At 46.2% G+C, this 66,090-nt stretch overlaps 12 protein-coding genes and 1 non-coding gene across 15 annotated transcripts in view; 1 reads left to right on the top strand and 12 right to left on the bottom strand.

Annotated features, from left to right (window-relative positions):
- Positions 1-19,927: 19,927 nt before the first annotated feature.
- On the bottom strand, positions 19,928-20,000 carry TRNAR-ACG. The gene has a single exon. It is a non-coding gene; the product is annotated as a tRNA-Arg (tRNA).
- On the bottom strand, positions 19,999-22,706 carry LOC112341166 (pentatricopeptide repeat-containing protein At3g09040, mitochondrial-like). The gene is made up of 2 exons (XM_024660832.1): positions 22,590-22,706; positions 19,999-22,538 (listed from the first exon to the last, which is right to left on the bottom strand). Exon 2 carries the CDS (start codon positions 22,514-22,516, stop codon positions 20,027-20,029), a length of 2,490 nt encoding a protein of 829 aa, XP_024516600.1. The 5' UTR covers positions 22,517-22,538; positions 22,590-22,706; the 3' UTR covers positions 19,999-20,026.
- On the bottom strand, positions 22,553-30,409 carry LOC9662721 (ABC transporter A family member 1). Its single transcript, XM_024660831.1, has 39 exons — positions 30,252-30,409; positions 29,893-30,196; positions 29,761-29,831; positions 29,493-29,709; positions 29,214-29,437; positions 29,102-29,162; positions 28,960-29,046; positions 28,672-28,904; positions 28,490-28,604; positions 28,339-28,428; positions 28,136-28,290; positions 27,979-28,091; positions 27,824-27,930; positions 27,708-27,770; positions 27,573-27,659; positions 27,426-27,524; positions 27,193-27,377; positions 27,085-27,139; positions 26,959-27,030; positions 26,202-26,903; positions 25,973-26,151; positions 25,704-25,914; positions 25,564-25,647; positions 25,472-25,513; positions 25,324-25,420; positions 25,143-25,270; positions 24,983-25,087; positions 24,779-24,925; positions 24,473-24,730; positions 24,288-24,423; positions 24,157-24,236; positions 24,000-24,107; positions 23,793-23,943; positions 23,601-23,737; positions 23,465-23,539; positions 23,159-23,417; positions 22,976-23,109; positions 22,866-22,921; positions 22,553-22,813 (listed from the first exon to the last, which is right to left on the bottom strand). Exons 1-39 carry the CDS (start codon positions 30,353-30,355, stop codon positions 22,732-22,734), a joined length of 5,613 nt encoding a protein of 1,870 aa, XP_024516599.1. The 5' UTR covers positions 30,356-30,409; the 3' UTR covers positions 22,553-22,731.
- Positions 30,410-30,479: 70 nt separating this feature from the next.
- Positions 30,480-33,119, bottom strand: LOC112341174 (pentatricopeptide repeat-containing protein At2g35030, mitochondrial-like). The gene has a single exon (XM_024660869.1). It carries the CDS (start codon positions 33,117-33,119, stop codon positions 30,480-30,482), a length of 2,640 nt encoding a protein of 879 aa, XP_024516637.1.
- A 46-nt stretch (positions 33,120-33,165) lies between these two features.
- Positions 33,166-37,951, bottom strand: LOC9643187 (sister chromatid cohesion 1 protein 4). The gene is made up of 14 exons (XM_002986971.2): positions 37,869-37,951; positions 36,909-37,822; positions 36,571-36,844; positions 36,391-36,485; positions 36,260-36,303; positions 36,141-36,196; positions 35,208-36,079; positions 35,020-35,143; positions 34,822-34,958; positions 33,924-34,759; positions 33,838-33,871; positions 33,675-33,765; positions 33,476-33,623; positions 33,166-33,378 (listed from the first exon to the last, which is right to left on the bottom strand). The coding sequence occupies exons 2-14, from the start codon at positions 37,030-37,032 to the stop codon at positions 33,280-33,282; spliced, it is 2,934 nt and encodes a 977-aa protein (XP_002987017.2). The 5' UTR covers positions 37,033-37,822; positions 37,869-37,951; the 3' UTR covers positions 33,166-33,279.
- A 583-nt stretch (positions 37,952-38,534) lies between these two features.
- On the bottom strand, positions 38,535-41,171 carry LOC9643186 (suppressor of mec-8 and unc-52 protein homolog 2). Its single transcript, XM_024660834.1, has 13 exons — positions 40,978-41,171; positions 40,859-40,921; positions 40,629-40,796; positions 40,513-40,565; positions 40,351-40,465; positions 40,243-40,294; positions 40,102-40,191; positions 39,986-40,051; positions 39,847-39,933; positions 39,753-39,792; positions 39,395-39,693; positions 38,934-39,323; positions 38,535-38,883 (listed from the first exon to the last, which is right to left on the bottom strand). Exons 1-13 carry the CDS (start codon positions 41,151-41,153, stop codon positions 38,602-38,604), a joined length of 1,881 nt encoding a protein of 626 aa, XP_024516602.1. The 5' UTR covers positions 41,154-41,171; the 3' UTR covers positions 38,535-38,601.
- LOC9643185 (metal transporter Nramp6) lies at positions 41,170-43,601 on the bottom strand. The gene is made up of 13 exons (XM_002986969.2): positions 43,448-43,601; positions 43,317-43,395; positions 43,156-43,196; positions 43,015-43,093; positions 42,835-42,939; positions 42,667-42,776; positions 42,416-42,597; positions 42,293-42,362; positions 42,056-42,229; positions 41,892-41,996; positions 41,708-41,839; positions 41,551-41,646; positions 41,170-41,492 (listed from the first exon to the last, which is right to left on the bottom strand). The coding sequence occupies exons 1-13, from the start codon at positions 43,571-43,573 to the stop codon at positions 41,217-41,219; spliced, it is 1,575 nt and encodes a 524-aa protein (XP_002987015.2). The 5' UTR covers positions 43,574-43,601; the 3' UTR covers positions 41,170-41,216.
- On the top strand, positions 43,601-44,467 carry LOC112341167. Its single transcript, XM_024660838.1, has 3 exons — positions 43,601-43,904; positions 44,099-44,208; positions 44,269-44,467. Exons 1-3 carry the CDS (start codon positions 43,608-43,610, stop codon positions 44,384-44,386), a joined length of 525 nt encoding a protein of 174 aa, XP_024516606.1. The 5' UTR covers positions 43,601-43,607; the 3' UTR covers positions 44,387-44,467.
- On the bottom strand, positions 44,312-46,589 carry LOC9643184 (poly(A)-specific ribonuclease PARN). 2 transcript variants are annotated; one of them, XM_002986968.2, is made up of 6 exons: positions 46,253-46,589; positions 46,069-46,199; positions 45,740-46,017; positions 45,579-45,683; positions 45,385-45,511; positions 44,312-45,331 (listed from the first exon to the last, which is right to left on the bottom strand). In XM_002986968.2, exons 1-6 carry the CDS (start codon positions 46,507-46,509, stop codon positions 44,418-44,420), a joined length of 1,812 nt encoding a protein of 603 aa, XP_002987014.1. In that variant the 5' UTR covers positions 46,510-46,589; the 3' UTR covers positions 44,312-44,417. The 2 variants fall into 2 exon arrangements, with proteins under 2 accessions (XP_002987014.1, XP_024516601.1); XM_024660833.1 differs by having other exon boundaries at positions 46,069-46,564.
- Positions 46,590-46,603: 14 nt separating this feature from the next.
- Positions 46,604-48,184, bottom strand: LOC112341173 (pentatricopeptide repeat-containing protein At4g02750-like). Its single transcript, XM_024660868.1, has 2 exons — positions 47,426-48,184; positions 46,604-47,341 (listed from the first exon to the last, which is right to left on the bottom strand). The coding sequence occupies exons 1-2, from the start codon at positions 48,182-48,184 to the stop codon at positions 46,604-46,606; spliced, it is 1,497 nt and encodes a 498-aa protein (XP_024516636.1).
- Positions 48,185-48,255: 71 nt separating this feature from the next.
- Positions 48,256-51,118, bottom strand: LOC9643183 (probable leucine-rich repeat receptor-like protein kinase At5g63930). Its single transcript, XM_002986967.2, has 2 exons — positions 48,673-51,118; positions 48,256-48,604 (listed from the first exon to the last, which is right to left on the bottom strand). Exons 1-2 carry the CDS (start codon positions 51,116-51,118, stop codon positions 48,267-48,269), a joined length of 2,784 nt encoding a protein of 927 aa, XP_002987013.2. The 3' UTR covers positions 48,256-48,266.
- Positions 51,119-51,161: 43 nt separating this feature from the next.
- LOC9662805 (S-type anion channel SLAH2) lies at positions 51,162-53,193 on the bottom strand. Its single transcript, XM_024660835.1, has 4 exons — positions 52,777-53,193; positions 51,928-52,707; positions 51,816-51,847; positions 51,162-51,765 (listed from the first exon to the last, which is right to left on the bottom strand). The coding sequence occupies exons 1-4, from the start codon at positions 53,065-53,067 to the stop codon at positions 51,498-51,500; spliced, it is 1,371 nt and encodes a 456-aa protein (XP_024516603.1). The 5' UTR covers positions 53,068-53,193; the 3' UTR covers positions 51,162-51,497.
- Positions 53,194-65,856: 12,663 nt separating this feature from the next.
- LOC9662802 overlaps positions 65,857-66,090 on the bottom strand; it is a 1,980-nt gene continuing 1,746 nt past the window's right edge. For both annotated transcript variants that reach the window (XM_024660836.1, XM_024660837.1), the window contains exon 10: positions 65,857-66,048. In XM_024660836.1, coding sequence (XP_024516604.1) covers positions 65,982-66,048 — 67 coding nt within the window. In that variant the 3' untranslated portion in view covers positions 65,857-65,981. The remainder of the gene's footprint in view (positions 66,049-66,090) is intronic.

Genomic DNA, 66,090 nt, shown 5'->3' with positions numbered 1-66,090 from the left:
TAGACTTGGACTCAGACTCAATTTCGGTCTTAGTCTCGATCTCAGTCTCGGTCTCGGTCTCGGTCTCGGTCTCGGTCTTAGTCTCGGTCTCGGTCTTGGTCTCAGTCTCGGTCTCGGTCTCGGTCTCAGTTTTGACCTCGGAAACTATCTTGGATCCATCTCAGACTCGACCTCAAACTCCATCTCAGGTATATCTCGGACTTCATTTTGGGTCCATCTTGGATTCCATCTTGGGTCCATCTCGAACTCCATCTTGGGCCAATTTTAGACTCCATCTTGGGTGCATCTCGGACTCCATCTCGGACTCTATCTCAGGTCCATCTCAGATTCTATCTCAAGTATATATTAGGTTTATATCAAACTCCATTTTGACTTCATCTCAGACTCCTTCCTAGACTCTATCTTGGACTCTTTCTTAGACTTGTTTTTGACACTTCCATGTGTCACAACACTTGATATATGCTAATCATTCTTGTGTCCCTTTTTAAAGACTCATTCACCGATTATTTCATGCTCATCCCTTGAGCACTTCATTTGGAGTTTCACTCCCACTCTTGACTTTCCAAGTAAGAGCCTTTGGTCTAAACATGTTACACTTGTTAAACTTCCGTTTCGACCATTACCATATGGCACTTTTTTGGCTCTATTTTAGGGCTCAGGGATTTGTGTTTCATACAGACTAGGATAATAGGGGCATGATGTTATGTATTAGGATAAGAAAAAGCATTAATATCAAATATTAGTTAGCTTAGGATGTAGGAATAAAATTCTAAGATTGGTGTAACACATGTGATCATGGAATGAGATTTAAATATACTATCACTGTGAACCCTTAAAACTTTAGAAGATAAATGGGGGTAAAATAATCATTAAGAGCTTTCTCATCAAACAATTACCTTTTTTCGGGTTGGCTTAAACTTTGGATAAAATAGCCATTAAAGGCTCTTTTATTAAGTAATTGCTCCTTTTTCAGTTGTTTTAAGGTGAGAGAGATAGGATGTGTTACAATTGGCTAGTGATTTCTATAGCTGACAAATAGAGCAAGAATATTGATGTAGTAAAAGTGGTAAATTTAAATGACCATTGTTAAATGGATATGTTACATAAGAAAAATATATAAAGAAAAAATCTTTCCAACATTGGAGGGTATGCTTAAATATGAAAATTATAACAAATCATTTTATAAAAAGTGGTGGAAGATGAGGAAAAGAATTTGATTTTTTTTTAACTTTGATTCAAATATTAAATCATAGAGAAAAGATAGTGGTAAAAATTAAAGTGGTAATTATGCTCATTCTAGTAAGGAGCATCTAACTAAGTACAGATGTTAAGCCTAATTTACTAACACTTGAATCAAATTAGCAATACCAATCTTTTGCTATTGTGGTAGTAAGGAAAGAATATTCAAAATGACTTTACCAATAGGTAACTTTTGATATAAAGTATATATATACATATTTCAATTTTGAATATGACATTTTTTGCTAAAAATAACTCATATCATATAATCCCACCTAAATAAGCTGCATGTTGAAAGAAATATGGGTTGTTTATAAATCAAACAATAGTGTTTGTCTCATAATAAAATACATAATATTTTTAACTTATATTAATTCACTTGGGTGTTATATTGTTTTTCATTTTTTTCTTAAGCATTTTATTTTTGTTGAGACCTTTGCTAATTCTATGGGTAATTTGAGAAATAATGTCTATCTTGTTTACAAGTGAACTAAACAATTGAATTCACTACTCTCTATTGCTGGCATTTATTGTTATAATGGCAAATTTCCTTATAATTGTAATATATAATATTTGCTCAATGATATAAAGTAGTGTGTGAGACACAAAACCCTAAGCCCCAAAGTGGAGCTGAAAGGGTGCCACGTGGTAGTGGCTGAAGTGGAAGCCAAACGAGCATAACATATTTGGTCTATAAGCTCCGACTTGAAGAGTCGAGAGTGGGAGTGGGACTCCCAACAAAGGGCTTGAGGAATGACCATGAAGCGAGCAATAAGTGAGTCTCTAGAAAAGGGATGCAAGAGGACCAACACATAATAGATAGAAGTGTCGAGATGGAATCCGAGGAGGAGTCTAGGAAAGAGTTTGAGATGGACTTGAGATGGAGTGTGAGATGGAGTCTGAGATGAACTTGAGATGTAGCACAAGATGGAGTTTGAAATGGATCCGAGATGTAGTGCACGATAGAGTTCGAGATGGACCCGAGATGGAGTTTGAGATGGACTTGAGATGCAGTCCGAAATGGAGTTTGAGATGGAGTCCAAGATGGACCCAAGATAGAGTTTGAGGTTGAGTCCAAGATGGACTTGAGATGGAGTCTGAGGCCGAGGCCGAGAAAGAGACCAAGACCGAGACCGAAGTCGAGGTTGAGAAAGAGACTGAGACTGAGACTGAGTCCAAGACCGAGACTGAGTCCCAAGACCAAGTTCGAAACCAAGTCCGAGACCAAGTCCGAGACCAAGTTTGAGTTTGAGTCCAAGTCCGAGGGTGAAAGCCCAAAGCGATTGTCTTCCAGACCCTTGGGGGTTTAGTGAGCTCCAAAAGTATAATAGAGGGAGGACTTCAGTGGAGCCAATTTGGCCAAAAAGGCTAGTGTGACCAAGGAAGGTTATACCCATGTGTTGAGTGATGATATATCCACTAAGGATTCCAAGGCTAAAGCGAATATAGACAGACAAATAGGTAGCTTAGTGAATTGTTCAAGAGTTGACTTGAGCTCCCCTGGGAGATTGAATGGTCAATGCTCCCAATTCAAGTGTAGGTGGCACTACCTACTTGGATTAGTGTGGCTCATCAGAACCTTGCTCTAGCCACATGGCTAGGGCACCTAGAGGCGAAAGGTGGGGAGAGTACCCACGAAACTTGCATAGGGCCACAGTGTTTTGAAATGTCGTCCTAAAGTCCTAGACTATGGAAAAGAAGAGGAGTAATCCTTTAGTGTAGTGACCAAGGATCGGTCATAATGTGAAGAAGTCCTAGAGGACAATGGGATCGGGACAGTAAAAGGGACATTGGGGAAGAGTGTTCCCCATGTCTTTATGCATCATAAGGGTGTGAAGGTATGGTCAAGGGATGACCACTCATAAACAGATGGCCTTGTCTTTGAGAGATGGGACTGTATGGTTTTGGAGTATTGATGTGACAAGTGTGAATGAGCATGGCCTTAGCGTAACAAATGGATTTGTCAGTGGTACCTTTAGGTGTCGGTCATAGGATTGGTCATATAGAGCACCTCGACCAAGTGCAAAAGCTAAGTGGTATAGATGCCATTTATGAGACTAGTATGTCCCTAAGTTCTATATAAGATTTATGAAAGTTGTGAGTGAAATGTGAGACACAAATCCCTAAGCCCCAAAGTGGAGCCGAAAGGGCACCACATGGTGGTGGCCAAAGCAAAAGCCAAACAAGTGTAACACGTTTGGACTAAAAGCTCTGACTTGAAAGGTTGAGAGTGGGAATGGAACTCCCAATGAAGTGCTTGAGGAACAAACATGAAATGACTAATAAGTGAGTCTTTAGAAAAGAGACACAAGAGGACCCAAGATGGAGTCCAAGATAGAGTCCAAGATGGACCCCCAAGCTGGACCTAAGATGGACCCCCAAGCTGGACCTGAGATGGAGTTTGAGATGGACCCGAGATGAAGTCTGAGATGGACCCGAAATGGAGTCTGAGATGGAGTTTGAGATGGATCTGAGATGGAATCCAAGATGGACCCGAGATGGAGTCTAAGGTGGACTTGGGATGGAGTCCAAGATGGAACCGAGACCAAGACCGAGACTGAGGCCGAGATTGAAACCGAGTCCGAGTCCGAGTCCGAGTCTAAGTCCAAATACTAATACAGGCTGTTGGGTGAAAGCCCAAAGCAATTGTCCCCCCGGGGGGGGGGGGGGGCTGCAGGGGGTTGGCAAAATTTGACTTTCCCATTAAGTAGTGGAGGGAATATTTTCCCAAAAGTATAGTAAAGAGAGTGTGGGGGTTGGATCCCAGTGGAGCTAGTTTGGCTAGGAAAGGCCACTTTGGCCCAAAAAGGCTAGTGTAAGTTCCTGAATTTGGATTTCCCGAGATGTCACTCAGCCCAATACTATTTAAACCTAAAGACGCTTAACCCCAACTATCCCAATACCCTTAACCGATTGGAAAAGGGGGTGCACTTTTGTTTATGGGCCCTTTCCTTCTATATTTGAACCCCTATGGATCGTCTCTCAAGTCGTTCCTTTTAGTTGCTTACAATCCACCACGCTTGGATTCCCTTCAAATTCACGCCCTCGTGAACGGAAGCTGAGAGCTGCAGCTCTCTCTCGAGCCCCGCTCTCTTGACACCCTACCCCTCGGGTCGAGCCCAGTGGGAGCAAACTAGACTAGCTAGATGTCAATCAACATGTGGTGTGATTCCCCTAGCCAACCAACAGAGTTGGACTTGAGACTACTCTGATACCAAATATAAGCTCCTGAATTTGGACTTCCTGGGATGTCACCCAGCCTAATACTATTCAAACCCAAGGACGCTTAACCTGTCAAAACCCCCAACAAGATCAGGACTGAAAAATGCAAAAGACAAAGAGAAAAGCTAGTGGAAACAAAGAAGAGGCTTTAGACTGGCGTTGATTCAGATTGTGGAGAAATGAAACAAGGCTAACCTATATATACTATAGGTTGATGAAGCTCCACCACTCTTGGATCGAGGATGGCCTAAATATAGCTGAGGTCGAGGAGGCGCCACATCATCATCAGGAATGTGGCTCGAGACTCAGGAATCAGAGAGTCGGGAATAGGGAAGTGTCTCGAGAATTAGGAATAGGGAAGTGTCTCGAGAGTCAGGAATAGGGAAGTGTCTCGAGAGTCAGGAATGTGGCTCGAGACTCAGGAATCAGAGAGTCGGGAATAGGGAAGCGTCTTGAGAGTCAGGAATAGGGAAGTGTCTCAAGAGTCAGGAATGTGGTCTGCAGGTCAGGAATCCGGCGAGAGTCAGGATTGTGGCAAGAATTGGGGGATTCTTGATTACCCAATTATCCCAAGACTTTTAATTGATTGGAAAAGGGGGTGCACTTTTGTTCATGGGCCTTTTCCTTCTATATTTGAACCTTTATGGATCGTCATTCCCTTTGGTTGCTTACAGCTAGTTTGGCCTAAGAAGGCCATACCTAGCTATTGGGTGATGAGATGACCACTTGGAAGTTCAAGGCTAGAGTGAATACGGACCAATAAGCGAGGTAGTTTGGTGAAGTGTTCAAGAACCGGCTCTAGTTCCCCTGGGAGATCAAATGGTTGATGCTCCCAATCTAAGTATGGGTGGCACTACTTTGTAAGCGACTAATTTTTCCATTCTACTTTAATCACTTAACCATACCTCCGACCACTTGGAGGAGTCTCACTCACAACCTCCATAAATCCTATTTTGGACTTGGGCTTGCTAGCCCTAAGAATGGCATCTCCGCCACTCAACCTTTGCACTTGGTCCAAGTGCTCCACGTGTCCGATCTCATGATCGACACCCCAAGGTACCACCGACACATCAGCCCGTTACACTAAGGCCATGCCCATTCACCTTGGTCACACTGGTGGTCTGACACCACCTACAGTCCTGTCTCTCAAAGACTGGGCCATCCGTCCATGAGTGATCATCTCAGATCCACTCCTTAGCATCCTTAGGATGCCCACAAACATGGGGAATGGCCTTCCCCAATATCCCCTTTCTGGTCCCCACCAAGTCCCTTTCTGTCCATGGCTGTGTTCGCCAACATTGCCACTAAATCAAGGCCCACAGGCCTGACCACTAAGCCCACGGTCCTCTGGGACTTCCTCACCACATGACTATATCCTTGGTCACTACACCAAAGGACTACTCCTCTTCCTTTCCACAGTCTGGGCCTTCGGGACAACATTTCGGAACACCGTGGCCTTACGCAAGCCTCATGGGTACTCTCCTCGCCTTCCGCCTTTAGGTGCTCTAGCCATGGGCTTAGAGCGAGGTTCTGTTGAGCCACACCAGGTATCTAAATAAGTAGTGCCACCCACACTTGGACTGGGAGCATCAGCCAGTCGATCTCCCAGAGGAACTAGAGTTGGCTCTTGAACACTTCACCAAGCTACCCCGCTTGTCAGTCTGTATTCACTCTAGTCTTGGACTTCCCAATGGTCAGTTTATCACCCAACATTGGGTCTGGCCTTCTTGGGCCAAACTGGCCTTTCCTGGCCAAACTGGCTCCACTGCAGTCCTCCCCCTACTATACTTTTGGAGCTCACCAAACCCCCCAGGGTCTGGGAGACGAACGCTTTGGGCTTTCACCCTCTCAGACTCGAACTCGGACTCGGACTCGGTCTCGGTCCCGATCTCGGTCTCGGTCTCAGTCTCGGTCTCGGTCCCGGTCTCGGTCTCGACCTCAGATTCCATCTCGGGTCCTTCTCGGATTCTATCTCGGACTCCATCTCGGACTCCGTCTCAGTCCACCTTGGACTCCATCTCGGACTCCATCTCGGACTCCGTCTTGGTCCACCTCGGACTCCATCTTGGTCCACCTCAGACTCCATCTCGGACTCCATCTCGGACTCTGTCTTGGTCCATCTCAGACTCCATCTCGGGTCCATCTCGAGTCCACCTCGGACTCCACCTCGGGTCCATCTCGGACTCCATCTCAGACACTTCCATGTGTCATGTGTTGGTCCTTTTGGGTCCCTTTTTGGAGTCTTGCTTATTGCTAGCTTCATGCTCGTTCATTGAGCACTCCGTTGGGAGTTCCACTCCCGCTCTCAACCTTTCAAGTCGGAGCCTTTTAGTCCAAACGTGTTACACTCGTTTGGCTTTTGCTTCGGCCACTACCATGTGGCACCCTTTCGGCTCCACTTTTGGGGCTTAGGGATTTGTGTCTCACAACTCCACCACCTATAGACGAAGTTCGATGTCCTCATCGAACGGTAAACCCTTTTATAAAGTAACACCCACAAGTATTACCATTTTCATCCTTGGCACCCAGCCAATATTTATCTATGGTTTGACCCTGAAGGCTCACCATGCCTTGTCCATCCTCTAAGGGGCATAGTCTCTCTAACATAGAAACTCATTCGGCCACCTAGGGTGGTTTACTCCCTTTTATTGGTTCAGTTCTCGCTAAACCCGTTAGAGACACCTAACTTAATTCCACTACTCATTCTCGAGTAGTCCCAACTTCTATTGATATAACCAATTCACCTTGGAACTTTTAATTTTGACTTCTTGAAGTCAATTTCTTTGGTGTCTTTGACACCTTTCACTGCACATATTGTGCAACTTCACTTCCCATCCTAGGAAGCTCCCCACTTGAGGGCGCCATCGTCCTCCTTTCTATTTTATGCCACTTTTGGCACCAAGTTTCAGCCATCGTAAGTTGTGCTAGAGCTATCCACGGCCCTATCTTTTGGCTATTTCGCCGCTCCCTCCCTTGGAGCTTTCACCTTTGCTAACTTGGAGCATTTGGGAATCCATCCTTGGAAGCACACTTCCTTTCTCACAATCCGTTAGCATCTAACATATTAGTGTTCCATGCCTAATTTTACCATTTAGATTCCTTCCAATGAACTCTATGGCCCACACTTGGCCACTAATCTTTTGCTTTTATCCATTGATTGTTGCACTGAGCAACATAGGATCACTACCTCCATTCTTGAGGTATCCTTTTGGTTCCATGGCAAAGGCTCTACTTTGCTAAGTCTAGCGGGTGCTCACCCTTAGTAGGTCTCTTTAGCAATTTCTGCTACGGGCTTCGTCTATGGCCCAACTTTGCGACCCTTCCATGGGTCTTTTCCCGAGACTACTTTCTTGGACTTACTATACCATCGTATTGGCACAATTGATTTTCCTTTAGGTGTCCTTCTCACTTGGTCACCTCGACTAAGTCACACCATTATCAATAGTTCAAATCAACACTTTGAACTGGGAATCATATTCTTTAACCCAAACAAAAACTTTGTCTTTGTTTAGCCACGACCCCAAGGGCATCCCCCACACTTGGCGGTGCGCCCAAGCCAGCCCTTCCGGCCAAGGATCCATAGCAACTGAGACTGGGTGTCCCCATCTCATTCACCACGTCCTTGTGCCTTTTGCACCAAAGTGTTCAAGTTAGATATGCCGAGCTTTCACTCTAAGCAATCTAACCGTGCATCACGACTCCGGGGCATCCCCCGCTTGGCGGTGTGCCCAAGCTAGTCTCTTTACTAAGAGTCCATGACCACCGAAAAAATGAGTGTCCTCATATTCCAAACCATCACCGCGCCCTAGTGAATTGGGACTCAAACCCAAACACTAGAGGGTCGGGACTCGAACCCAACCTCCGTATATGCATCTACGGACGGCATCACACCGGATGCCTGGCATGACTTCCCACGCCGGTGCACCAACTTATATTTAAAGCGCGCTACAGATCACAACTTAAGAACCTAGTTCCTCCGCACTGCCAAGTCCTTTCACTTGATATGTCTGTGATCATGCATGGACTCCTTCATGCTCAGCCCACTAGGCCACCCTTTTAAAGTTGGCTCCTTCAACTAGAGTATTCGTTCCCCCCGACTTGCCAATCTCAATTAGCAAGTCATTTGGCCACCGTAACATGGTTCATGCATAAGCGTGAAAGTCCTTAACCATCAACTTTCGTTCAAAGCTTTCTCTTTGAACACTCGGGAACTACTTCCCTAATCTTGATAGCCTCGCCTCATGGCAAGCTTCAAGACCACGCTTTTGCTGCGCCACTCTGATTTTGCACATTCTATGAACCATTTACACTTGGCTGACTAGGTACTTATTTACCTCGGGGAACATTCAAGGAACTCTGTTCTTTGGCTTGCTAAGGCCTCTCCTTTCGCAAGCTTGCCAATTACCATATAGTCTAACATGGACAATCCCATGCTTTAGACTCCCCATGGCATCCCGGTCGCTAGTAACACCATGCTTGAGCACCCACTTGATTCTCCACTCCCAACTTGCATAACCACCCTTGGTCATGCCTGTCAATTCCTATGGTTCAGTTCTATCCCTATACTACTTGCCTTTTGGCCTCATGCATTTTCTTCGGTTATTCTCCTCCAGACTAGGAAGATAGCTTTGCACTTTCTACCATGCCTTGGCAAGTATTCATAGGGATGAACCTACCCGACAGCCTAGGAAGTGGTTCGTCAATCTGGGTTGGCTCACCTTGTGATCCCACACATTAGGATCACCATTGCTACTTATGGGCCTTTATATGCCCATCATTAGCCTTGCCAAAATCCCTCTTTGGCTTTGTCCAATTTGGGTAGACGGACTTCTCCTGTCTCCACAACCTTGGACATTTAGATAGCACCTCTTATCCTTCATTCATTAGGGACTTTGTCCCTTGGCATTATCCATTGCCCTTATGACACCAAATACCCCCTTCTGGTGTTCTAGAGTATTTGGGTGTCCTAATGATGGCCTCTCTGACAATGAGCATTCCCTTTTCGACATTGACTTACTATGTCGCAACATAAGCAGTTTATCCCTTATAAGGGTACACTAAACTTCTTTATCCCAATAAAAAGTCTTAGGTAATTGCCTTCTACCATTTTATGAATTATTTTACACCTTTTGCTTAGTTTCCTCATAGTTGTCAAATCCTACAACTCATTGCTGGTGCTTCCACACCTCCATCATTATCTAGGTCACCACACTTTAACCGCATGCCTTCTAGCTTAGGCTATGCTATTCTCATTTCCATTGGGATTCATTTGGAAGGGGTTCTCATGAACCCACCAACTTGACCTCAAGGCAGCACGCCTTGGTACCTTCGGTGTCTCCACACTATCGGCTCCACGAGCCTACCTTTATGACACTTCTTACTTGTGTCTAGGTATTTTTGCCAAGACCAATATAGTTGTCTCTTAGGCCAATTATCCATTAGCACTACACTATAGAGTTCATGCACAACTTTGTGTCAAAGTTGTTTTCTTCCGGAAAACTCTTTCCCATGACTTTAGCATGGCACCTTCTGCCATCAATGAGATACATACTGCTCTCAGACTTGGATCTCAAGATCCTCTCCATCCTTCGTGGGGCACCACACACCTCAGTCCAGATGCTTTCCTCAAGCCTTTAGGATTATTCCTTGACTCTATTGAAGTCATTCAACTTTTTGGACTTTTTTAATCTGACGACCTATGATGTCCTACTTTTGAGGTGCTAGCTCACTGGAATATAAGTTCTTGTATTCATGTTTTGCAAGTGTTACTCCGACACTTGATTTGTTCTCTAGGGGCAACCTTTTGCCCCTTATAACTACTTGTCTATGTGATGAGAATACCAACTCATTTTCTAAGTACACCCCCAACTCCTTGGGTTGTTCTAGCATTTATTAGAGGTAGCCCTGGCTACCATTTCAAGGATTTGTGTCCTTTTCCGTATTTAACCTCCTGTGGTCATTACTTCTAGTTTCACATTCATGAGCACCAACCTCAACTATATGAGGATAATCTTGTGACTCCTTTATTGCTTTGGAGTTTTTATCTTTCCCGTGCTCCCAATTGTAGTTGTTTACCACAACTACATTAGCCAGTTTGCTAAGTCAAATACTCATTTGGATCACGTCCTTATCTCGCTGAGGAAACCTTTATACTGTTCCCAAGATCCCAAAGTCGTTCCAGTATTGGCCCTTTTCTATCCACCACATCACACCCAAGTTCACGTATGAACTTGAGTGGAGAGCCAGAGACAACAGCCACCAAGGCGTCGTTGCCCTCACGAAGAACAGCTTCGGTCAAATCCCAGAGAAGAATCCAGTACCGTGGATCCTCGCATTTGCGAGAATGGGCGTTTTGACAAGGCCGTTCATGAGATCCTGCGCAAGACCATTGTCTGCTGGATAGCTCTCACGCAAGTTTCAACTTGAGCGCCGCCAGGAGCATGTTTGAGAGCATGAAGATGCGCACCTTGGTTTCCTGGACGACCAACACTCAAAACGGGCACTACGATCGAGCAGTGGAAGTCTTCCAGCTTATGAATCTTGAGGGTGTCAAGCCGGACGAGTTGATGTTCCAGAGCGTTTTAACTTCGTGCAGCCATGCCAAGCTGGGAACACTTGGTCTTGATCAGCCAGTACTTTGGGATGGTGGCGAGGAGAGGGCACTCTATATTTCTGCATGATCGACGTCCTGGGTCGATCCAGGAGAACTTTGAGTCCGGAGGAGCTCGTCAAACTCGATGCCATTCCTTCCAGATGTCGTGATCTGGATGGGAGCTTGCCTCCTCCATGGCTGATTGTGCTGAGAGAGTCGCAGCAAAGATCTTTGAGAGCGCTGGAGCCCTGCTACACTAGTGGTCTCTCAAACATGTACTCTGTCGATTACACATGGGGAGGTGGGACAAGGTCTCGATGATCTGGAACCTGATGAGGTCGAGGCGAGTGAGAAAAGTTCCAGGGATCAGTAACATCGTTCGAGTTGGTAGCGAAGTTCACAGCTTCGTGGTCGCAGCGAAGACATCGTCGAGGAGCGCAGGGGAGAGAGCAAAAGGAGGAGCTGCTGCACTACCACCAGCGTTGTGGCTTTTGGATTGATCAGCGGGGCACAAGGGATATATGTTGCAGTGAAAGCATTGCTTTCCCACAGTTCATCTTTCGCCCTTTTTGCTCTAAATACTCTTGTGGAGGACAGCCACCTTTTGGCCCCGAGTACTTTCCATGCATTGCCCCCTCTTCACACAGGGTGTGACTTGAAATTTCATGGATTTTTTCAAATGTTTGGTCTTCTTGCTGCTAGGAACAAGCATCAAACTTGGATGGAACACGACAAGAAAGCCCCTTGATGAAGTCTCAAGCTCCCCAGGATTTGAAAGAACAGAGAAGTACCTCCAGCCTTGGACTCTTAACTTTGCTGCTAATCAAGAGCGTGCCTGGATCAATTTAATCTTCAATGCTCAAACAAGCCATCTTCGGACATTCAGTCGTTGGATGCAGCAAACCTTGTTTCTCAAAAGAAGAAAATGTAGGTTATCCCAGGGATTCAGTGGTGAAATCTTCATTCCATAATGGTTTCTTTCTTGAGCTTGACAACCGCAGAAAGGAATGATATATGTTAAGAAGCGATTAGTGTCCGATTTGGATGGCCGGCTTAGAAATGAGCGAGAGCTTGCGCCGTTATGGTGAAGGTATGATATACGTTAAGAAGCAATTAGTGTCCGATTTGGACGGGAACCTGATGGCCGGATATCTGGCTAGAATAAACAAATATATTGGCAAGGTCACAGGTTCGAATCCACAGCCCGAGACCCAATCAAAAAATTTTGCAACGCTTCTCCCTCCTTTGCATCTTGCAAGCTACTGTGATCGCAGCGAGCTCTTCTGCCTGCAGTCATCTCGGGATGAGAACTACTTGTCGTCCATAGCCCAAGACTACAGCATGTCCACGATCATGGAACACTTCAGTTACTCGCCACCCTTTGGCCTCGAGCATTTTCCAAGATAAAATGGAGGCCTGTAGTTCATCAACATCCAAGGCGTGGAGATACCACAGCGCAACTTGTGATGAGATGAGTTGGTGACCTGGTACTCTTTTTTGTGTTATTCCATCTGCTCTTTTGAAACTTTTGAGAAAGGTTGCTCTGAGCTGATAGAGTTTGAGCTTGGTCAAGGCTCTCACAGGTTTATTGGATCTCTGGTGCAACCCTGGAGTTTTGTTTGCGGGTGAGTAAGCTTTCACGGTTTCAGAGCAATATATTATATTATTGCCAAGAAAAGGCATCAAAACTTGGGGCTCCAGAGTCTCACGCCCCGAGGATTTGAAAGGATCCAAACCTATGGACCTCCAGCTTGGACAACCAAGTGAAGAATAGATTCCCGGGGCCATGGTGCCTGGATCAAATCAAACTCGGGCTCAGACAAGCCATCTTCCAGAACAATATCTTAAACGGATGTTGCTGGTTCTTGTTGCAGCATACTTATACTTTGTTTCTCAAAAATAGCTTCTGCATCAGCTGCTTGCTCAGATTGAGATGCAGAGTCCATCCAAGCCGTTTTGTTTGCCATGGCCTAGCCAGAGCATGGAGAAAGTGAGAGTTTCATTCCATCGAGAAGAGAATGGTTTCTTTCTTGAGCTTGACAGCAGCAACGCGCTGCGCGCCATGCGCCCACAAAACGAAAATCTCTTGCGCCGCTATTTACATTATGGTATCCGTTAAGAAGCAATTAGTGTACACTTTGGACGGGAACCTGATGGCCGGATACCTGGCTAGAATAAAAAAATATATTGGCAAGGTCACGGGTTCGATTCCACAGCCAGAGACCCAATCAAATTTTTTTGTATGAACGAGGTATTTCTCTTCTCCGCAAAGTCGCTCTCGGCAGCGTTGCTGGAGCTAAATCTTCTATCGTGCCGATCCCCCAGGCGCGACGCCACGAATGATCCACGCCGCCGCGCCGGGTTCAGGCTCTTGGATCGCGCGATATTCCCTTTCGCTGGCCGGGTTCAGGCTCTTGGATCGCGCGATATTCCCTTTCGCTGGCAAATGCGAGCAGCAAGAACAGGGCATTCGATCGATGCGGCGTCAATCTTGTTCGATTGAATGCCCCAGAGGAATCTCGCGTCCTGCAACACGGTCGTACAATCCTACATCAATCTCAGCCAGGCAAACAAGATCTTGGATTGACGTGGTTGCTTGGGACTCACTCAGTACACTGTATGCCCAGTCCGGGCATCATGAGATTTCCAAGAACAAGGAGTTCCGTGATCGTCTCCTGGAACGCGATGATCACCGCGTATGTGGCGGCATCCCGCATCAGAGAGTGAGAGTCTATGTTTGATTGCGTCTCAGAGCGCCATGGAACTCGATGATAATGGCGCTCGCGCAGCAGGGGCAAATTGTGGCAGCAAAATCGAGCTTGGGCAAAAACGCCGGCCAAGGATCTGGTGTCCTGGACGAATCTACTGCCCAGAATGACAGGACGTTCCATGGGTTCCCCTTCCAGCAGTGAATAGCAGAGGGGGGATTTGGCCACCTCCAAAGAAATCTTTGATTTCATGCCGGATGAAGACGGTATTGATTCGGCCAGTAGCTGCTCTCCAGGATCTCGCAGCCCCTGGATGTCGTCCACGTGGACAATCAGATGGATTCCAAATCTTGTTTTTCAAATAAGAGGTGCTGAAATAATATTTTGTTATCTCCCAGTGTTCATGGCTTTGTGGTTATAGCATGCACGCTGTAATGTTTTATTGTGAAGGGTTGCTGGGTTCGATTCCCATCCGCCTCGACTTTCAATTAAGAATAATACGGTGTTAGGGTCGCCCCCTAACATGAACACTATTTTATTATTTTATTATTAAATTAACTGTGTTGTGTTAAGTTGGTACTAGATCACAGGAAACCAAAAGTGTAATCAATGGAATCCATTATTACAGACTTAAACAAACATGTTAACTTAAGTGCATCTCCACTGTAGCCATGCAATCAAATTTTGTGGAAGGGAAGACATATATTTGATTTGCTCCAGTAGCACACAAACAGCACAAACATGCCATTGAGCTTACCAATTCGATCATATATACCAAATTCTCATCAGTTGTCACTTCAGCATAATGGATCAGTCACACATAATGTTGTGCCATTCAATTCTCGATGACCCTGCCAGCATATGCAAGCCTTCCTCACCATTTGAACAAGAAAGACGCTAGACAACAAGCTAGAAATAGTGAATAAGAATGAACTTCTAAACGCAGTTTATATTAGTGGTAACTACAACAAATAAAAGGTTAAGAGCGATACATCACAGCCGTTGGATTAAAGGATATCTTAGAATATACCATCCAAACCGTTAGATTTTAGTGCGGCTAGGTGGGAGAGACTCGGGTATTCGTCTTCCTCTGTGCAGCGGAAAGCTGCCATCTCTCTGGCTTGAATCCCTCGGAGCTCTCCATCCGGTTGCACCCAGACAAAGGCGACGTTTTCCATCCCCTCTCTCTCAACTACACAACGGGCCTGTCGTGCCGGACTTGGGACGAGCTGGTCCAGGAGCTCAGCTGCATCTATTCTGACGCAATTGCTTCTCTCCCTGACGCATCCCTTCCGGACGCCAAGACGCGGCAAAATGCAGCGATCATCCAAGGCATCCAGCCGCCCAAGGACGAAAGGGAGGCGGCTTGGATGTCGAAAACCGAAAACCGAAAGATTCCAAGGATTCAAATGAAGAAACCTCGATACCCAAAGAGCCTCACCATGGATTTTAGACGATTCCTGGTGCCGGATAGCCACACACAAAAAAAATTCAAAAAATGGATGGATTTAACAGCAAATGAAATCAATCAAGATGTGGACGTTAGATCTTGCTTCACCTGATATATAGAAGCGACAATGTTCAGGAAGTGAAATCTCCCATTACCAAGACAAAATATGTAGATCCTATTTTAAAAGCTTCGAAGTGATTACTGTATTGATGCTATTCGTGATGGATAAAGTAGTATCCTAAGAATTACAACGAATTAGGACCATCCAAGGCGTCGTTGCCCTCACGAAGAACAGCTTCGGTCGAATCCAGTACCGTGGATCCTCGCATTTGCGAGAATGGGCATTTTGACAAGGCCGTTCACGAGATCCTGCGCAAGACCATTGTCTGCTGGATAGCTCTCACGCAAGTTTCAACTTGAGCGCCGCCAGGAGCATGTTTGAGAGCATGAAGATGCGCACCTTGGTTTCCTGGACCACCAACGCTCAAAACGCTTGAAGGACAAAATCAGGAGTCAGAACCATACTCAGGTGCTTCAATCCCTTTCGAAAGCTTCCACAGTCAGACCGTTTGCTTCTAACCTCCAAACCATTCAAACGCCATTTCAGCAGCATTCACTCTCTGCATTATCTCTTTGGCTTCTTCCGATCCACTCTCGTAGTCTGTCACGCGTTTCCTCCAAGAAGACACAAGAGCATCGTACTCGTGCTTTTCCCACGTCCGCCCCAAGTCCACTCACTGATCGATGAGATGGTATCTACTTTGCTGTCCAGCACAATCTCCTGAGGGAAGTCTTCTCTATTCACCACCCTGAGCTTGTTACCCTCAAAACAGTCGCTCTGGACTCGTAGATCATGACCAGAAGTACCAGACGAATGCAGATTTACCAACCCCCGAATTTCCATTCAAATGGCAGCACAACATCCACATGAACGGCACCAGGATCTTCCTGATCTCTTTGTACAACCCATCGAATATCTCCTTCACGTACAGCTTCAGAATATTGCTGTGGAATGTGGTCAGACGAGCACCTTGAGCAAGAAATTTCATCCGTTCCAGATGGAACATTGATCCACCATGCCTGGAGATCTCCTAACATAGACTGCATGTTCCCCAGGAGGCAAAGCATATTATTGTACGTTTTAATTGAAAAGCATTTAGCTCAAGCGTTACAATGAGCTATCCAATAAGAGCACAACTCCTTAAAATGGACATTCCAACAATGGCCTAATCTTCATTTTTGAGCTTAGTCCTGGGTTCATTTTAAAAGATTGTAACCGAGCTTAGGTGGGTTCCTTGTAAAAGATTGTAATTAGAAGCTCTATTAGCTAAAAGAGTGATGGAATCACAAGGAATCCAATCACGGTGGCGTTCTTCAGGCCACTTTAGCACACGACAATGACATCCTCAATGTTAACAATCCACCTTGCGTGTACTAGTGCTCCACAATCGGGCAAGTCTCTGCATAGGTTCATCATTTGGCGAGGAGCCCAACGTAGCTACATGTTATAACTTATGCTCTAGCATTCTTGAGGCCAGTTTCATCCTACTAGATGGTACATCCTGACAAAGAACTTTTCTGATTTCGGAAGTGAATGTGATCTAGTTGGGAGCCATTCCTTCCAAGACCATCTCCTGGTAGAGGATCAAATTAAAGCGTGGAAGAAATTCCCAGTGAGAGCGTAGGCCTAGCAGTCCATGCGACAATGTTGTGGCACTCGGGCATTTGATCGAACATTGCCCGTGCCATGTGTGTGTCGTTTTGAGTGTAGAACTCATGCTTTTCCACGGTATGTATGGTTCTTCTCGTGCTCAGTTTGCTTATACTATTGTCCAGATTGCTTCATTCCTCATAGATGTATTTTCCAAGATAAATGGAGGCCTGTAGTTCATCAACATCCAAGGCGTGGAGTGACCACATGCAACTTGTGATGAGACGAGTTTGTGACCTTTGTGTTATGCCTTCTGCTCTTTGGAAACTTTTGAGACAGCTTGCTCTCAGCTGATTGAGTTTAAGCTCGGTCAAGGCTCTCACAAGGTTGGACAATAGTGTGAAAGACAAATGCCAAAACCATGTGTTTGAGGACAAGCTTAACTAGCTAGTTACACCAAGATCACCACCAATTCCATGAGGTGTGACTTGTTTATGTTGAATCTAGGATTTTCCTCGAGAGCTTCCCTGGTTTATTGGATGTCTGGTGCAACCCTGGAGTTTTTTTTGCAGGTGAGTAAGCTTTCACGGTTTCAGAGCAATATATTATATTATTGCCAAGAAAAGGCATCAAAACTTGGGGCTCCAGAGTCTCACGCCCCGAGGATTTGAAAGGATCCAAACCTATGGACCTCCAGCTTGGACAACCAAGTGAAGAATAGATTCCTGGGGCCATGGTGCCTGGATCAAATCAAACTCGGGCTCAGACAAGCCATCTTCCAGAACAATATCTTAAACAGATGTTGCTGGTTCTTGTTGCAGCATACTTATACTTTGTTTCTCAAAACTAGCTTCTGCATCAGCTACTTGCTCAGATTGAGATGTAGAGTCCATCCAAGCCGTTTTGTTTGCCATGGCCTCGCCAGAGCATGGAGCAAGTGAGAGTTTCATTCCATCGAGAAGAGAATGGTTTCTTTCTTGAGCTTGACTGCAGCAAATTTTTCTAGACATGCAAAACAACAGAAATCTTATAAAACCCACTTTGCATATGTCTCATGAATAAGTTCGGACTTTTCAGGAGTATCGGTGGGCTTCAAGCTCCTCTTTGTTTATAAATGTAAATGCTCTTGTGCAGGAAGCTTATGAATACTTCTTATGAAAAGCACCTCAACTCTTGTATCCATTTTCTTAGAAATGAGCGAGAGCTTGCGCCGTTATGGTGAAGGTATGATATACGTTAAGAAGCAATTAGTGTTTAGTGCCATCTCTCGATGTTTGGGTGGCTTGAATCCCTCGGAGCTCTCCATCCGGTTGCACCCAGACAAAGGCGACGTTTTCCATCCCCTCTCTCTCAATTACACAACGAGCCTGTCGTGCCGGACTTGGGACGAGCTGGTCCAGGAGCTCAGCTGCATCTATTCTGACGCAATTGCTTCGCTCCCTGACACATCCCTTCCGGACGCCAAGACGCGGCAAAATGCGGCGATCATCCAAGGCATCCAGCCGCCCAAGGACGAAAGGGAGCCGACTTGGATGTCGAAGCTGTCCGAGATTTGCAGAGGTAGGATCGACGTGGACTTGCTTTTGTGCCACGAATTCATGCTCGCCTTTAGCTACCATCTGGACATGAACGATTCAAACGTCGTCTCCATCGACAAGGAGCAAGATTGCCAGGACCTGATCACGCAAGAAGAGGAAGAGCTCTACATTGATCGTCACCTCCCTCGAGCTCAAGCTGACGAGATTGTGTGCGAGATCTCTCAAGTTTTGCCACAGTCGTACCGGTGGCTGGGTCTGGAGGAGATGGACAGCAAAGAGGAGGTTTTCCGCATGATCAACTGGGACGTGGAGGTGAGGAGCTCCAATCTCAGCCAGGCAAACAAGATCTTGGATTGACGTGGTCGGTTGGCACTCACTCAGTACACTGTATGCCCAGTCCGGGCATCTTGAGATTTCCAGGAACAAGGAGTTCCGTGATCGTCTCCTGGAAAGCGATGATAACCGCGTATGTGGCGGCATCCCGCATCCGAGAGTGAGAGTCTATGTTTGATTGCGACTCAGAGCGCCATGGAACTCGATTATAATGGCACTCGCGCACCAGGGGCAAATGAAATCGACCTTGCGCAAAAACGCCGGCCAAGGATCTCATGTCCTGGACGAATCTACTGCCCAGAATGACAGGACGTTCCGTGGGTTCCCCTCGACAGCACCGTGTGCTCTACTTTCCAGCAACGTCCCGTAGTCATGTGACGAGATGATCGACAAGACTGGACAAAGTTATAGATCGCGACGTAGCGATCAGCTGATGGAGAGAGCCCAAGAACAGCTCGAGCAGCGGTAACTGCTAGATGGTGGTGCGATTTTGATCTCAGGTGCCGTTGCATCCCCAAGCAACGGCAAACGGCATCGTGTCGAGACGTTCGCTCGTCCCGATTTTTCCAGCATGTCGATCATGCTCGTCGGAAGCATCGGTAATGGAAAGGAAGGAACTCCATCCTTGGGCGAGCAAGCTGCTAGCGCTCCATGAAACTTACTTCATCGGGGATCGTTCCTTCGATTTGATCACTCCAAAGAGCTCAATCGCGTCTCTGGATTCTCAGTGCGCGGCAAGGGCCACGAGCATCGAGTTCTATGCTCCCACATCGAGCTCCGGCAAGCGCAGGCATTGTTCGAGATTTCCCTGTGAACATATGCAGATAGAGCTGTGTCGAGCCATTTTTTCAGAAACCTCCCCCGATTCCTTCGAAAGCCCCATCTCCGAGAAAGCTCCCAGCAAGGCAATCCAAGCAACGATGCTTCACTGTAGCATCGTAGTGAGATATCCCTGGCGTTGTGGATTTGCCGGTCTAGACATGCGCATTGTTCATGGTGTAAGAGACCTGCCACTGTTCTTTCGAGTGTCTTGGCTATTTGCATCGAAAAAACTTAGTGGTCAAACACACAGCTACTCGAAGAATGCCACTGTTCCTTCGAGACCCTTGCTGCAAGATCGTGTCTTGGCCATTCAGCAAAATCATGTCTTGGCCCTTTGAATCGAAAAAACTCAGTGGTCAATCACGACTTCAACGACCTCACTGGGGATCGAACCCAGAATCTCTGGTTCCGTAGACCAGCGCCTTATCCATTGGGCCATGAGGTCGTCTTTAACATAATAATTCCGATTAACTAAGTGTCCGAACAAACGAAAGTGTTACCCAGCAACACGTAAGGCATGCCATCCCTCTCGTCCATTTCAACCAGCGACGCGAAAACAGTCCTAGCAGCCTCTACATTCTTCCACTTGCTACATGCATCCAGCAGCATTGTCCTCAGTGTCACGTCCGCCTTCACGGGAAGCTTGTTTGCCATGGCGATTGCCTCCTCCAGGTGATTGCTCCGGCCTAGGAGATCCAGCATGCAAGTGTAGTGCTCCACACCCGGAGCAATGCCATACTCCTTGGCCATTGCCTCGAACAAGTCCCTCGCTTTCTCCACGATTCCAGCTTGCGAGCACGCAGAGAGAAGCGCCAGAAATGTGATCGCGTCTGGAACCATTCCTCGATCTTTCAGCTCCTCCCAAGTTGCAAACGCTCGGATGGTATCACCCCCTTGGCAATATCCCACAAGCAGTGCGTTCCATGTCACGAGCTCTTTCGAGTTTCCATCTGCCGAGGCATCAAAAAGTTGCTGCGCATCCACCATGCTTCCGCATTTCCCATAGGCATCCACCAGCGACGTTACCACAAACGCATCACTTTCCAGTCCTGCGCTACAAATCCTGGCGTGGAGTTCTTTTGTGACTCTCAAGCGGCCCCACGTTCCACAGGCTTTGAGCGCTGCTACGTAGCTGAGTGAGCTCGGCCTGTAGTGATCGCCGGCTTCCAGCATCCGCGAGAATGCAAGCAAGGCCAGCTCGGGCTCTCCCGTCTGAGCGTACCCGGTGATGATCGAGTTCCACGAGATCACGGTGCGGTGCTGCATTCTCGTAAAGACCCCCGCTGCGTCTTCCATGCTCCCAAACTTGGCATACATGTCCACCAGAGCGTTGCCTACGAAGTTTTCCTTCCGGTCGTAGCCTTTTTCCGCGACCCGAGCGTGGATGGCCATGCCTTTCTCCAGGCATTTCAGTTTTACGAGCTTCCCGTCCACGAGCCTGCCCTGCTCTGTCGCTTCCAGACCAGTGCAAGCGTTGATTGCAGCGACGCAAGTCCGACTGTCCGGTTCGAAGCCTTCATCAATCATGCGTGTCAGTGTCTGTAACGCTAGCTCGCACTGTCCACCCTGAGCATACGCCGTCAGCACTACGTTCCATGAGACAACGTTCCTTCGCTTCATTCCCTCAAAAACCTGGCTAGCATCCTGGACACTCCCGCAATTGGAGTACATATCCATCAAAGTGTTCGCCACAAAGATGTCGGAGTTGTAACCATTCTGGAACGCCAGAGCGTGGATAGCCATGCCTTTCTCCAAAGCCGTCATTCTTTCCTGTGCAGCCCCGTCTTCTCTAGATGCAAGGCCCGAGCAAGCCTTGAGCGCAGCAACGTAAGTTCGAGCGTCCGGGACATTGCCTTCTTCCAGCATGCGTGTGAATAGCTGCAACGCAAGCTTTTCTTCCCCGCTCTCGCCATGTCTAAGTATCACTACGTTCCACGACGTAACATCGTGACGCTGCATCTGATCAAACACCCGGCGAGCTTCCATCAGCCTCCCACACCTGGCATACAGATCGACCAGCGTATTCGCGACGAACATGTTGGTGTGATGTCCACCTTTAGCAGCTTCAGTGTGTAGAGCTACTGCCATCTTCAAAGAGACCGGCTTGACAAGCTTCCCCTCCACACTAAGGCCCTCTTCCTTGTCGGAAAGGCCGCTGCAAGCCGTGAGAACAGCCACGAAAGTCAAGGCGTCTGCAACAAAGCCTGCCTCTTGCATACGCCGAAAGTATTCCACTGCCAGCTCCGGCTCTCCATTCTGAGAAAACCCCATTATGACTGCATTCCAGGACACCACTGTCCGGTTCTTCATCCTGTTAAAAACCTGCTGTGACTCCTCCATGCTTCCACACTTCGCATACATGTCCACCAACGTGTTTGCTACGAAAATGTCCTGGTCGTGGCCTCTCTTTGCAGCTTGTCTGTGAATGACTCGGCCTCGTTCCAAACACTGAACCTTTTCCTGTGCCACATCTCCGGATGCCAGACGGCTGCAAGCCTTCAAGGCAGCAACGAACGTCCGAGAATCTGGCTTGAATCCCTCGTCTTGCATGCGGGAGAACAAGCTGAGAGCCAGTTCACCGTCTCCACTCTGAGCAACCCGCATGATAACCGTGTTCCACGACACTGTATTGCGCTCTTCCATCTTGTCGAAGACCTGGCATGCCTCTACTACGCTGCCACATTTCGCGTACATGTCCACCAAGGTGTTTGCCACGAAGATGTTGATGCTGCCTCCGCATTCCCTGTGAAGCCTCCTGCCGGTCTTAAGGTCCTTCAGTCTGCCGCATTCCCTCAGAGCGTCAATGACGAGGGACACGCTCGCATTGTCACCATCTTCTCGTATTTTGTGGTAGATTCTGAGAGCCTCTCGACCTTCAAGCTTAGAATCGTCGCTCTGTTGGCTGAAGCGAGCATCCAAAGGTTGCAATTTGAGATTGTGGCTCAATCCATGAGAAAACATATATGCCCAGATTCACTAGCTCCTGCAACAGCGATGTCAAGGAAAAGCCTTTCAAATGCATTTGACAGTGTACCTTACACGCTCGCAACAAAGTCGAGCTAGAACAACGCTGCACCTCAATCGGGAGCGACTCATCCAGCAAAAATATTACAAATACACATCTTCCCAGCCTATATGACGAAACAAGAAGAAACCTAGGTACCCACTCTTAAAAGCTACTGATGTGCGGCGATAGCGTTGAATATAGCCTCCAGCGTAGCCTGACCAACGTTGTATTCCGCAATACCAGCACTCGCTCTGCAGAATACAATCAGTCGAAGAGACTAACAAACAATTGTGTCCAGATTACCTGTGATGCTCCATGTGTCCAAAAACCCGTGCTAAGGAAGAACTCCCGTATGGCAGCTGTGTCAATGCGAGTCAGAGAAAATATATCACCTGATAGAAAATGAAGCTTACTTGATAACGGAAGTTTGATCCGTTTCGCTCTAAAAGAGAAGCTCCAGGAAATGATGCTCGAATGAACAAGTCAATTTTCATTGCCCGATCTTTTGCCAGCCACCACTCACAAAAGAGTTTGGTTTGGACGGTACCTGGAATAAACAAAGGTTAGAAATCGAAACGAGAGAAAAGTTAAGTTACCTGTGCTTGATAATTCGCGAAGCAGAAGCTCAGATAGAGCACCATCACCAACAGATGCATGCCCAGAGAGTAGTGCTTGTCCCCACTGCTCATTACCAAGGATAAATGCCGCAGCCGTAACCTCCGTTTCTGACAGAGTTGCATCTGAGTTATCCAATGCGATAATTTCTGTCTCTCGAGCATCAGAGTCCGGCAGATTTTGTAGCACAAAATGAGAAAGCTTGTCTACTTCAGATTGAGTGGTTGTGACAGCTTTGACCTGAAAACACGATCAGGCCACTGCAAACCAACATCGGAGATAGCTACCTCGAGTTCCAGGCTATTTCCAAAACGGCTTTTTAAGTGCTGTGGACTGCCAAGGCAACGCAGTCGGCCCGCAGCCTAAAAAAGGAGTGTGTTAGCTTGTGAAACTTTGAATGAACTGAAGGATCTGATAAAATACCATAATCCCAATGCGCGTACACAATGCCTGAGCTTCGGCCATACTGTGAGTAGTTAGTATAACTGCAGAAAGCCCTCTCCTTGTTGAAATACGTGTAATGACATCCCACATAAAGCGCCTTGCGACTGGATCCATGCCTGCATAAATTTTTTAAAAAAAAACTAGAACAGAAGTTTATAGATAAATTCAAACCTGTGGAAGGTTCATCCAAAATCACGATAGGAGGGTCTGCCACCATTGCAATTGCCACAGATAGCTTACGCTTGTTCCCTCCACTCAGGGAAGAAGCGGTTTTGTGCGCTTGACCCCAAAGATCAAATTCAGTCAACTTTTCTTGAACCACCTGAGAATTCACCAAGGCAAAGTAAACAGAGCCACATAGAGCAGTATAAAGCTAACCTGCTCGAGCTTATCTTCCGGAACAGCCTTGATGTTTGCATAGAGTTCAAGGTGTTCTCTAACTGTCAGCAGGTCAAGTAGTGCATCGAACTGTGGACAGTAGCCAATCTGTAAGAAGAAAAGTCAATATTTCATACTGACGGTAAAGTGATCTTACAAGTTGTCTTGTATCTGCCGGGTTGCTCCACACGTCATGGCCAACAATGTAGGCATTTCCTTCACTTGGAGGAAACTCTCCTGCAAGATATTCAGTTTTACTCTGCACAAAACCGCAGGGTAAAAGTTTACCGCATAGCATGGATAACGTAGTCGTCTTTCCAGCGCCATTCGTTCCTAAAAACCCAAAGCATTCTCCTGCATCGACCGCAAAACTCAGTGCATCTACAGCCACTTTAGGTGGTTGACGCGCTCCGCAAGGAAACGTCTATAAAGTAGAAACATTAGCAGTCAAGTGATAGAAGTTCAGCTTTTACCTTTCGTAATTCAACCAGTTTAACCACGCTGTCCTTGCTTCCTCCTGATTGAACCCGGCGCCGCTCGCGTGCCACGTCCAAATCTTCATCTTCCAAATGTTCCTCCGGTAGAAAAGGCTCGGAAAGTGTGCCAGCTCGTCCAGAGTTAGCGAACAGATTTCGCCTCCATTTTCCAAAACAGCTCTTGCACCAAGCCGTCAAAATGTAAGGTGAAGGAAGCAGCTCCATCGCAAGAACCAGGAGGAAATACAAGATACTCTGCGTAGCTTTCATTTAATTGTGAATGTCAAACTATCTATTCCATACCTCACAGCATAAATATGTGATAGATGCTCCAGTCGTGTTCCAAGCAAAAGGTTCTTTTTGAGAGCTTGGCTTTAAGCTCTGTTTCCGAAGAGCTAGTGATGCCAGCCCATCAGCTAAACAAAATCCAGGAGAAAGCCTGAAGATGTTCTGCATTGCAACACAAGGAAAGAGTTAGATTACCTGCTCGAAATTTTTCTTGATTACCTTCAAAACTCTATTTACACCCTTTGTTGCACGAAGGACGCCCATAATGAACGATACAACCATCAAAATAAGCCCACTAAAAAAATGAATAAGCAGGATTACGTTCTACACAAGAGAGGCTGCATCAGGAAATAGTCGGAAAAATAAACAATTTCATTACTTGAGCCAACGAATGATCCGTGAAGAAAAATGTTAAACAATACGTAGAAGCTGCAATTGCAGGGCCATAAGCAACCATCATAATAGAAGTAGCCAGGATAGACTCTTTGCCAATAAACTCCTCCATCCCTACAAATTGCAGTGTCACTCCGAAAGACAAGAAAAACACTTTCAAAACTTACCGAAGATAAAGAAAAGACCGACAGCAAGACCTGCTGGTAATAAATAGCTTAGCACGTCCCAGACGTATGTCGAAATCCAGTAAGCCATTAATGAAACCTTTTGAAAAAAGACGAATTAGTCAACCATTAAGCACGAAGGCATACGCACCCCACTTATGAGTTGCTGGTGTTTTGCCTTCACTTCCCGCTCCTACAGGGAAACAAAATTTTGTAACAAAAAACAAAGGAAAGAAACTGTACCTTTACTATAGCCACAGCAAAAGAAGCTGGGATGAACGAATAAGCGACATTTACAATTATACCAGCAGAGAACGCATTGATATCCTAAAAATAAAACAAAGAAATTGAGAATCATGCACGAAATGAATACTGTAGCTTACGCGTCGTTGAGCCATCTGAGACACCGTCATAGGTAACGGATGATTCCTAGTCCGTAGCTCAAGCTTAGAATTATTCGTCGCCATCTTCAGTATCGCGTTGTTAACAACGTTAATGTAGGTTGGAGCTGCATGTTGACACGTCGTATTGTGAAGCACAGCGTAAGCAAGGCTTCCATCGCTGTGCTGCCTGTCCATGACAACAGCGCCATACCTGGTATCCAAGCCAACGAAGATAAGGACGCAACAAGAAAACCAGAACTAGAGTCAACCTTGATTCATATGTCTCGTTGAAGCTCGTCATTAGATATTCGCTCATTGACACGAGGGCAGGCCCAAGTGACGGTCCAGCTGCGTCAATCGCATTTTGTAAAACAGTGTCCGAATCTGGGAACTTGTACACTCGAGGTTCTTCTTTCTGTATCCAGCCTCCAGAAACATAACGTGCTACCTGAAAACCCAAACCGTTAGCTAAGAACAGCATCTAAAAGACCCAAGTACCTTCTGTGCAATTGGCAAGGTGAGATTGAAAGGTATTGGTCCGCCGCCACCACTACCAGTGACAAGAGGATTGAAAAGTGACGTTGTTAAAGTCACTGACGGCTGGTCCGGATGTGGTTTTGTCGTCAACAGCAAGAGTCCGAGAAACAAGAACAGCGATGGCACCAGCAGTTGGAAGACAACGGTTTTCTTGTCGCGCATTGCACTAAGACCACGTTTCTTGAATAGAGCCCTGAAGTGCCTTCCAAAGAGTGACCGTCGTTTCCCCAGGTGGATAATAGGATACCGTTCGAAAACCGAGACCAGGCTTGCGAGAACTCTTGTGATTATTCCCACACAGGATGATATCCAGCTGTAGCGGCTCTTTTTCACTTCAAAACTTGCAGCACCGTCCTCACTGTCCACATCTATGCGGTCATCACTACATGATGCATTTGCTTCCGAAGCTTCAGCGTTGCATGTTTTCTGTAGTGGACGTACTTCTTGCTGAGGAGCTTCCCCACTTGCAACCCTTAAAAACACCTCTTCTAGCGTAGTCACAGAAATGCCATAGCTTTCAACATCCCATGAATTGATACCACCGGGCTCTTCTCCGGAACCGGATAAATCAGAGAGCGTTGCGTGAGCTTCTAACTCTTCAAATAGCAAATGAAATGTCGAGGTAGAAGCAAGAGGAAGACGATATGATAGCTCCGAGCCCACCTGGAAGAAACAACGGCCGATTAACACTTTACACAATTATTTTAAAACTTCTCACATCACTTAGAAGTGTTGCCGAGGGTACGTGCCGAAGTATAGCCTCTGATATTGATTCAGTCCCGGATTGGCCCTGTCAGTCAGAAACGTTATAGACATTTTCCAAATGATATTTGTCGAGCCAAACCTTCACAAGCGTGAGGGTGTAGCCTACCCCATAACGGTGCTTGAGAAACAAAGAACTAGAACACAAAAAGGCTTGTCACAATAAGCAGCAAGTAAACCAATCAAATACCTTCCGCAACATCGCAAATTCCCACTTGACATTATAGCAATCCTGTCACCTAGTACGTCCGCCTCGTCCATGGAGTGCGTTGTTAGAAGGATAATCCGATCCTTTTTGTGACGCTTAAGGAGCCGCCAGGTCAGTCTCATTGAATAGGGATCCATTCCACTAGTCGGTTCGTCCAGAATCACCACCTAAAGCTTAAAGTTCGAAACATTTGACCAAAAAGTTCGAGACTGTACCTTGCTACCTCCTAATAATGCAAGCGCAACGGAGAGCTTGCGTTTCATTCCACCGGAAAGATGACCAACTAGTGCATCAGATTTATCCAGCAAACCGATCTGTAGTCAGCATGTTACAAAGTGCATACTTAAATAGAAAAACTCAACCTCGGAAATCATTGAATCCACTTCGGTCTGTAATACAGAAGGATCAACCGATTTCAAACTTCCAAAAAGAAGCAAATGCTCCCGCACCTATCGAAGTTAACATATTACCAGGAAAGTCACAACGTTTTAAATTACCGTCAACTCCTGAAAGAGTAGGTCATTTTGTGGACATACGCCTATTTGCTTCCGAATATGCATCTGAGTAATTGAGAACATCAGACATACAAAACCGGCAAACTGATTGTCTTTACCATATCAGTCTTTATGCTTTTCCCGAGTACGAACGCGTCACCAGAGGTGGGTGCAACAAGACCAACAAGCATTCCTATAGTTGTGCTCTTCCCAGCCCCGTTATGTCCTGCAGTATGGAAAAAGACGTTATCCATCCGAAAAGATACAATCTTACCAAGTAATGCGAGAATTTGCCCCTCACAAAGCGACAAGCTTAGCGAATTGACAGCTGTGCATTCTCTACCGGCAGTCACAAATACTTTCCGCAAGTTCTTGATGTGTACGCACCTGGAGGAAACATCAACATAAAAGAATTGGGAAGGGATACATACTTATCAAATTCTTGTTGATCAAATTCGAATGGTTCAATTTCCGATTGAGGTATCATGTCTTCATTTTCCTCGTCCATTTCTTCATTATTTCTCTTACAACGACATAGATTCCAGAGCATGCGACACGTTAAATATCCGCAACTATGCTTGAGAACCTGTGAGCAGCATTTACAAAAAAGAGAGAGAACACTAAGAAACTTTACCTGATTGAAGTACCAAGCCAAAACTAAATAAAGGAGAGCATCTACTGCAAGGAAAACCATACAGAGAAGAAAACTAACCCCCGATGATTCCTGCAAAAATGATACCAAGCAGCTAGCTTATTTTCATCAATGAAATGTGCAAAGCACTGACCTTCCAAATATTGCTCCAACGAACCCCAACATGTCCTCGTTCATAGTCGGCAAAGTTTACAGTTCCAAGAGCGAAGGCAGTAGGTGAAAGAAGTGACGCGATAAGTTTAATCGACCTGTATATGAAAAACAGGGATTACTAGCGCATAAAAGAAAAAGAAGAAGAAGAAGAAAAAACCATACAGTGAGACATCTGTGTCCACAACAACATAGTATGGGAAAAATGCTGCAAGGAAGGAGAGTGTGCCCACAGCTGTTGCCGTCTTAGCTCGTGTAAAAAACACGGAGATAAGAAAACATAATGCGATTGCACTGAGCCCAAAGAGAAAGAAATAGACGAAGACAACGGACATGCTGCTGTATGCAAATATGCTGTTCATGGTAACAAGAACAATTATCAACGAGGAAACAGCAAACTGCAGCAAAAAATATTCGTCCAGTTAATACATAGTAAACCACCAGAAGGACGACCTGGAGCATGTAGATGATGAACCACGATACATAGAAGTTTGTACCTTCTAACCCCATCATAAGCATTCCTTCCTTTATTCCTTTTTCCTAAGTCGTCAAGTAGCAGGTTAATGTCGGTAGTATAACTATATTAGAAATTCACCTTTTCCAGTACCGAGCAGCTAATCAGTCGCGATACTGGGTAAAGAAACGCAAGAAGATACCTGTCATAAACGACCATTAGAGAAAAGAAAATAAGAAGCTGTTCTACTTACAATATTCCCAGGAAATTCTTTACGATGGATTGGAACTCGTCGTCCGTATACTCCCTTGTTGGGAAAGGCGCAACGCTGATATACTTTGGAAACACATTTTCTGTCACGAGCTTCACATTTTCATGCGACTCATTCTTCAAAACCCGTTTCCGACTTTCATAATGACAAAGTTCTGGTTGCTGCTGGGATAATAAGATCAAGTAGGAGTCGATAACTTGCTGCAGCTGCTCTGACAAAAAGCGGTAATCAGCTACAACACAGAGAGGAAGCGCAGCTTACCGTCAGAAAGCCACTGTAACCATATTCATAAGTTGACACCAAATCCACTCCCAGGATAAGATCATCCACATATGCTCCAGTAGTATCCATGATAGTTCTCACGTCGGGAAAACCTTGAAACGCCCATGAGTGATTGAGACGAATACTGTAATCGTATGTACACGGGCCCTGCTCGAAAAACACTACTGCAGCCTTGATCTTCGGATACAGTTTCTTCCTGAAAGAACGAGATTTAGAGCTGTACAACATCATAGCATGACAAGGTTACCCTGTGCCATAGGTTTTCGACTTGATATATGAATGCAGAGTTTCTTCGTCTTTGTAGATTTTTGCTACGGTCTGCCATGCACGACGAAGAAAAAACTTAAAGACGGAGTCGAAAACCGCGAGAAAATCAAACCTGTAAAAGTGGAAACTTCAAAGAGAGAAGATCGACCATGGTGGACGTTCCTTCGCTTTCTGGAACAAAAGCTATGTGCTCGCCATTCGCCTCACAAAATTGCAGGACAGCCTCAAAACTAGGAGAGATTTTGCTGCTCCCAACCCCCACAAACATCCCCTCCTTTATATACCTGAAGTTCAACACGATCGCAAAATCCAACAATGTGAGAATCTTCTGCTTACGCCGAAGGAGGATGCGTGTGAAAATCCACACGCGATCGAATCGCCATGAGCAAGAGCATGATCGTTGCGGGGAGCACCACCTGCGATTGAAACAAATCAAACGAGACCGAATGCATCGAAATAATCCTCACTCACCTCCAGCAGCGTCGCCACCGGATGACGCAGCTTGAGGAGCCAGTTCTTCCACAGCATCGATCGCAGCTGCCGCCACTGGAGCGCCATCGCTCGCCCTGGCGCATGGACACGCTCCCCAAAACCCTAGAAGAGAGGCTGAGTCACAGAGGAAGAAGCAAGTAATATTCGGATATCGGCCAGTGGAGGGAAACGGCCCTGCTGACGTGTCCTCTTTCTTGACCCCCTCTTTCAAACTCTTTGCTTGTGCATGCTCGACACGGCAACGTAGGGTGACGAGGAGCTTGGATCGAGCTGGATCACTCTCTCCGCCGCGGCGGCGCCTCGATCGCCATCGCCGTGAGCTTTGCAAGCTCCAAGCATGGCGCTCCACGCCACTCGATCCGGCTCCACCGGCATTGCTGCCATCAGTTCCTGCGCTTCCTGGAGTTGCCCGGCGCGGCCAAGGAGATCGATCAGGCACGCGAAGTGCTCCTTGCGGATGAGACCGCTGCCAAAGTCGCGGCCGAGGATGGAAGCGAGGAAGAAATCCAGGGCGGTGGAGACGAGCCCCGAGTGGCTGCAAGCCGAGAGGACGATCATCAGAGTGATGTGATTGGGATTCAAGCCATCGAGTCCCATCAAGAGGAAGAGCTCCAGCGCTTGCTTTCCATGACCACTCTGTGTGTAAGCCGCGATCATCGAGTTCCAGCACGAGATGCTCTTGCAGGAGAGAGCGTCAAAGATCTTCCTGGCCTCGTCGAGCTCTCCACACTTTCCATACATGTCGATCAGGGCCGTGGCCAGAGAAGGAGCTAGCAAAACACTACTGCTGCCATGATTCCTCGCGAGGAGATCATCCAAGTCGGAGTGGATCGATCGGCCAGCGTTCAATGCGACGCTCCTGGCGCAGGCCTCCAGAATCCACACGAAAGTCCTGCTGTTAGTCGACTGTGGATTGCTCTGTGCTTCCAAGTCCATGGACCGGTAGAGCTCGAGAGCTTCCCGATTACAGCCCTTCTTCACGTAGCCTTCCAGAAGAGCACTCCAAGAGGTGGAGTTTTTTCGGTCCATGGATTCCACCACTGTTCTTGCTTCCTCGATCAAGCCATTGTCCGCCAAGAACACCACCATTGCGTTGGACGACACCATATCCCGGCTTGGCATTCGCTCAAAAACGGACTTGGCCATCTCAACCCGCGTTTTGATTGTGAGCTTCTGCTGCTTCATCGGCCGCACGAAAGCGCCGATCATCGCCGACCACGACACGATGTTTCTCTCGGCCATGCCATCAAAGATCCTCTTTGCGTCTTCTATCTGTGCTCCATGCTCGACGTGAGCTTGCAAGAGCGAGTTCCAAGCCACAACATCCCGGTCGGGCATCCTTTCCACCATCTCTTCGCCCTCGGCCAAGAATCCAGCGCGGGCATAGCCACCGATCATCACAGTCCACACCACTCGATCCATGGCGGGCATTCGATCCATCGCCGCCACCGCAAGGCTTAGAACACCATTCTCGACGTATCCTCCATGCAGCGCGTTCCACGACGAGAAGTTCCGTCCAGGCATCTCGTGAAAGATCTCTTCGGCGTGATAAATCTCTCCCTGCTGCATGGAAGCCTTGAGCATCAGATTCCATCCCAACAAGCTCCTGTGCGACATTCTCTCGAACAAAGCTCTCGCCGATTCAAAGCTCGCGGACTCCTCGTCGGCGTATCCTTGCAGGAGCGCGTTCCAGGAGACGGTGTCTCGCGCGGGCATGCTCTCGAAAACTTGGCTGGCCTCTCGCACCGAGTGGCTGCTCGCAAAGGCGCTAATCATGGTGTTGCACGAGATCACGTCCATCTCCGGCAAAGCATCGAAGAGTTTCTTGGCGTCGGCGGCTAGCTGGTTGATTGCATACGCCCAGATCATCGCGTTCCACGACACAAGACTCTTTTCGGGGATCTCATCGAACAAAGCCCCGGCGATGTCAATATGCCCCCCTTGGGCATATGCTTGCAGCAATGCGATCCAAACAGCTACGCTCCATTGCGGCATCGCATCATACAGCCTCTTCGAATCGTCGACGCTTCCGTTCTTTGAGAGACACCTGATGGTTTCAATCCACGAAATCAAGTCGCGCTCTGGACGTGAAAGAAAGAACTCAAGAACTTTACACAGGTGCCCGGCTTCGGCATAAGCAATTATTGCAGCGTTCCACGACGCCAAGCTATGTTGTGGCATCTTGTTCATCATCGTGACAGCATCTTCCGCGCATCCATGCTGAAGCACACCATTTACAATAGAATTCCACGAAACAACATTCCTTCCCGGCATAGAATCAAACAAACTCATTGCCTTCAACAGATGCCCAGGATGGGCATATGCTACAATCATCGTATTCCATGCCACGGCATCGGCCACGCTCGAGAAACGCTCAAAGATCCCCTGCGCCTCGTCGATCCGCTGCCTCTTCGCGCATGCCGCAAGCACCAGATTCACCGAAAATGCATTGGGCTGCGCGATTCGATCGAATGCCGCGCGGGCGTCGCTCACGCATCCCAGCTTTCCATACATCTCCACCACGAGATTGCCCAGGAACGTCTCACCGTCGCGGCCGCTGCGAGAGATGTGATCGTGGACGCGCTTGCCTCGGCCCAAATCTCCAGAGTCTCCACACTGGCGGATCAAGAGCGCGTAGCTGCTGCTGGAGACTCGCGCATTTTCGGTCTCTTCCAACCGATCCACAGCGTCCGCGAGCCCGCCCTCGATCGCAATCTCCACTTCCACCTTTCCTTTGTCGACCAGACGCTCGCTTGCCAGTGCTCCCCAGATTGCCCATTCTCCATCCCGGAGCTTTTGCCTCATCCATCTTATAGCATCCCCCTTCCCTCTTCTCCAAGCTTGCATATAGCGACCACATTTTATTCTTCAGGTGGTCATTCTTGGATTGATAGAAAGAAAAAATAATCGGCACAAGCAGCATTGCAGTATGATACAACCAAAAAAATATAAATAAAAAAGATGAAAGAGTAAGTACCTAGTCAAGTAAATATATCTCCACTTCACATCACATCTCGGCTTTCATGAGCTTTGGACGAGCCGAGATGTAAATGTTGTCAAAGGGAGCCATTTGTTCCACGTTAATGTAATCTTTAGTCTTGAGCACCTGGTGGAAACAACACCAATTTTTAGCTTGAGGATGAAATCACCGAAGCTTTGACGATTTGAGGATCAAACCATCAAAGTAAGAAAGAAAAGCTTACCAGGCTCTCAAAGAACATGCGAGCGGATTCTCGCCTGGTTTTTCCTTGGAGAAGTCTTTCCAAGCCGAGCTTTGGAGCCACTACGTGCCTTTCTTTCCTGGCACTCTCCATGGTTTCAAAAGTGACTCGCAAATACTGGCAAACAGCCCTGGACACAAATCGCCAAGTTAAAATCACGCTCACAGAGATCATACCGTACCTTGTTCTCACGGACCATCCACTGTTATCTTGAGCTTGATCTTGCAGATAATCCGGATCGTAATTGTCAGCATCGTCGCCAGCAGCAGCGTCTAAGAGCACATCAAAAGAACAGAGCGTCGAAACAAAGTCAAGTGCTTTTGTGAATCTTTCATCTTGATTACCTTCGTCCTTGGAGTCTACGAGAAAGTCCAGATCCTAAGAAAGAAAGATGATTAGAATGAACTTACAAGAGGATGACAGACCATACCTCTACAGTGTTATTGGCAGCTACTTGTTGATCACTATCGATGGCATCAGTTCTTTGTGTTGGGGTGGTGTTGTCCGCTACAACCATTTCTTCCTCCATTTTGTTGTCATTCGGAGCCTCCTCGTCTTCCATTTGCTTTGGTTCTGAGCCAGCTTTGTCACCCACGGATTCATCAGCTTGAATTTCTTGTCCATCCTCGAGGTTGACAGCGTCAAGCCCAGCTTCTTCCTTTTCTTCTTCGGTTGCTTCGGACTCACGAGCCTCAGCAAGTTTTGGTGTTTGATCCGCCTCCTCCGGCTTCTCATCACCATTTACGAGCTCGTTTCTATCACCAAGCGCGTTCAAATCCTTGGCATCGTTGACGACTGCAGGCACCACAACTCCCTCACTTTGCTCTGGAACATCAGCTCCAGCGGGAGTTTCCAGAGTGTGTTCGTCGGCGAGAGCAGGACACGGCCGCTCCTCGGGAAGAACAACATCAGGCTTATCAGATGGCTGGGCCTCCTCTTTGTCACAAGCGTCCCGCCTTTCCGAGTCCAAGTTCTCTTTGATCGTCGTCTCGTCGGCTTTCTCTGCACTGGCAACTGTTTCGGTCCGAGGAAAAGGGTCGGGTTGCTCTAGACCTTCTTCAAAGCGATAGCTAGCTTCCAGGTCATAGAATAGATCGTCCTCGAGTGGCTCCTCCTCGAGAGTGATCGGTTCGCGACTTTCCTCTTCCTCCAGCTGATACTTGTCATGCCTGGCGGACACTTCGGTGGTGTCGGACTCCACACTGTGTCTTGCATCACCGGCACTGTACACAGAACGATAAACCTCGCGAATGATATCGCAAGATCCTGGCAAAAAGAAAAGAAAAATAAAAGGAAGCACTCCTCCAACTTAAGAAAAAGAGTTGTACCTGGAATGAGAGGTTCGTCGAACATTTGCTGGCCTAGTCCATCTTTCTCCGATCCCCAGACTTCATAATCGGTGCAAGGAGCTCTTTTTCGAACCCGGCGAATGCTGCTCGTGTCCGCAAGCTGCTGTCGCATGTGACTATGGAGAAAACGTCGTAAGGGACGTGGTTTACAAACAACCAAGAGAAAACAAAACTTACTCGCCATCCAAAACCATGGATTCGTCGAAGTGAACTTTTCTCTTTCTCGAGCCGGGCTTTGGACCGGGCTTGTGGCGCTTCGCAGGTGGTGTCGGTGCCACCACTAGAGAAGGTGTTCTTCTACCTGTGTTTTTTCCAAGCTTAGATTCATGAGGAAAAACGAAAAGATTGAGTGTATGAGTACGCACCTAGAATCGACGCCAGTAAATCATCATCCCCGTGAGAAGGAAACTCCGGCATTCTCGTCATTGATGGAGGAGAAAGCCTCGGGGTTTCTTCGACTTCCTGAAGTTTGAGAGTATCTTCGACGAGAGGAACAGGATCATCAATCACGTCCTCTTTCTTCTGTGCTGGTGCTGCTGGAGTAGAATCCGGCTCTGGAAGTTCCAAAACATTTGGCTCCAGCAACGGAACTTCGGGAGCCGATCGGACTTTCTCAATATCAGGCACATCCTCAAGCTGCTTCTCCACGGCAATCTCTCGGCCCTGCGCGTTGTCCTCGTCCACAGCCTTCTCAGTTTCCAAAGTCTCTTCTTTGTCTTGTTCTTTGTCTGCGTCTTGCTCTTGAGTAATATCTTTGTCACCGCGACTCTCCTCTTGCTCGTTCTCTTGCAGGACGATTCCTTCGTTCTTCTTCTCAAGCGAAGACGGTGAAACTTCTTCTTCTCCTTCTTTTACTTCTTCAGCAGCAGCAGCAGCAGTAGCCGCAGGAGCAGCGTCTTCATTCTCACGAGCGTCCGCCGGAGTTTCTGTAGTTTCAACCAGCGAATCACTAGCCACCAGCTCGGGGACAATCTCTTCGTCGCCACCATCAGCTTTTGTTGTAACTTCGCTTTCAGTGGTAGCTGCAAACTCATTCGTTTCTGCTGCTAATGGTGGCGGCGGTGGTACCTCTTCGACGGGCACTACGTTGATATCGAAAGTGTTTGCGTCCACCGAGGGCTTGAGCTGATCATCCAGGTCCATGGCATCATCGTTTGGGAGCTCAGGGACCTCGTTGGCGGTCTCGATGTTCTCTTCGGCTTTGTCATCTTCATCCATCGGTTCCACCGAGACGGGGCTGCAAAAAGCAATAGTTCTCAAGTAAGTATTATTACGCATTCCAGTCACTGGCTACGTACTCTTCTTCGACGCTCACGCCTTTCTCCTGATCTTTTTCTTTAACGGTGAAAACATCCTGGAAACAAAATACAAAGTTAAAGTCTTTGAGAGCCAAGAAATAAAAGAGCACGACACAAACCTCGCCAAAATCCAAACGAGGAGCATCCCCATCTGTAAATCTTTCTGCGTAGACACAAACAATTACAAGCTCAGAATTTCTCGAAAGCTAGAGTTTTTCAAAAGCTCAAGAGAGAGAGAAAAACAAATTACCATCGAGTCCAAATTGCGAGCTAAGATACGTAGTGTCCTCGATGGTGTCTTGCAAAGTAATCTGCTCACGCGATGTAACATGGTGATCGATGGAACTGCAAAAAAAAAAAAAAAAGGATAAGAAAACAAGAGTTTTGTACGTTCATTCAGACAAGCAAAGAAAAAAAAACATATAACCACCTATTTGCAAGGAATAACGCTTCTCGATCCGGGAGGAGCTCCAAATCGTCGAGATCGAAAGTTTCCGGCAGCGTGATGGAATGGAAAGGAGCAGTGGCCGCCTCGGGTGGAAGATCAACAGCTCCAGAGTGAAAGGCCTGCTTGATCTTCACCAAAGCCTCGCTACAGTCGTGGAACAAGTAGTTGACCTTGCGCGAGTAGATTCTCACAACACCCAGCAGCAGGTGCCCGGACAAGCGCAGCGCGATTGGAACCTCGGGACAAAGAATGGAATCTAGAAAAAGAAAAGAAAAAACTCTCTTTTCAGCAACGAAACAACATCCTAGATCGTGACTTACCCACAGACACACCGATGTTGGTCTCGGTAACTTGGTTCTTCCGGAGCTTCCGCTCCAGATGAGCAGCAATCCATATGGTACCCAGCGGTCCCTTCTTGGCTAGGATGAACTGGGAGTAGAACATCTTGTGGGTCGTGGAATTTGGCCTAGTCCAGCGCGAATTCCTCCGCTCCAAGCTCCATCTCGCTCATCTAGCTCATCTAGCTCACAGCCTCCAAGCTGGTTCTACCCAAGTTCTCAAGGAGTTCTCACCTCTTTGGCCGGATGGAAGAAACCCTCTCGAGACTCGAGAGGAAAAAGAGGAGCCAAAACTCTCTCTTTCTCTCTCGCTCATGGGAATGCGGCCCCTGCGAGTTCGAATTTTGGCCGCCCAAAAACAAATAAACTCCCTCCTCGTTGTGCCCTGTCACTCTCTCTCTCTCCCTCGCTTCTCTCTCTCTCTCTCTCTCCAGCGCACTCTTCTAAAAAACCAAAGTGTGATGGTAGAGAGTACCTATAGCACCAGTCCACTACTGTCCCCAACGCTCATCCAACCCGGGACTGCCACGTGCGCGCCACGTCACCGGGTAAAGGGGGCCTGCCTTGCCTTCAACGTCTGTCTGGTCGTGGTTGGAATCTCCCAGTGACGAGGAAGAATTTCCAGGGGTAATAAACTTGTGTTTTGATCATTTCCCTTGGATCTTGGGTGAATTGGGTGAATCGGGTGAATCGGGTGAATCTCCTCCTCCTTTTTCTTCTTCTTCTTCTTCTTCTTTTCTAGCGACGCTAGCACAAATGGCTTCCATGCTCTCGATCAGTGACTCCAGTTCTTGCTTGTCCAGCTCTGCCACAAGCGGGGATTTGTCTGCCAAGGCCATCTCGAGGCGCAAGATGCCCTGTTTGATGCTGCCCAAGGCGCTGCTGCTCACCATCCACTGCATTGCAAATGATGAGAACAACTAGAAGCAAGCTCTCTCTCACCTTGAGCTTCCAATCGAAGTCCACTAGAGAATCCATTTTATAAACTAGCCCTAAACCCTTCTTTTTGAGAAACCCAAAGTTTTCCAGCAAAAACTAAATCTATAAATTCCCCTTTAAAGGGTCACAAACTCTCCTTTTCAGCACTACTATATATATACAGATCGTTCACACCTAAATCACCAGCATGGAGGTTTTAAGGATTATTGATCCGATTAAGGAGAAGCTACGGACAATTCATTTGGAGCAGCAGAGGAGGGCTAAGCATGACAGGTACATGGAGGAGGTATCTGAGGATCACGACTACTGCTGGGGGGAGATCCCAGAGCCTGAAAGGGTCCGGATTCCATACCTTCCTCTAATAAATTTCATGGAGCCTCCCAAATCCAACGCTTGCCAGGTAAAATCGCACAAAGATGCAAATCCATTTGAGACTTTGGATGGTCTTGAAGAAGATATCGATGATGTTGGTGACAAAGATCCAAAGGAAAAAAAGAGGAAGAAAAGGCACCCAAGAAAGAGGAATAAAGGTCAACCAATTCCACCAGTCAATCAATCAATCATCCATGAGCCAGTCAAGACCATACATTGGGGAAGGATCGTTCAAGGGATCCTTCTAATGATCTTTTTGTACGCTGTCCTTTTCTTTTGCTGAGAGTTCCAATGTTGTTACTTATGAAAAATTCATGTCGAATCTATATGTCGAAGAGATATTTCCCCCGTTTCTACATTATATTCATGTTCTTATTCTCTTCCCAGGATGGCTGCTTTCTTCGGCAACAATGTCACCGTCTTCATGCAACCCCCCTTTTTCTCTCTTCTTCTTCTCCATTATCTGAGTTATCTTGTGTAGCTCGTTGTTGAGCTTCTGATCCTTGTTTTGCTTCCGCGTCTTCCTCCCATCTTGCATCTTGACACCAAACTGATAAGCGGCTTTTGGAGTGGCTTCTTTCTGGTCGTTGTATTTTCCCCACTCTTCCTCTGTCTCAAAGTCCCAGCGATGCAATCGCCCTTTAGCCTGGCGAAGAACACAGTTAAAAGTAAACAAGACGAAGAAAATCTGCGTACCCTGCCACCGACGTCCATTTTCGTGAGGTCCGCGTCTTCATCGCTGTCAACTATCTCTCTGTTGTATTCCTGGTAGCCTGGGTAACACTCCGAGTAGCTCTCTGACACAAAGTTTGGATCTTTCTCGCGAGAATCAAGCTCCCTTCGCTGACGGAGCCTTTGATCGTCGCGCTTGAACACCGAACTCATGCCTCTGTCCTTCTCTTCCTGCGTCATGCACAGAGGATCCTTTGGTGCAACAGGAGCAACGGCTGCTGCTGGAACGCTTGCATTTCCCTCCACGCTAAGCTGATTGGCGTAGTATTCATAAGAAGGATCGTCTGGAGGAGGAGGAAGGTAATCTTGCCACTCACTACCGAACTGAGGCATCGCAGGACCTTGCATTGGAGCCTGATTCAAAAATTGGAAGGTAAACAAAAAACAGTCAGTTGTCTTCCAAGACTTATAGCTAGAAGGCTTGCCTGTTCCAAGTCTTCATGTGATCTTTGCTCCTCATGAAAGTATGAATCGCCACCATTTCCATCCCGTCGTGGAGACTCCTCCATGTCCTCGGATCGAGGGCTGCCGTCCATAGTTACTACGTAGTCTGTGCCAGCGTCTGCAAATATGTCGTCTTCAGCCACTCGAGGCTTTGGTGCTTCCTCTTCGACGGCGGCATCGTCTGTGTCTGAAGGCCTGTTCTTTACTACTTCATCATCATGCGTCTCTGGTTGTTTGACGTCAATCGGTGCTACCAGTGCCGCGGCTTCTTTTGCAGTGCCTGGTGAATGTCAAACAAGTCGGTCGAAACTCATTAAAAAAGCGAATCATACAACGTACCTTTTGTGTCGGACTTATCTCTCCTCTTTTTCTTAGAGGCCTGGAGCACACGTGTTAGAGATTGTCTAAGAAAATCAAGCACAAACTCTCTCACCTTACCGGAAGCTCCCAGCTTCAAATAAGCCATGATTTTGGCTATCCTGTCTAAAACAGCCACATCAACTCCCACAGTCACAAACTCCTGCATGAAAACCAGCACTGTAAATACAACTGCGGCTTATTTTTTTCCTTACCTCGGGTGTAGGACAGTCATCTTTGCTTCGGTACACGGTGGTAGGAATATGGTGTGACATTTCTTCCTGTAGTCTCAAAAACTTTTAGAAATTACCAGACAAACTTAAAAGCCTACCATGTCGAACGCATAGGCCATCCGACCCGGAAGAAACATGTCGCTTGTTTTGCTCAACGTTGGAGGCTTGACCAACCATTTGTATATCACCTGCGAGAACACTTTAGCTTCAAAACTAAACACAACGCACAAACGTCTCACCCTGGCAACTGGAGTATTGAACTTGATTGGTTCGTCCTCGGTCTTGCTGACCCTGAAAATAAAAGACATGCGCTCTCAGAAAACACAAGAAAAGAGTCCGTTTTGCACCTTATTTCTTCCTCAGGCTCCTCCAACTCTTCGGGTTTCTTATCAATCTCACTCCGGACTTTGTTTAGGAGGGCGTAGTCTAGCCCCTTTACCAGGTGCGTGTGCTCGACATCACCTGTGTTACTAGAGCCAATTCATAAATCTATGAAATGGTAACCTTACCTCCAAGGTACTTGCTGTTGGCTATGGATATCTTCTTTTGTATTTCAGCTGCCCTGCAGGGAGAATAGAAAAACACCACCATAAACGATTTTCCACGTGAGAAAGAATTACTTCACTGTAAGTCGACAGCTCCCGGAGGAGCTACAGCGTGTAAGGTGCTGATTCCAGATGCTGCAGCCATAAGTTCGTAGTCAGGATTTTGATCCTCGCGCCGCTCTTTAGCACGGTCGCGGTATTTTGGCAAATCATCCTCTTCGTCGACTTTGGTCGGTTTCTTCTCCTCTCTAAGACAATGAACTCGCATAAGTAAAGAGAACAAAAGAAAAAGAACAAAAGAAACGCTCACTCTTTGGGCTTGGGCGGTCGAAACTTTCGGGCAGGACGCTTTGCGCTCTCATCGGCATTCTTCCTGGACGAAATTTCACTTGAGACTATTCACCAGTGTAATGTAGCCTATACACTTACTTCTTAGGGCGTTGATCCTTGGAGCTCTCATCCGGTGGAGCTCGCCGCGGCGTCTCCATGACCATCCGCCGGAAATCCGCATTGGAGAGATTCTCTTGGCGCGACGATAATCCGCCATCGTTCCGGCGCCGCGGAGGAGGAGGCAGCGGATTGGAAGTGGGCGTCTCCACAACCATGGCGAAAACAAAAGAATTAGGGTTCTCCGTCTACCATGTTGGATTGATTAATACTAAAGAGGGTTAATTAGCAACGACGCTCTCTTTGTCGACAAAACCATCTTGTTCCTCCTCCACGCTGCTCGAGAGCCTGTAAGTTCCTTCGTTATCCTTGCGTAAGGCCAGATACGCGGCTAGCAGCGCATAGGCGAGCAATGCCAGGAAACCAGCAATCCCCAGAAGAGCAATGTGTAGTCTCCGCAGTCTAGATCTTTGCAGCCACTTGATAAAATTGCTGGCCAGGTAGAACAAATTCACCAGAATGATGCTCGATCCGATCACCCAAGTCAATATTGTCACCTGTAGCGGCATTGTCAAGCTTCCACACAAACTCGAGACTAGAAAATCATACAAGTACCTTTCTGTGGTTGACATGCGGACCCATCTTTCCCGGATTGCTCGTGAACTTGAGCAGTGGTATGAGTGCAAACGGTAGCTCGAAAGAAAGAATCATCTGCAGCAACCAAAGCTTTGTCAAGCCACGAAAAGTTATGCAAACTTTCGATGATGGTTACCGAGGATATTATGATAAGCTGTCCGGCACCAGATGATCCGCCGAGTAGAGCCACAACTAGACTTGGAACAATTGCAACGCATCTCGTCAACAAGTTCCTTATCCACTGCTCAAACCGGAGCTCCAGAAATCCCTGAAAGAGCAGAATTGTTCGAGGGAATCACACTAGGCAGCAAGAAACCAACCTGCATGACATATTGCCCGGCAAATGTCCCGGTAATTGTCGAGCTTTGGCCTGACGCAAGCAAAGCGATTCCGAACAAAACCCCGCTCCAGCTCCCAAGGACATGCTAAGATCAGGCAAAAAGTTTGTAAGAACACAGCAAGTGTATACGTATGGTTGTCTCACCTTTAAAAGGAAAGAAGCACGATTCAAGTCTAAGTTACTGCATCGATCCGCATCAGCTACCGAGAGTTGAGAGTCGCTACAAACCGCTCCACTGACAGCTACAACTGCCAGATTGATGGCAAAAGACACGAGCAATGCGAAACAGCATTCGATTAAATTGTACCTGCACCCATCCTGATACCACCACCGAGACACCACATGAATTCACACTGAATATAAAGACATATAGAACTTTACCCGGATTCCTTCCATTGTCGGAGGAGTCGATCTTGTGAGCACGAGAGCTGAATGCAAAAACAAGTTATGCCTGCCGACAGAAAGAGTCAGAACTATCCACAACTTAAACAAAGCAGCACTTACGGCATAACCATGGCACCAAAGAGAGAGATGGCTATCCCTGCTGCTCCATTTCCACTTAATCTAGGAATAAACAGTCCCTTCATCAACTCCACAGGAGAGGGACGCGCATTGAACATCTCCACGAAGAAACAGCTAGCTATCGTAAACACCAAAATCGATATGAAGATCTCGAGCTTGCGAATCTGCGGAGAGAACAGCAGAGCTGAGTTTTATCCAAGTACAATAGCCTGAAGAAAAAACGAGAAGCGTACCCCGTATTGCTGCAAAGCGAGAAAAAGAAGCGTGCTCAATCCGGTAAGTACGACTCCAATCCATAATTGAAGGCCAAAGAGCATGTTGAGAGCATACGCCGTCCCAATCACTAGCATCAAAGAGAAAAAAGTTAAGATCAAGCAGCTACAAGATAAAAGTTTTAACACCTTCGGGAATATCACTGGCGACAATAGCAATCTCAGCTAAAAACCACAGCACTAGATTCACCTTGGGTGGATACTCCAAGCGACAATGCTGTGCCAGATGCTTCTCTGCACATCCAAAAACTGTGTGTTAGTCCTTGCAAGGACTCCTCGCCTCAAGAGAAAATTAAATACCAAGCTAACCAGTTACAACTCCCAGATTGGCAGCAAGAGACTGTATCAATGCACCGGAGACGGTCGCAAGAAGAAGAACCCACAGCAGCTGCGAGAACAAACATTGTGAGAATTTTTACTGGAAGAGCAGGAGAAGTTTCTGAATCTCACCTCATACTTGAACTGTGCTCCAGCTTGGAGATCGCTCTCGACTAGAACAAACAAAGACAAACAAAGAGAACTTTAGAAATGAAATTCTTATCACAAAGAAAGATCAATCAAAGAGCCTGTAGCTCACGCTCTCGATTCAAAGAACTCTCGATAAGACTTACAATTCCCGGGATCCATGTATGCAATCGCGACGAGGAAGCCAGGGCCGACATAAGCCATGAGCTTCTTCCATCCTCGCGCCTTTGGACACGAATCAGCAGCTAGAAGAGAAGCATCGAGAGAGGTCGCTCACCTGTGGCACGGACACCTGATTCACAGCCAAATCGTCCTTGCTGCCGTCGCTCAGCGGCGAAATCTTCTGGTATTTGCCGATTCCTCGCGCGGCGCCATCGCTCTTCTCCGTCTCTAAGCTATTCATCTAGGCTATGACTTTAGGGCACAGGGGAGAGGGAATGGACAAGGAGGCTCTCAAGCAGCGCCTCGAGCAGGCAATCCAGGGCGTGGCAGTGGGGCAAGATTCATCGCCAGATCGCCTCCAGACGCTCCAGGATCTGGTGTCGCAGGGATCTGGATCGAGCGCCGGCTGCTCCAAGTGCTCCGCGCGAATCTTTCCTCGTGCGCGCATCTGCTTCGTGTGTGGATCTCAGATCCCGGGCCGCCAGCAGCAGGAGCACAAGCGGCAGCCATTCGAATTCGAGAAATCGGTTGCTTTCGCGCGATTCTTGCAATCTTTGAGCTCGGATCCCTCGGTATGTTAATTCCAGTGCCAGCATTCTTGCATCTACTAGTTGGAAGGAAAAGAGAAGAAGCTACACGTACGTAGCTCGTGTGAGATCACTTTTTTTTGCTCGCGTCGACAACGAGAGATCTTTCAATCGTCGTGTGTGAGCATTTGGAATCCTTTCTAAGATCGAACTGAGGTGGTCGTGGCTTTTGGCGACAGGTCGAACACCCTTCCTCTTTTTCTACGCCTGGACAAAGTGCTGAGATTCTCCGCGAGCCAGTTTTGGATGGAGAACACGAATCTTTGGGCTCGTTTGCAAGCTCCAAAAGGTATCGATATCGTGTTTTGTTCTAGTGCTCTTACTGATAAGCAAAACTTTCTGGAACCAGTGCTAGCAATGGGCCAGCAGCCGAGGATCCAGTGAACGATCTCTTGTCACAAATGGGCGATTTGTCATTCATGCTAGCCGATCGTCTCGTAGTTCCGGTTGGAGGTAGCGGAGCGTAGCAAGAGAGGAAAAAAAAAACGATCCTGGCTTTCATAATCGCGGTCTCTTCCTCGAGCTACTACTTTCAGCTTGAAGATGCATCAAAGTGACTGCGTCCGTGAGCTTTGCCGTTGACAGTGGCGACTCGCAAAGCTTCTCAAAGAACTCATATCGGGCAATCTTCCAGCCGCGTGCAACCAGGCCGCTAACATCGCACACGCCAACCTTGTCGTGGTGACCGGAGCATTCGAAGGCTTGCACCAGGGATTCCAGGGACTCCTTCCTCCGGAAAACCACAAACGCGGAGCTCTCATCGATGCGCACGACTTCTACATGCGGTGGTGATTTAGCGGTAAAGCAGGCTTTCACGTCAGCTTCCAAGCTTCGACTGTCAACTTCCGAGCTTCGAGTGGAACCGGAGCCCCACATCAGTGCCACGCTCTTGGCCTTCTCACGCTCGATGGATCGAGAAGACTTGAGTGACCTGGGACCAGTTGCTTCCTGGCCAGTCGAAAGATCGAGGACAAAGTGCCCTCGCCAACCAAGGTACAAGTGATTTGCGTGGCTCCCAAGGCCTGATCTTTCTTCCTCGCCTTCTTTTGCTTGCTCGCAGAGTGAAGGCAAGTTCGCGGGATCCATCTTCACAAACTGGCAGATGTTGGCAAAGACTGCCGCCGTCATGTAAGCATCATAGCCGGCCTCGTGCTTCATCTCTGTCCCATCGTACCTGCAAAGGTTGGAGCTTCCAAACTCGATCGGGACTTTGTTTGGCAGCTTTCCCACGTTCGAGAACACCGGGCCCAAGGTTGTGCCGCCTTTCCCAAGCATTTCTTGAGCCGCCGAGTCCGCTTTCAGCAAGTACTTGGTGTCGAAGATGCAAGGGAAATGCTGGTGGATGGAGGAGCAGAATTCGGAGCAGCTCAAAGGAAGAGTTGCGAAGAATTTGCTGTAGATATGAGCAATATCTGGAGAACAGTGTTGTAAGTTTTGGCCAAGAAATGATTGAAAGGTTGGTTACCAAGAAAGCAATTGTGTCCGACCACTGGCTTCTTCGACTCCACTAGAGTATCAATAAGTTGACGAAATCCTACTGCATCCATGATCTGGTTTTCCAATCTCGACCTTCTATCCTTTTCCCATTGACCCTGCAAGGAAGAGAACGCTCAAAACACGACCCGAGTGAAAAAGAAAAAGAATCTGCAGTTCACTCACCACTAAGAGCGCCCTCTCTTTCACAGATCGGGAAAACAGAATTTTCACTTTCTTCGCACCATCCTCCGTAAAAGGAACGAGATCTTGGAAGCTCTTTCGCAAAACCTGACGAAGAAATGGATGCTGAATGTAGGAAACGAGAAAACAAGCACGAAACTTACCTGGTGAACGAGGTTGGCTTCATGGTTACCAGCAACTTCCACAACGAGGCACAGCCGCTCCTCGGGTTCTTGAGCATCCTTTTCTCTTTGCAGCACTTTGTCACGCCATTCCCCGGCTTGGACTCGCACGCTCTCGCTAAAGATAACGTCCGCTGTTCTATTGAGTGGAATCTCCAGTACCGAGAAGCTCTCAAGCTCGCGTGGTGCTCCATCCGCATCCGTCAACTTCAGTTTATGTCTAGCGAGTTTCTCCTGCTCGTGAGATAGATAAGAAATGCCTGGATCGCAGAGTTATCAGCTATGGAAGAAGAGAAAAAGAAAAAGCTCACCGTCGTAAATGCAGGCATTGAAATCAAACTGGTGCTTCGCGAGAAACTCGAGTGAAGTGGCCTGGCACAAGAAATCTCTTGCGGGCATCTCGATTTGGAGCTCGTGACGCGGGAACAAACAAAAGTTATAGCTGCATTGGAAGAAAAAGTAGAAATTCACCTCAAAGATCACACTAAAACTCACGGATACGCGATGAATTTCACACTGGCAGCATCCCACACGACCGGGCAGAGGCCAAACTGGATCATCGCAAACTTCTCGGCCGAGTCGCGAAGATTGAGGTAGCGAGTGTGGAGATTGTCCACCTCTGTGGCGCCGCGCCATGGCGTCGTCTGGACGCCGCTCAGCTCCAGATCCACAGCCACAAATGCCGCCTGGCGGATGTGAGCCCTCGCCTCGACCAGCGCCTCCTCCCAATTGCTCCGCGTCACGAACGCCATGGATGGATCTCACGGCTGCCCTAGAAATAGATCCCATTCCAAAGATTCTAATGGTTTAAAATTTTAAAACCTTTTAAACCCTAGACCCTAGACCCTAGCATTTGTATAAATTGGAGAGCAATACATAAGGGGCAGAGAGTTCCCTGTTTGATTCACAGGCAGCCATTGCAACGCTGCTATCCTTGTGAGCGCTCGTTGTCGAATTTCCAAGCAAGCACTTCCAATCGACAGAATCCGGCTCATACGGCATTGTTTTGATGAGCTCTCTCGCGTTTTCCAAATGCCCAGCTCGGCCCAGGAGATCAACCATGCAGCAGTAGTGGAGCTTCGAGGGAGAGAGCCCAAAATCTCTCGTCATTGACACAAAGCAGCTCCACCCAGCACGAAGATCGCCCACTCGCGCTGGACCCAATAGAACACAGAGGAGTGAAGTCTCGTCGGGATCAATGCCCTCGACGAGGAGCTCCCCGAAAAGCTCCATTGCTACGTCAAAATGCCCGCTTTGGGCATGCCCAGCAAGCATCGCATTCCAGGAAGCAAGCCATCTTTCTGGAATCAACAAAAACATTCCTCGGGCATCGGTAAGATGCCCCTTTTGAGCGTAAAAGGCCAACATACTTGTCCAAGAGACGGTGTTTCTCTCCCTCATCGAATCAAAAATCCCCCGAGCCTCAGCCAAATGCCCGTTTCTAGCATATGCAGCAAGCATGGCATGCCACGAGATGAGATTGTGCTCTGGCATATTCTCAAGAGTGTTTCTGGCATCAACCGGATTCTCTGAGATGGATGCGTAAGCGCAAAGAATTGCGTTCCAAGAGACAGAGTTACGCTCCTTCATGGAATCAAACAGAGATTTTGATTCCTCCAGATGCCCCGCCTGGGCATATGCCGAGAGCATCGAGTTCCAGGACACAACATCCCACTCGGGCATGGACTGAAAGGTGGCGCTGGCCTCGCGCAGAGATCCGGTATGAGAAAACGCGCTGATCATCGCGGTCCACGACACGAGATCTCTCTCCGGCATGCGATCGAAGGTGTTCTTGGCGTCCTCGATTCGCCCTCTTTGCGTGTATGCCGAGAGCATGCTGGTGAGCGAGATGAGATCCAGCTCCGGCATGGAATTGAAGATCCTCTCGGCCTCCTCTAGTTGATCGTGCTGGGTGTAGGCATCCAGCAGCGAATTCCACGACACCATGTTCTTCTCGGCCATCTGATCGAACAGCGCCTGCGCCTGGCGAAGATCTCCGCCCCTGGCAAGAGCCGAGAGCATCGCATTCCATGCGACGAGATCCCACCGCGGCATTCTCTGGAAGACGTCGATCGCCCCGCCCAGATTCCAGCTGTGGGTGTAGGCCGACAGCATCGCGGTCCAGGAGACGAGATCTCTCTCCGGCATCGCATCGAACACGCGCCTGGCCTCTTCCACATCCCCATTCTGGGCATACGCGGACAGCAGCAGCATCCACGAGAAGCTGTTCTTGGAAGCGATCCGATCGAAAACCTGGCGGGCAGCTGCCGCGCTCCCGCATCGCCCATACATCTGGACGACGAGATTCGAGAGGAAAACCGACGAATCAAGCGGGGAGTGCGTGGCGCCGGCGATCCTCGCGTGGAGAGCTTTCGCCCTAGCGAGAGTCTTGCAAGCTCTCACAAGAGTAACCCAGTCGTCCTCCATTCAACTACAAGGTTTTTGAATTTCCCGCCAATTCCATAGGGTTCTTTTTGTTAGGGTTCTAAGCTCGGAGGAGGAGCGCTTCTCAGGTATGGATTGGCGTCGTCCTCAGCATTTCCACAATTTGCTGCATTGTGGGTCTGTCCGCTGGATTGCCCTCTGTGCACAGCAGCGCAATCCGGAAAACCCTCTCCATCTCCTTTTTCTCGATCCGGGAGGCTTCCCTCCACATCTCTGGATCTGCCACGCTTTCCAAGCCTGTGGATGATCCTCTCGTCTCGTTTCTTACCCACACCGTCATGTTTCCATCGGTCTCTGAGAAGAGTGGATCGAGCGGTGTCTTTCGTAGCAGCAGCTCGAGAAGTATCACTCCAAAGCTGTATATGTCGCTTTTCTCGTTCACTTTGAGCGTGAAAGCATACTCTGCAGACAGAGAGAGAGAGAGAAATGTGAGTTGAGAGCTTCTTTCTTCGTTTCTCTTTGTTTTCTACCTGGAGCAATGTATCCATACGAGCCTGCGATGTAGGACATGGACTTTGTCTCCGCTTCTTTCTCGATGAGCTTGGCCAAGCCAAAGTCCGCAATCTTTGGAACCATGTCTTTGTCCAAGAGAATGTTGTTGGCTTTTATGTCCCTGTGAATTATCTTTGGCACGCAGTCGTGGTGCAAGTATGAGAGGCCGTGAGCAATGCCGAGTGCAATCTCGTAACGAAGTTGCCACGGGATCTTCTCGTTTGAGCAGCGGCCGTGTAGCAGGCTCCCCAGGCTTCCGTTTGTCATGAAGTTGGAAACGAGAAGTGCTGATCCTCCGTGTCTGTAGTGGCCTAAAACTTTGAGGATGTTTCGGTGCCTGACTTTACCAGCGGTTTCCCACTCATGCATCAAGCTGTCCTCGGCTGCGATAGTGAGCTTCTTGATAGCAAGAACTTTTCCCGACTCCATTTCTGCTCGGTAAACAGTTCCGTAGCCACCCTGTCCTATGATGAACTCTTGATTCAATCCGTTTGTCACTTGCATGATCTTTTCCAGCAAGAGAGTCCTGCCTCTGTCGTCGGTTCCTCGCCTTTTTTTTCTACGTCTCCAGATCCAGCATGCAACGATGCTTGCTAGAGCAACGCATATAAATACTACCCCGCATGCTATGGCTGTTTTACCGGTTGTAGAAAGCTGGTTCTTATGTTTACAGTTTATTGCGCAGGCGAGCTCGGTGGTGTTACGATTTATGAGGCCCAGGAAGGAAGAACTGTTGAATTTGCTCGAGGCCGACGGGATTGGTGCTAGTAAGTGGTTATTATATGACACGTTGAGGTGCTCCAAACTTGTTAGCCGTTCAAGCTGGGAGGGAATGTTGCCTTCCAGATTGTTTGCAGACAGATCCAAGTCTTCCAGCATTCTCAAGTTCTCGAGCCGAGCCGGTATTGTACCCGACAGTCTGTTGCTACTCAGGTCGATCCGTCTGAGTGAATGTAAGCCTCCAAGATCACCGGGAATACTGCCTGTGAACTTGTTGTTGTTCAGGACCAGAGCGAGAAGCTTGCTGAAAGTTCCTATAAATCGCGGGATGGTTCCTTCCAGCTGGTTTCCATCGAGGAAGAGTTTCTCCAGTCTTTGCAGTATTTGCATGTCTGGAGGAATGTCTCCGTGAAGGGAGTTGTGACTAAGATCCAGCGTGAAGACATCCGATCCACCAAAGTGTCGAGGAATGAGTCCAGTGAGCCTGTTGTGCGACAAGTTAAGCTGGCGGAGCTGCTCAAACCCGCTGATAAGGTCTCCAGAAATGCGATTGCATGCGAGGAAAAGCGTCGTCAGATTTTTGCAGTCATTCAGCGAAGCTGGAAGAGAACCATTGAGCCGGTTGTTGGAGAGATCCAGGTAATTCAACACTTGATTCTGGCCGACTTCTTCCGGGATTTGACCCGTGAGCATGTTGTTTTGCAGCAACAACCGTTCGAGCCTGGGACATGTGACCAGCTTTCGTGGGATTTCGCCTTGGAGATTATTGTCGTGCAAGTATACTCTCTCCAGAAAGCCATTGACGCACAGATTCTCGGGAATAGTGCCTGTGAACCGGTTGCTGGACAGGTATAAAATTAGTAAGTTGCTGTGTCTTCCAAGTTCTACTGGAAGGTCTCCACTGAGCTGATTGTCATTCAACCATAGGTTCTGGAGCCGGGGCAGCGTTGCCACGCTTGGATGTACATTGCCTGTTAAGTTGTTAAACGACAGCGCCAGGTCCGTGAGATTCGTGCAGTTTGTAAAATCCGGGATGCCTCCACTGAGATTATTCATGGCTACGCCAAGTTTTTCCAGTCGTCTAAGCTGTCCAAGCTCAACTGGCACATTTCCTTCGAGGTAATTTCCAGAAACATCCAGCTCTTTCAACCTTCGACAGCTTCCCAAGCTACGAGGTATGCTCCCGCTCAAGTTGTTCCTTGACAAGTATAGATATTCCAGGTTCTCGAGCATTTCCATGTGCCTGGGAATTTGACCAGACAGCTGATTGCTGGAAAGGCTTAGCATCGTCAGCTCGGTGAGTTTCAAGAGCTCCACAGGTATGTCTCCACTCAAGCCATTCTGGGAGAGATCCAAGCGTTGCAGGAATTTCAGGTGGCCCAGCGAAGGAGATATCTGACCCGTCAAGAACTTGTTGTATAGCAAGACCGCTGTCACTGTGACGCCATCGTCGCGACACAACACGCCTTCCCAGGACGAGCATGGCGATTCTAACTTCCAGCTTGTAAGCGACGCATTTGAGTCTACCAGCTGCTGACTAAAACTATGCAGGATCTGGAGATCGCTAGAGCGGATGCAACATACCGAAGCAATGGATCCGAGAGCCAAAAACACCCGAAGAAAGATCGTGGCGCTCATCGCATTCGTCTCACCCAAACTAAACTCCTCTCCCCTTAAGTAATGGATCAATTCCCTGACAGCCATCGTCTACTCACACGCAAGCGTGTTGACTTCAAACGCAGAGATCTCTTTGCGAACTCCATGCAATCACTGGATGGATGGACACTGACGGGCAGCGTGGTTTTGATATCATTTTCAAAGCTTTGTTTTATACATCGTGGAGAACTTGTGGTGAGATTTTAGAAAAGAATCTTGGGTTTCATGAATGTTGTTTGTCACGAGCTTTGTTGGACTTTTGACTTTCAAAGAGTGATCTTCCGTGATACACCTTTGACTCTGCGCACATTTTCCGAAAGAAAAAGAAGCACATACCAGGAATCTCGTTCATACACGTAGCTAGTGACGTTGGCGCTCTCAAAATCAAGGTATCTTCACGACCCATAGGAGCATTTGTTCTGGAGGATTAAGCCTGCTGCTTGCAAAGCTGTTGCTGCTTGCGGTGTTGCTCGCTAGTGATGGCTATGGCTTGATCGTTGGGGAAGAGCGTTCCATACAGACAAGCGCACGCAAGGGTTGTAACGAAGATGGACACGACAACGAGCACAGAAGCCAGCGACAAAGCAACAACCAGGAAGCGAGTCAAGGTGCACGTCACCGCTGAATAGTAGTGGATGGCGGCAATGGCAGCCGCTCCAAGGGGGAAAGTATAAGCCCACCAAGAAATCGAGAACCTTGCAGACATCGGATGAGCTAGAGCTCGAAACCAAACAACGTGACTCACCTGAAACCACGAAAAAGATTCACCCGGACAACCTGGTGGTTGAAGAACACATTGAAGAAACGACAGTTTAGAGGCAAGATCATCCATGAGAATCGAGAAAGCAGTCTGTTACCAGGGACAGGAGAAGGAAGAGCGAGACGAAGTAAACAATCCTGGAAACGTAGCCAAAGCTGCCGGTGATATCCTCCCACGCGACGCTGGCGGTGCTGGGCGCGGCCACAAAGAGGAAGAACACTGGATGGAGGTCTTTCGGGAGCCTCTTGTTCGTAGGAAGCCTCTGGTAGAGAGTGACAAAGAGCACCATATAGTGCGCGAGACCAACAGCCCAGAAGAACATAGCGGGCTCTTTCCACCCGACTCTGGCACCAAGAACAGCCCCGACGAAGTTCCCAACGATGGAAAGATGGGTGCTCGGGTTGGCCACCTTGGACAAGCGCCTGTCACCCCCCGACAGCCACTGCCCATAGATCTTGAGCTCCAGAAGAAACAATGGCGCCATCAACAAACACCATACCGAAGGGTGAAGCGAGAGCCCGACGGCGTCGGGGAGGCCGATGGCCAGAAACATGCCGCCGATGCACGGCGCGAAGAAGTAGTTGATCCTCACGGGGTGGAAAAACTCCCGCCGCACTGCCTCAAAGTAGAGGAAGCATTTCAGGAGGTACGTCAAAGATATGGCAACAAAGGCAAGCAGCGTTGCACACCAGAGGACGAGATTGACCTGTTTCGGGATGTGTACAAACTCCTCCATGGCGGGCGTGGACGAGAGGGACTTCCACAAGATTCCCTGGCTGCCAAGTCCCAAAACAATGCCAAAGCTGTTCACTGGGAATCTGAGCAAGAAAGGCCACACCTTGTCCATTGGAAGTAGCAGCAGGTCTTGTTCACTCTCCTGGCATGGGTTTGCAAATCACAAAAGGAACAAGACTGTGATCAAACAACTTTAGACTATATGATATACCTCGACAACTTCCAGTTCAGGTCCCTGGAGAGCATCGAAATAACGTCCAGTTGGAACAGGAGCATTCGAAGTGGTTCCGAGGGCTGATTCTTCATCCATGCTATTGCTGCTGTTCTTCATAAGATTTGGATCTTTGCTGTCTCTCGTCAGCTTGCGAGCGCAGGTGGAAAACGCAGCGTAGCCGTCGTCGATTGTGATGCGCAACTGTTGCTGCATCGGAATCAATAAGCGATCGCCACTGGCATTGATCCTCTCAGCGCCAGTATCAGGTTTCATGCCGTCGCTCATCATTAAAAAGCTCTGCACGGAGCAGCAAGGCAAGAAGAAATCCGTGACCAAAGGAAAAAGAAGGTGAGGACCAGGGGCAGAAAAAGAATACGATTTTCTTGCAGCAATTATGTGCGTGCTGCCAGTGCCTTTCCGTGCCACTTTTTTCAAGGGTTTAGTTCCAACACGGCTGCTGACAACCTACAAGAGTCAACAAAGAAAATCTACAACAATGAGCGCCGTGCTTGGCTACGGAATCGTGAAAGAAAAATCCAGTCCTCAAACAGTTTATAGGGGCCCTTAAAAATTACCATGGAATCTAATCAAGAACGGAACCCCCAATAGGTTCACCGGCTGGATCCAGAGACTGAGCCAGTGTCAGCTTCCAACCTAGATCTCAACGACAACCACGTCACCTGCATCATCCCCAGCAGATTCACTGCCACCAGCTTGCCACAGCTCTCCCCCCAACCTTGGGTGCCAATTCCTCCATGGGCAAGACTGAAAAGGTGGCCTTCAAAATCTAGAATAAGTTCTTTTGTCTCCTTCCCCTCGTGAAGGGCTCAGGGATCTATGGAGTCCCACCCATGAGACACCCAGGCAGGCATGGAAGGGATGTGATGCCCATGGGATACGTTCTTTGGGCCGTAATTTATTTATGTAGGATTTGAGCACGAGTGATATTTCCAATAAAAGATATGTAAGCACAATTTGGACTTCCTATTTTCAACTACACGTATATTTTCTCGTGAAAATATAAATATATAATATATAATATATTTTCCCAAGCTTCCATAGGAATAAATTAATGTATATTGTTGAGCTCTACTGCTATACATCCTCTTCCAATTTTGTATGTATTGGCTATAGGCTCCATCCATCTTGTAAACATTCTACTATAGAGACACTTCCACCATACATTTAATTCTTCTCTAAATTTTTAAAGTTTCACCATTGCAATTTCAATTGTGTAATATACTCTTTACTTTATAAGGAATTATTATAAAATAACCACAAAGTGGAACTTAACCTTTAAACACGTGCAACAGAGTAAAACCTAAGTTTAAAGCTTTGGACCATTAAACGAAGAGACAAAGTTGAACTCCCAAGAATGAATAAGGAAATCAGAATGCAAAACACTCTTAAGCATATAATTAAAAGTGAAGGAGGAACAACTCTCAAACATATAGCCAAAGAGTGAAGAGGAGCATGGAGCAATATTGAAATAGTCTTAGAAGACTTAGCATTCTAATGCCAAGAGTAGCATGTTATATATAACCAAATAGAGTTTGGCACTATTTCAATATATTGATGGCTTAATATGAAGATATAAATACTCCATCAATTAGCATATTGAGTTTGGGTTTAAACTCAAGCTAGATGTAAGAAAAAGATAGACATGTTTAATAGAGAGTTAAATAACATCTCAACCATGGTCACAACTGGTCATATGGCAAAGTGCACATATAAAAATGGTTTTCTCAATTAGCTTGAGTGGAGACTGATAAAGAGAATTAACAATGCCAATCTCTTGCCATCCTAAGTAAAAAAAGAATATCTTAAAAGACTTTTTGACAAACAACTTTCAATGCCCATAGTCACATTAGTGATAAATTAGACAATTGTTGTTGAAAACACCTCTTAGAAATGCATGAAAACTACATCCCAAAACAAGATAGAAGTGTTCTAATAGTGTGGCATTTCAATTATAGCATCCACTAGTAGGATGCAAGTGTAATAAAACTGCACATTCCTTAGAGCTAAAACATATAACTATTGTACTGATCCACCACTAAAGTTCTATATGATAACTAAGAAATAGTTAATTAGTTGCTAAAAAAAGAATAGATAATATCTCATTGGCTATTTATAGTTTTCATTTATAACTATACTTTCTCAGCTAATACGTGCAAAGAGTCCCGACCTCTGGAAGGGATGCACTTACTAGATAATAGGACAATTAAAGTCTCGATGGATGTACATTGAAATTCAAAATGAAAGTGATCTATGCTAGTATTTGGTATTGAAGATCTATAACCTCTACTAAGAATAGCTTTCTGATTTAAGCAAAACATATCTCACTTGAAAAACCATATAATTATGATTTTTAAGTATTTTCTACCAAAGTTACATTCTGATTTGCCTTGAAAATAGAACCATGCTTGCAAAATAATCAAAATAGGTAAAGCTATATTTAAAACTATGTGTTCTTATAGTGGTTTTTTTTTTAAGTTTTCAAGACACAAGCCATGGCTTCATCTGTGGAAATAACTTCATACCCCCAAAGAAATTGAAGAAGAAGAAGGCTTCAATGAACCAATAATGTCTATTTGGAGAGACTACCACTTTGGATATAGTAACAAACGAACTTGATCTTAGAGAAGAAGTTAAAGAGTGAGCTTCAGGTGTTGATAATTTATTCTATATAGAATACTAAGCAAGTATCATGTGGAATTACCTCTTATGAGGTGAAGTGATGGTTAGCTTGCTAATACTATTAGAGTTGATATGGTGGTTTTCGTTTAAACTTCCTGTGTGTGAGCTAGGTTTTGTACAATGTACCCATAATTTTAATTGAATTGGCCAATACAAATAAGGTAAGAGAAAGCCTAGAGATTTGTAAGTGTGAAGAGGCACATGCACTTGAGCTTTTATTATCCCATAGATGGCAATGACCCTTGTGTCTCAAGGAAGGGATTGTGTGATTATATTGTGACTATTTATATCGTTAAGTGTCATGCAATGGCAAGTTAGAGATCTATAATGCCACTTGGATGAACTATGGAGCACAAATAAGGGATGCACTTGAGGATGCTCAAGAATCTCCTAGACACAAGTGAGCAAATAGTCAAAAATGGTTGCAAGTGTTGGATGACTAAAGCACTCTATGAAGATGATGGTAGGTATCCATCTCAATAGTGGAATATCCTTGCCAAGGAGCTATACCAAGTCAAGGATAATAAGAGGGGTGGCTAAGAAATGCAACACCATGTTCTAAGGGCAAGAAGTACTTGAAGTGTTATGTTGATCTCCCATCAACTTTATCTAGGAAAAAGCTACACATAGAGTTGATGGAGTCATTCTCCAACTACTAAGTAGCTTACCTCAACTCTGAGAGGCAAGTGTAGTGAAGAACTAAACTTATTGAGCAAGTTTATAAGTGCAAATTGTCAAACCATATCTTCTATGGTTGTGAGCTAAAGATAGGAGATAGTCTCTAAAACTGAGCTTGGCTCATCAACTTCTATCCTTATGATGTATTTGAGGAAAGTAGACTTTCCCACCCCTAAGTTGTCATTCAAGTGAACAATATTGTGGTGAGTTTTGTGATTATGAGTGTGAAGGTTGGGCAAGGGCAATGCAAGGCATAACTTGAACGTGAAGACGCTTAACCAGAAGTTGACTTGTAACCACATCAATTTTTATACACATAACTTTATAATTTTCAATATGGTTTGTATGCAAGATCTTCAAATAACAAGGATGAGATTGTTATACCAATGGTTGCAGCGACACGTTGTCATTGGAACTGCAACAATAGAGAAAGCTTATGGCGAGACATCCATGTGACTATACAAAGTCCTGCAAGTGAGATAATATGCTCATAGATCCAGATTTTTTTATTGACATAAATATTCTTTTTGCTTGCAACATAGATTCTATTCAAGATGGCATTCCAAACTTGTGTTTGGCACTAAAGAAATAAGTATCCACTATTCTGAATTTGGTTTTGTTTCCTCAAAATCTAAATGTTACAAGAGCGAAGGAGTAGATTTTCCATTGGCTTGTTATCATCTTCAATAGTGTAAGTCTTTTATTTATTCATAATATCTTTTAGTTACTAACTCTGAACATCCTTTGCTAGGATAAGGATGAAGAGCATATTGATGAAGTGGTATTATTTTTGAGGTTCTTTATAACAATTGCAATGCAAGACTAGTGCGAATCACAAAGCAGTATAGTCGTGAGGAGCTGTCATACCATACCAAAAAATAGTCGCATGTTCGATCCAAAAAAGCTCTAATCTTTAAAAAAGTAGCAAAAAATATGAAAAAATGGCGACTTAATCCTAGTTTTACGGTTTCTGTATGAGCCAACTTTTATGGCAGCAGGTTTTCCAAGGAGAAAAGGCTGGTCGGGTAATAAGTCAACATGCAGTCTTGACTGAGAAACGAAAGCTCCATAACAGCAGCCAGCTACTCTTGCTTTTACCTCGATGCAGTGCTACATTCAACGAGGTATGTCTCCCGTTTTCCTTTCTTATTTTTGTGAATTCGCTTAAATATTTGTGTCCAGGGCCAGGGAGCTCAAAGTGCTAAATCCGGAAGACTATCCGCACAGTGCCTCCTGAGTTTCAAGAGGACCTTTCTGAAAAAGATCTGCGCATGCTTCGCATCATTCCTCATGGAACTTGCTTCGAGTATCCATTTGAATGGCTCATCTCCTTGATCTGATGGTCTTGCGCTTTCTGTTTCAGCACGTGGCTTTTGCAAAAATGTGTGAGTTTGACCTCAAGAGCATCCTGTCGGGGGAGCCCACGGCCAGGGAAAGGGTGTGCCAAACTCATATACTTATCGACAAGGTCTGGCCAACTCCAAAGGAGGTGTACATTGCTTTGGTTCAGGGGTACTCTTTACATCATCAATTCTATTGCCACCTTGACATTGTCATTTGTGCTTTAGTGTCATGGAAGGTCCCAGCAGCGTCAGGGAGGTTTCCAAGAGCAAGAGGGATGCCCACCACCGAGGGTAGCTTAACTTTTTGTTCATAACAGTGTAAATGCAGCAATCACAGGCCCTCTGTTGTGTGCAGAAGTGCTGTGGACAGTTTCCGGGAATCTGATGGCCACAGGTGCACTTTTTTTTTGGTTACAGTTTTGTTGGCTTTTCTAACGACATGTTGTGCAGCTTGGAAGATGCCGAGCCTGAGATTTTCAAGAAAAAACAGAGGAAAGCGAACGATTCAGGTACTTCTCCTTCAGTGTTAAGATTAAAGGGGGACATTCACAATGCTTTCAGGAGCAACAAAAAGCTCAAAGTTTATGATGAAGGATCAAGCGCCAGTAAGCTCTGCTGCAGGTGCAGCAATGAAGGCCCAGCTCTGAGTTATCTGCATTGCCTTTTTAGTGATCTTGGACATCTTTTCGTCAAGCCCAATAAAAGAAAAGGATAATAGAGATATTTGGTATATTCCAGGATATTCGTCAGTTATTAACTAAACATAAAACTGTTTAATTAAATTAATCAATAGGAATAATAATGGCTCATTTTATTTGTTAAAACATTCTAGGAATACTTTGACTTGGTCAATATAGGCCAGCTTAGCCTCTCTCATGTTTTTAATTGAGAGAGTAGCTGTTAATAAATTGGGAACATATTTGCAATGTAGACATCACTTTTTATTCCAATTTCAAGTCCAAACTTAGCTACTGAAAGTTCATGTATTTTGTACTTATTACTTTAAAGGACTAAACCATCTATTTATGGATGATAAACACTATAAATATGGTATATCCTTAGTCGAAACGTAAAAATATAAAATGCCTCAACCATAAACATGGGAACATTATTGAAGAGAATATGCTCTAGATATGAATATTGAAATACCACTTGATTGAGGAAGAAATATTCAATAACAATTATAAATGCCCTAGCAAGAGCACTAATTTCCACCCACTGAGTCAAATAGTCAAAAATAATAATGATGTATTTATTGTTAATAATCAACCATAGAAAATGTCTTATCAAATCAAATGCCACTAACTGAAATAGAAATTGAAAAACTGCAATTAACTTCAACTATCCTTCCACAATATGAAGAGGAGTATTATGAGTTTGACACTAAACATAATTATACATATATTAGATAACATTATATCACTTCTTTGGCTAATAGAAAAACTTGTGCAGCTTCTCAATCACATGACAATATCTCATGTCTCTACCTAAAATAGAAGAATTATAGTAGGCGTAGAAAAAATGTGGAATAAATATCCAAAACACCACCAACTCCAAATAGTCATTAGGATCAATCCCCATAAAATAAAGAAAGTTGTCTTTAAGGTGATTTTAAAAATATAAATGCCAAAATGGCAAGTTATCAACAAATAATGTATGATTCTTAAACTTATCATAAATTTTTCAAATCCATAACTTAACCTTTAAACCTCATAAACCTTATCAAGAAAAAGTAAATCTAGATCCATATCTTATGGATACTAAATATCAAATATAGTGAATGTTGATGGTATGGAATCCTCATCTAAAAAATCCATTGATACTAAAGCAATAGGCTCATCAAAAATATGAGAAAAGAGTAAAGAAGGGAGAGGAGTTTAAAAAAGGCCATCAATATTATGAGAATTGTGAATGAGCATTTGCAAATCTTAAAAAGGTGTTGACAACTCCTCTAATTTTGGCATATCTTGATTACACTTGACTTTTCATCTTGCAAATGGATGCTTTTAAAAATCATGTTAGAGATTTGCAAGAGACCATAAATATACCTAGTTAATATCATCCTATCATATACATCAATCATAAATTATAATTAATAGAAATGAATCACTCCACAATAAAGAAAGAGTGGTTAGTAATAGTTTAGGGTTTTGAGAAACTTCATATATACTTACATGGTTCTTTGACATTGTTAAGGGGTATGGTCACTTCATTATTAAAGTAGAAGAAATTAGTTAGTTGTATAGTTTAGTGGGTTTTAAAGTTTCAAATATATAACTTTGAGGTCATTTATCACTTAAGGAAAAATTTTACATATGCAACAACTTAAGCATTTCATATAAAAGGATCAATAAAACACTACACCACTTATAAATTTACTAGTGCCTCCTAATGTTCTTTTAAATCTCAGTTTATCAATTAAGGGACTATAATTGTCTTCTATCTTTCTGAGAAAAGGGGATGATATGAGGTTTAAATATATATTTACAATGTAAAGTATTAATATTAGCATAGTGGTATATAAGTTAATTAAATATATACATTTCTTAAATTTTTAACTAAAAAGAATTTTTATTATAATAAAATTTTCTTCTTATTTTGAGTTATATTTAGTTATATATTATCATTTATATTTTGTTGGAAAAATTAATAAAAGTTAAAAATAAACCTTTTAAATATACTCAGTTTAATTTAATATTCTAAAAGTTATTTAACAACTTCATCGGATCTGCCAAAACACTAAAAGATTCACCTCTAAACCTTGTCATCACCTTAAATAAATAGGTGGCTGTCTAGTAGTATTCTGCCAACATTCGAAGCAGTGAGCGGGATATTTGAATCAATGACATGGGAAGATTTGATGTTTAGGGCTTCTAGAAAAACTACATTTGTCCTTGCCAACCTTGGTAAACTTGTCAATCTGTGCTATGCTTGCGTCCCTTCAGCAATTGGCCACACAACTAGTGATTGTCCTCTTCAACAGTCACCAGCAGCAAAGACACTGTTGACATTTGTAGTAAATTTGCCATAAAATGTGTTTGTGTGCCACTTTGAACTTCTCCTTTGCCTTGACTCTTACCAGTAGGCAAGGATTCTCAGTAGCTCTATGATCGAGACCAACTCTTCGAATGTCACTGTGGTGAACATATCATCCCACTCCAACCAAGAGCCTGAGAAGAACAAAATCCATCAACGTTCTTGCAGCTGTGATGAAACTGCAGTACCGATGCAATGTGTTCCTGTATCACCTGACCTATCACGACCACCTTCTTGCCTTTAGCAGATATATAGTTAAGCTTTTCATATTCGCATGCAGCAAAATGCCTGCGCTCATACTCTTGGCCTTCTACTTTGAAAAACAAATGGAAACAAATGGAAGAAGGCAGAGTTCGAAGAAGGCAAGAGTTCTGTACCTTGCCTTGGTATAGTTCTCCACTGACAATAGCTGGTCAACTCCCACCTTCGAATTAACAACTAGTTAGGGAGCCTGGACTCACTTCCATTCTTACAGCTAATATTCCATCGAAGTGTCTGCTTGAAGGAGGATTGAGCTGGAACGCGTGCACATACCTCATTTAGCTGTGGCCACTGAGTTGCACAGATAATAAGCTCGAGTCAGAGGATATCAACCATGCTCTTTCCTGAAGAACTATGTAAGGCTCGCAAAAAAAAGTCCCAGCAGCTCAGTGAGTAGAAAGAAAAGTTACTGCTCTTGATTACTTCCAGTAATTAGAAATGCAACTATTCTACATTGCCAGGATATAATTCCGGATGGGTTTCACAGATGTTTGAAGACACCCAGTCAAGAAAACTGTCATAGTTTTCGATGTCATCAAACTGGTCTATTCCCACTGCTTGATTTGTTACTTCGTCAGTGTAGAAGACCAGCTGCCAGAGATTCTTACTGACTTCCATGTAGAGAGTGAGCATGTGATCACACGCAAAGTGGATCACACTAGCTCTGGCCCGATGATGTTTATGCTCTGAAAACCGCACTTGCTGATCTTCAGGCATCTCCTTAATATGTTGCTTGTGAACTTTGATTGTCTGGTTCCTGAGATGTTGATCATGTAAATACTGTCTCCACTTCTGTTGCATGTCCGAAGGGACTGCAAAGCTATATACAAAAGCATTATGGCAGCAAGTAAAAGATGAAGTATCTTACCGGGCAAACTTTCTTGGCAGCTGGTTGTTTGTCAAGAAGGTCATTCTGCTGCAGTCAGGAAGCATATCCGGGCACCATTGTACTGCTTGTGCCGCAGTAAACGATCTCCGGTGAGGATCATTAACAAGCAATTTGTCTGGTTCTCGCTGGATGAAATAATCCAGCGTGTAGTCGAACTAAGATGCAAACAGTCACCATATGGCATGGAAGATTGGACAAAAAACAGACTAGCACCTTCTCATGCTTGGGAGGTCCACTGCTGGAAGCATCGCCCCCTCCCAGCCGCATCCTCTTCTTAGATGGTTTGCCCTGTTGTAAAATGGGTATATAACTTGAGAGGATGAAATGCAGCCATACCTGGTGGACGATCTGAGATTGAGGATTCAAAGGTCCACTACTAGAAGCATCATCACCACCCATCCACACCCTCTTGCTAGACGGTTTACCCTGCAAAATGGGAAAGGAGTGATTTCTACATGGGCTTTGCAACAGCGAGAATACCTGGTCGAGCTGAGATTGAGGCTGCGCATTTGGAGGTCCACTAGAGGCATCACCCCTTCCCAGCTGCGACTGTTCACCCTGCGAAATCCATGCGAAAAGTGTGATCTCGATCTCTACGTGCATTCACTGGCAAGAATGAAATGCAGCCATACCTGGTCCACCTTCTTTCTCTTATTTCTCTTCCTTCTCCTTGCCATGGCAGCAGTGGGCGGAGAGCAGGATCAGAACGCTGGAACTTGAAAGATGCCGCTAGAGCTCATCCTCGCAATCTCTCTATCTGGCAATCAAGACGCTCCCAATGATTAAATCGCGGAGAGAGAGAGAGAGAGAGAGAGATCGTGCACACACAAACCTGGCGATCCGCGTGATCGATCAAAGATCGTAGAACAAGAATCGCCGCTCTCCAGCGATCGCCCTGACCTAGATGCCGAGAGAAAGCTGTGGGCGGCTGGCCGTGCAGTTGTGATCGTCGATAAAAGAGGAATCAAACCATCACAAATCGATCTGGTTATGATGGAGCAAAATTCGAATTTGTACAGCTGGTCACTAGATACATGAATCCATTCCAGTCGGTCGGCCCTCTAGTTCGTTAGAGGTCACCATCCGCTAAAACGTGGCGTCCAGCAGATGGACACCTCCATTCTCATGGTTTTGTCCTTTGCTGTGTGTATATCCTCATCGTTCTTCCCGGACCAAAATAAGCTTTGATCGATATGCACCAGCGCCGATGCAACGAGAGAAACCGCGGGATATTTGAATCGATGACGGTCGTCTGTTCAAATGCCACGTGGACAAATATATTTTTAAAGAGAATATTCGTAGAATATCCACTAGATTGAGCTATATTAATATTCTGCCAAATAATAATAGAAATAATTAAAGAAACTACATCGTCCAAAATGAAAACAGTGCTTAAAGGCAAATCGTTTTTATGCGATGAGCGTGGATCGAACACACGACCTTCAGGCAGTTGGGTTTATAGTGCCTTTCCGTGCCACTTTTTACTGTTGCGACCAAGGGTTTCAAGTTCCAACACGGCTGTTGACAACCTACAAGAGTCAACAAAGAAAATCTACAACAATGAGCGCCGTGCTTGGCTACGGAATCGTGAAAGAAAAATCCAGTCCTCAAACAGTTTATAGGGGCCCTTTAAAAATTACCATGGAATCGAATCAAGAACGGAGCTCGACCAGCGCCACGCTTCTCGGCTTAGCTGATTTTCTCCATGGCCAAATGGAGACCTAACCCTTATGCTCGATGCCAATCGCGTGTCTCGGACAAGCCAGGTTACTTGGTTTTTCTCCATGGCTAGAATCCATAGCATTCCAGCAAGCTAGAGTTTAGTTCTTCCCATTCTTTTGTCCTTGGCGATTATCCGAGAACAAAGTTCTGGAGTCTCTCCAAACGAGCTCGTGGAAATTCTGAGGTTGGTTTCATGCTTTTCTTTTCCTAGAAGATTTATCTTTATCTGTGATGAACATTCGCAAGCATCAAGGAGTGGATTTCGTGCTGCTGGCCGGCTACTTAAAGTTGATACAAAAGAACTCGTGGAAGCGTTTCCTCGAGCACGCTCCTCCCGGCTTTTGGAGGCAAAGGTTTCTACGGAATCAAAGTCCACGAGGATCTCGGCGCTCGGTAACTTCTATCTTTCATCGATTGCTTGCAACAAGAGACGGACACGCCACAAGGAGTGTTGGAGCAAGTACGTGGTTTGATCGTTCTTTAGTCTCGATTGGTTTTTCGATGCGATTTGCTACCAACAGGAGCACGCACTGTATGTGGAGTTGTGGCTGCTCTCTGCGAAGAAAGGATTGAATGGAGTGGTGATGGAGTCCCTCGCATGCGCAAAAAAGAACTACCTTGTATTTCGATCTTTCTATACCATTTTCCATAACAAGCATATGCATCTGCAGGCCAATTACCCCGCACTACAAAAGAGCTCTCAACGAGGACAGGGCCAAGAAAAGAGCGCCAGAGGAGCGAGCCGGTGTGGATGCTTGCCAGGAAGGGTGCAGTAGTCGAGGTAGAATTGAATGATTATTTCGCCTGCAACTCTGACGTGTTCGCTTTGTTTTAAGACTTAGGCTCAATCGCAGCCCACAAAAATTTCCGACGCAGTGACGCATCGGGGATATTTCTTGTATGAATGAGAAATGCTTCCATATCACTTGGCCCAGGAACGAACGCAAGACTGGAACCAGGCCCTGCTCCTTGCGAGGGTGCCTGTGTTTTTGGGAATTATAGTTTGAGGAGGGCTGGACCGGGTATGTAGAGACAAGTTTTCACGTCGTTGGTTTCTCACGTCGTTGTCTCTAGTGGCGATTGTAGGTAGCGGTCCGGCAGGCCTTGCTAATCAGCTCAATAAGGCCGGACACTCCGTGACAGTGTTTGAGAGAGCAGATAGTATCGGAGGTCTTCGGTGTGCACAACATGAAGACCGACAAAGCAGAGGTCGTGCAACGGCGAGTTAACCGCAATGTAGCTATTTTTGGTGGAGAACTAGGTTAGCTACCAACGCAAGGTATGAAACTCTTGCCTTCTTCGATTTGTTTTGGAACTCTGACCATTTGTTTTTCAAAGTAGAAGGCCAAGAATACGAGCGCATACATTTTGCCGCACATGAATATGAAGAGCTTACTTGATTCGGAGCTTAAAGATGGTAACTACATATTCGCCAAAGGCGAGAAGGTGGTGGTGATAGTTGGGCTGATACAGGCACACATTGCATCAGTACTGCAGTTTGTCACTGCTGCAAGAGTGTTGATGGATTTTTTTTCTTAGTTGGTCTCGATCATAGAGCTACTCCCTGGCAACTCATGTGCCAGGGAATCCATGGTAAGAATCATGAAGTTTCCGTGTTGTGGGCACGCCGAGGCAAAAGGAGAAGTTTGATCCCAGGTTATGAGAAACTCAAATTGGCACACAACCACAATTAAAGCTGAGTATGCCAAATTTTCTACAAATGTCAAGGGTGTCTTTGTTGCTAGTGACTGTCTAAGAGAACAATCGCTGGTTGTGTGGGCAAATGCCGAAGGGAGACAAGCGATTGACATTTACCAAGGTTGACGAGGACAATGCCTTTGACTCCAATATAACTACAAGTCCTAAACAGGATATTCGTCGAATCTTAACGTCGGAAGAATAACCAGACAGTAATTTGGTGCTTTGGAGAAATCGGGTCCACGTTTTACCGGGATGGTACCCCTGGCGACCGACTAGAATGGAATCATGTATCCAGATCCACATTTTCAAGTTTTGCTCTATCGACAATCACGACTATCTCTCGGTATCTATAGGTCAGGGCGATCGTTGGAGGGCGGTGATTCTTGTTCTACGATCATCGCGCGGCCAGGTTTGTGTGCACGCACGATCTTTCTCTCTGTCTCTCTCTCAAGTGTCGCGATTTAATCGGGAGCGCCTAATACCGGATGCTTGTTGATCGCCAGCTCCAGCGGCATCTCTTAAGTTCGGGCGCTCTGATCCTGCTCTCCAAGAAGAAGGAAGAGAAATAAGGTCACTTCCACGAGTTTTGGTAGCCGGCCAGCAGCACAAAATCCACTCCTTGATATTTTCGATCACAGATAAAGATAAATGCTTACAGTAGGTTGAGATCAATCAGATGAGACTTACTGCTGGAATTGGAATGTAAAGTGTTGCCAGATTTACTAACAGCAACAGTTATGTATATGCTTTAAGATAAGAAACTCATTTTATTTAATTATCTGGGCTAAAGATGTCCAAGAAACCTGATCCTTCATCATAAACTTTGAGCGTTTTGTTGCTCCTGAAAGCATTGTGAATGTCCCCCTTTAATCTTAACACTGACGGAGCAGCATCGCTTTCCTCCGTTTTTTCTTGAAAATCTCGGGCTCGGCATCTTCCCTGCACAACACGTCGTTAGAAAAGCCAACAAAACTGTGATAA

Source organism: Selaginella moellendorffii, unplaced genomic scaffold, assembly GCF_000143415.4.
Source record: "Selaginella moellendorffii unplaced genomic scaffold, v1.0 SELMOscaffold_78, whole genome shotgun sequence".
Taxonomy (NCBI): domain Eukaryota; kingdom Viridiplantae; phylum Streptophyta; class Lycopodiopsida; order Selaginellales; family Selaginellaceae; genus Selaginella; species Selaginella moellendorffii.
The sequence above is the reverse complement of the archived record's forward strand: the minus strand, read 5'-3'. Positions and strand labels throughout refer to the sequence as shown.

Coding starts and splice junctions, on each gene's coding strand:
- LOC9643184 (XM_024660833.1), bottom strand. CDS start 46,546: ATGGGATCTATTTCTAGGGCAGCCGTGAGATCCATCCATGGCGTTCGT. Junction 46,018..46,068: donor CAATGCCTGCATTTACGACG/GTGAGCTTTTTC, acceptor TCTGCGATCCAG/GCATTTCTTATCTATCTCAC. Junction 45,684..45,739: donor AAGCCAACCTCGTTCACCAG/GTAAGTTTCGTG, acceptor TTTCTTCGTCAG/GTTTTGCGAAAGAGCTTCCA.
- LOC9662721 (XM_024660831.1), bottom strand. CDS start 30,355: ATGCGCCAGGGCGAGCGATGGCGCTCCAGTGGCGGCAGCTGCGATCGA. Junction 27,660..27,707: donor TACTCTTTCAGGAGTTGACG/GTAATTTAAAAC, acceptor TAACTTCGATAG/GTGCGGGAGCATTTGCTTCT. Junction 24,424..24,472: donor AACTGGTTGAATTACGAAAG/GTAAAAGCTGAA, acceptor TCTACTTTATAG/ACGTTTCCTTGCGGAGCGCG.
- LOC112341173 (XM_024660868.1), bottom strand. CDS start 48,184: ATGGAGGACGACTGGGTTACTCTTGTGAGAGCTTGCAAGACTCTCGCT. Junction 47,342..47,425: donor AGTCCATGCCCGAGTGGGAT/GTTGTGTCCTGG, acceptor GATTCCATGAAG/GAGCGTAACTCTGTCTCTTG.
- LOC112341167 (XM_024660838.1), top strand. CDS start 43,608: ATGGACAAGGAGGCTCTCAAGCAGCGCCTCGAGCAGGCAATCCAGGGC. Junction 43,905..44,098: donor CTTTGAGCTCGGATCCCTCG/GTATGTTAATTC, acceptor TTTTGGCGACAG/GTCGAACACCCTTCCTCTTT. Junction 44,209..44,268: donor TCGTTTGCAAGCTCCAAAAG/GTATCGATATCG, acceptor TTCTGGAACCAG/TGCTAGCAATGGGCCAGCAG.
- LOC112341166 (XM_024660832.1), bottom strand. CDS start 22,516: ATGTTTTCTCATGGATTGAGCCACAATCTCAAATTGCAACCTTTGGAT.
- LOC9643186 (XM_024660834.1), bottom strand. CDS start 41,153: ATGGTTGTGGAGACGCCCACTTCCAATCCGCTGCCTCCTCCTCCGCGG. Junction 40,192..40,242: donor TCAATACTCCAGTTGCCAGG/GTGAGACGTTTG, acceptor GTGTTCTCGCAG/GTGATATACAAATGGTTGGT. Junction 40,052..40,101: donor TGGCCTATGCGTTCGACATG/GTAGGCTTTTAA, acceptor TTGAGACTACAG/GAAGAAATGTCACACCATAT.
- LOC9662805 (XM_024660835.1), bottom strand. CDS start 53,067: ATGATGAGCGACGGCATGAAACCTGATACTGGCGCTGAGAGGATCAAT. Junction 52,708..52,776: donor CTGAACTGGAAGTTGTCGAG/GTATATCATATA, acceptor AACCCATGCCAG/GAGAGTGAACAAGACCTGCT. Junction 51,848..51,927: donor TCTTCCTTCTCCTGTCCCTG/GTAACAGACTGC, acceptor TTCAACCACCAG/GTTGTCCGGGTGAATCTTTT.
- LOC9643185 (XM_002986969.2), bottom strand. CDS start 43,573: ATGAATAGCTTAGAGACGGAGAAGAGCGATGGCGCCGCGCGAGGAATC. Junction 43,094..43,155: donor GAGCACAGTTCAAGTATGAG/GTGAGATTCAGA, acceptor TTGTTCTCGCAG/CTGCTGTGGGTTCTTCTTCT. Junction 42,940..43,014: donor CAATCTGGGAGTTGTAACTG/GTTAGCTTGGTA, acceptor TTGGATGTGCAG/AGAAGCATCTGGCACAGCAT.
- LOC9643183 (XM_002986967.2), bottom strand. CDS start 51,118: ATGGCTGTCAGGGAATTGATCCATTACTTAAGGGGAGAGGAGTTTAGT. Junction 48,605..48,672: donor GTATGGATACATTGCTCCAG/GTAGAAAACAAA, acceptor CTCTGTCTGCAG/AGTATGCTTTCACGCTCAAA.
- LOC112341174 (XM_024660869.1), bottom strand. CDS start 33,119: ATGCAAGCTTGGAGAAGAGGGAAGGGGGATGCTATAAGATGGATGAGG.
- LOC9643187 (XM_002986971.2), bottom strand. CDS start 37,032: ATGTTCTACTCCCAGTTCATCCTAGCCAAGAAGGGACCGCTGGGTACC. Junction 36,080..36,140: donor GGCGTGAGCGTCGAAGAAGA/GTACGTAGCCAG, acceptor TGCTTTTTGCAG/CCCCGTCTCGGTGGAACCGA. Junction 33,766..33,837: donor CGTAGACTCCAAGGACGAAG/GTAATCAAGATG, acceptor ATGTGCTCTTAG/ACGCTGCTGCTGGCGACGAT.